The sequence below is a fragment of the Epinephelus moara genome, chromosome 1, assembly GCF_006386435.1.
Source record: "Epinephelus moara isolate mb chromosome 1, YSFRI_EMoa_1.0, whole genome shotgun sequence".
Lineage (NCBI taxonomy): Eukaryota > Metazoa > Chordata > Actinopteri > Perciformes > Serranidae > Epinephelus > Epinephelus moara.
In genome coordinates, this window is record NC_065506.1 from 28,934,630 (window position 1) to 29,006,718 (window position 72,089).

Below are 72,089 nucleotides of genomic sequence, written 5' to 3' on the forward strand. Positions count from 1 at the left end.
ATAAAAGTAAAGAAACTACATCCACAAGTACATACACAAAAATACATCCGCAAATCCATACACAAAAATAGGAAGGACGTGTGGAGTGTGGAGAAAACACACAAAGAAGGTGACTGAAAATGGCACACACATTTCTGTTTATAGCAAGTTATATGAATGTTTTTATGAATGTTTTTTATGATAATTTGGATTTGGCTACATCAACCACTAAATTATTACGAGGTAGAAATTACACAAAGAAGAAAAACATTTTATTTTTAAAGACTCTGAAAATAAGAATAATAAAAATGATTATGATGTCTGAGGTCTTTTCTCTTTTACATTGTTGCTTTAGGATTATTTTTGAAGTTTTACCATCAGTCATACAAAAATATATTTCATATATTTCACGGTGTGAATCAGACAGCATTTATTGTGATCTATTGCTCATTGATGTACGAATCAGAGAGCAGTAGCAGCTTTCATACATCTGTGTGGAATTTTGCTCTGCTCATTCATCAATACTCAGTGTGTTATCACTGTGCTTCGTGCCAAAATCCCCCACGAGCACTTGTACAAAAGACCAGTTCAGAGTTCAAATGAATAAAATAACACCACTGTGCAAATATTGCAAAAATGTGCCAAAAAACTTTACAACAACACATTTTGATTTGATGTTTACACCATAACAGAGGTTATGAGGAGCTAAACAGAGGTTCAGATGAGGATAATATATCCAGGACACTGAGAAACACTGTAAGCTGATTCAGCTCAAACACAAGCTCCCCTGCTGCCTTAATAATGTCAATTAACTGCATCAAACTTGAATAATTTGTTCAAGATCAGCTCTCGAGTTACTGTAATGCAAAACCGACTTTTTTAAGTAGCTGAACTTGAAAAATCATCTTCAATAAGCCTCGTCACACTGACACATTACAGTACGTTTAGGTTTGCCTTCCATATGTTTTGGTATAGTTTTGAAGAATCAGTTCTTCAGTTGCTGCAGATGCTTTACAGCTGTGGCTGCTCCCACTGAAGACACTGTTGTAGCAGAGCTCCCAGGAAATTTGGGAATTTTACAGTGAATAGAGATGAAGGCTAAAATGGACTCTAACTTTCATCCTTCTTTTTGTTATTATCAGAGGTAACAACCATAACTCAACATGTATTACACAGCAAATTTACTTCATGTATGATTTCATTTAACAACAAAAGAGAAGGGTCATTAAGCAGTTTTAGTGCTCGTACCATTCATGCCTGGAAGATATGTTATTCATGCTTCTTTAGAAATTTAATTTGAGTTAAAGGCGGCCTACACCTACTTTCAAATTTCATACATGTTATTCCTATGGGCAAAAACAGTCCAAAAATATTAGTAAACATGATCAACTCTCTCCCAAATCCAAAAACTAGAGCACTAAACCTCAAATTTATGAGTATAGACTGAATCACCTTGACTTTGCGCTAACAACAACAATCACTTCCAGGTAGACAAATCAACTCATAACATGTATTTTGGCTCTGTCCTGAAATTGTACAGTGGGTAAACGTTCATATGGTTAAAATTTTTGCTTTGATATACCTAGATCATGTATGGTATTGTACTTAGGCAGGAGGAACTGTGTTAACAGAGGACAGATCCACTGAAAATCTTATTGGCAGCCTGTAAAAAGGCCATCATGAAGAGCTGGTACAAAGCAGAGCCACCAACACAAGATGAATGGCTGGAAATTGTGATTGAAATATAAGATATTAAACTGTAAACGCACAGGATGAGGACTCAAGAGGAGAGATGTGGAGAGACATGGCAGAAATGGACAATATTTGCATGTCAGTGACAAGATGAGAGATTGGATCCCTGAATAAGTCACAAGGATGAATAGCTTTTGAGAGACAGGGCAATCCAGACCTTTTTATTTATTTCTGTACTTAATTTTGTTTGTTTGTGTTTTGTTTAGTACCTTTTTCTCTACCTTTTTATAACAATTTGTAAAACAATAAAAATAAAATATGTAAAACTGGTAAACTTCTTTATCTCTGTTGTCATTTGCCACGTTCAGTTGTAACTGTAACTTATTGGCACTGCGCTGGAGGCCTCCACATATTATTGTATTGTTTTGTGTGTGATTTGTTTGTTGGGTTTGTTGGGTTTTTTCTTATTCTATAGATCAACGTTATGCTCATCAGATTTTGTGAAATGTAATACTAACTGTCACACATAAAGGGTACTGGTAATAAATATTTGATCACAACAAAAATCTATCGGCACGGAAGCAAAGTAATGTACTGCTGTGGAAGGGGACTGTGGCAAAATGTAGTTTAGCTTCTTAACAAAATCTGTATCAGTTAAAATGTACATTATATTTGGAATATTTTCACTGCTTTACCTCACACACTAACCAATAGATACCATGGTACACCAGGAACTCCTGTGTTCTGCTGAGTAAAATTACTGTTTTTCCAGTGAAGTCTGGTGGCTTTGAGATAACGGCTTCAGTTCCCTGTTGGAAAAGGCTCTCTGATGGCAAGGTAAAGTGGTGAAAATACTCTAAATATAGTGAACACTGAAAGTAAAATTGAGTTTTTTAAATTGGCCTTTTTTCAGGTGACTAAATACAAACCAACTGAGGCAGTGTTTGCTCAGTGCCGTTTGATTTTACGCAAGTGATGTTTGGTTTTCTACCTGGAAATCATTGATACCAACCACTGTGATTCAGTCTATGGAATAAAGCTCATTTGGGTATAAAAAAAAGAAAACACCGTGTGGATCCACATCGTCAGGCTCCCATGCATTGTCTACAGAGCAGCTCCAGACTTTGTACCCTGTGACATCACAAGTTTGAAACTTACTTTTCTGGTTTCTGGCTTTGAGAGAGAGTACTGTGTGTTCACAAATATTGATTGAACTTTCCAAGGCCATGGAAATAACATACTGGAATTATTAATTTAGGTGGTGTTCCCCTGTAAGTGAACACAAAGAAGTACATTCATTCAACCAATCATCTCAAGTCAAAGGACTCCCCGTCAGATGTTTTGATTTGCTCTGAAATTGTTTTCAGTCAGCTTGAAATTAATAAAACTTTATCTATTGATTCACCACAAGAAAAACATGCATGATGTAAAATTAAATAAAAGAGGTCAACTTCCCAAATATTCACATGAAAAATACACGAACTGGGTTGAGTCAAGTAGTCATCAAAGAGTCCAACACACCACTAGTGCAGTGCTGTTGTTCCACACTGAAAACACTGTAATGGGATATGACAGGAGGGGTAATCTTTGATTCAGTCAGATACACTGCAGATATTTGCATGTCACGAAGATGAAACACTTGAGCAGAGCTTAGCTCATTCTTTACACTGTAAAAGACCGAGAATGTGGTCAGGACTAATAGCAGATGTTTTGCCTTTGGGCAGGGCCGCCCGTCATTATGCCAGGTAGTGGCTCAAAACAGCTCTCCATGCTGATTTGGCCAGTGCCACTGAAATGTTATACCAGTCATGTGTTCCTAAATGTCTGCTGCCACATGTGATGCGTTCGAAATGGCCCAGACTTTGCTGTTTTGGTTCCAGCAATGCTCAACAAATCTCTGCTGCGCACACACACAGCGTATGATCCCCATGTTGAGGAAGTCTGGGGTTTTCGTACACTGAGATGCCCAAACAGGCTCTGCAAAGATGGAATGTCTCTTTTATGTGAAATTAAATAAGATCAGCTTGTGGGCCTCTCTCCTTCCTGTTCCGCTTTCCGTTTTATGTTCATTTCCATTCCCGAACAAAGCCGTCTCTCCACGGTGTATTAATGCCCATCAAAGGCCTCAATCAAGTTGCTTTGCCACAGGCTAAAGCCAAACTGGAGAGGCTAAAGTTTAATGTTGTCAGTTGCAGCGAGGATGTGGGCTCATGTCTCTTCCGCATCCTTGTGTTTTCTTTTAACCCCCAACGTTCGCAAATATCTCGCAAGTTTCATTAGTGGAACAAGGCATCTGAAATCAGCACATGCTGACGGGCCATCTTAAGGTCACTGAATGTCACAACAGTCTTACTCATTGTGCCACTGAGACAATGTCTGTATGTATTTCACTGAGAGGGGGACATTTTGAAAATGAAACATAATTACACAGGGGCTTCCTAAAAAATTTGTCACGGCTGTGGGTCAATGGACTCTTAGTTTAGAAGTATCCGGCAATGACAAATATTTAAGAAAAAGCTGCCGCCTGTCTGCTGACATTTTCTCTTCCTGAGAGGAATATTGTGGTTTGATTAAAGTTCCCTTAAACATATTAACTCTATCTATTGTGTGCTCTAAATACAGTGTGTGTGACTAACATGGATGGATTTTACAGTAATAAATCCCCATTTTGTTTCTCATACTTTTCTGTTAATCTTCAGATATGAATTGTAAGACATGCAAAAGTACTAAAAATAATTTATTCATTTGAAAGTGCATGAGCAAAGCAATAGATGTCATTTCAATGTCACCTCTTTGCTTTAACTCTCATATAAGCCAGGATCTATTGGCTCCATATACCCAGGTTTTAGGCAATATTTTAAAAATATCATTACATATATTAAAAATGCATAAAACCTGTAAATATTTAACACAAGCACTGCACACCACTGCGTTACAGTATAACTATTTGTTGTCATATAAATTCTGTGTGCTCTATCCCACAATTCAGTGTGTAACATTGAACACATGTTTAATATTTGTCTAAAATTGTTGAGGTTTTACTCAAATTTTATCTTAAAGAAAATGTTTTATACCAAGAATGTAGGAGCATAATTTAGACGTATCATCAAGTGTTCAAATGAACTGAAAATGTGCACCAACATCAATCACTCAAAGAAAACTGGTGACAAACTGCATGTGATGAAGAGTAACTTACATAGATAAGTCCTCATCTCGTGCAGTTTGTCTTTCTGCTGCCAATGAATACATCTGTCTTTATAATAAAATGCAATAAGACATATAATTTCATGTGATCCTCATAAACTAGCCATTTCAGTCCGGCTGTCTCTCCACAGGAGAATAAATACCTACAGTCAAATCAAAAGCATGACTTTATTTGACTCTTGATCACTTTATTCTTTATTCAGGATCCCCATTAGTTGCTACCGCAGTCACGACTACTCTTCCTGGGGTCCACACAAAATGCAAAAACAAGACCAAATATTAATATAATATCGACAAATTTAAATCAAATCCAAACAGGAGACAGCAGCAGTTATCTCACATTACATCAGTAGATCACAAAAGCAAACCAACCAACATGAACATGGTTGTACACTGAGGCATCACCCAAATGAGCACCACAAATACACATAACCTTCACAAACGTTACATCATATGCTGGTAAAACAGATTTCTTTTTTGGTTATGGCTGTCCTTAAGTTTCTTTTTAAAAGTAATCCTACCATTTTTTTTCCCCGTTAAAGTTTTTTTTGGAGGAGTTTTTCCTTATCCGCTGTGAGGGTCCAAAGGACAGAGGGATGTCGTATGCTGTAAAGCCCTCTGAGGCACATTGTGATTTCTAATATTGGGCTTCATAAATAAAATTAAATTGAATTGAATAGTAACCTGGGTTAAGTACAGTGGTAGTTTATTCCAAATCATTTCAGTCAGTGAATTTAAATATGTAACTTCTGTCATCTTGGGTGTAGATATCAGTGGGGGAATGCAAGGGACATGTCCCCCCCAATATTTAGAGCATGTGTATTACATGACATTAGCAGAGGGCAATTGTGCTGGAAAAAAATGAAGACATATACACTATAAATTGATGCAGAAAAGGCACACATTGGTGCATTAACATCACCAGAATGCAGGAAAGTAAGTGTCTGATGCTCAACATTTTCTGGCAGAGAACCCCCAACACCCCCGTTTCAGCTGTGCCCCCACCCCAGTGTTGAAACCAAACCTACGCCCTTGTCTGTGATCAATGGGGACTGCTTTCTAAAAGAATTTGGCTGAGTATTTTATTTCATAAAGACAGAAACAACTTATGTTTCTGGAAGTAAAATATGTTGCCAGTGCTTTTTTTATTCTCTGTATGTATGCATACATCAGTGTGTGTGTGTGTGTGTGTGTGTGTGTGTGTGTGTGTGTGTTCTAATGCTGCCTTATTCACTGCAGGTGGGCCTACTGCTAAGGGGAAGCTTTCACTCACTGTGCCAGAAAAGTGACACGTAAATAATTTTTCAGTACCGAGTCCCTTACGCTCTTTTGCTCCGACCGTCCTGAGCTGTACAGACTGGTTCTTATAATAAAGCAATAACAGTTAGTAAAACTCTGGACACTTTTCCCTGTGAAAAAAAAGGGGGGAGATCAGATCATGCTTGTGGCCAAAGCATGAACCACACTCTAAACATGCCAGTGGAAATATAAAACACATTATATTCCATCTTTATTTACAGCGGTCGCAGACTTCCTAGAGCTACAGTAGAGATAGAAACAGACAGTGTTCAGGCACGTATAATATTTCAGAGTCCTGCTGGTGTCCATTGTGCTTCCTGCTGAATATCACATACATCTGATTAGATAATGACCTTTCAGCTTGGGTGCATGGTGGTGAACTAAATGTTAAATCTGTAGAATTAAACCAAAAACATGAAGTATTATTGATTTGCATTGTAGGTGACCCTCTCACCCTCACTGCTAAGAATAGCCGAGACAGAAAACTGTTCCAGCAGACTGAAAATTCAGCTTACTAATCATTAAGTCTGGTTCACTGCCATAAATCAAGCTGCTGACACACACAGACTTCACAGTAATGAGATATTTGTTTGACTATATTACATGAAACATAAACTGCTGTAAAGTCATTTTTATCTTTGCCCCTTGAGACAGTCACTTCACAGCTGTGAGTGTGAGCCAGAAAGCGTTGTATCACATGTACAAGTACGGACACCTTTCAGCCTGACAGAGTTCATTTGAAATCCAATCATATAAACGGAGCACATTTCTACTCCTCTTTCTCTCGGCTTGCTTTCTTTACTCCCCTTACACATGTGCTGTATGTGTGTACATGTGTCCGCCATGTGTGCGCGGCTGAATATGTTTGTGTGTTTGTTGCAGTATGTGTTCAGTATGTAAAGCTCCTAGCCAGTCTGTCTGTCTGTTTTCCTGCCCGTTGCTTACAAGCTGGTGCCAGTGTGCACCCTGGAAGGTTACAAGCACTGACAGGGAAAGCAGAGGAGGTCTCACCTGCACACCTGCAGCAGAGGATGGAGCAAACTGTGTGCTGCTCATCTGTAATTTTGACACTCCTTTTTTTAAGTCCAGGAATTTAAAAAAAAAAATGTCTCTGAAACTGCATTTAAAGTTTGTACTTAGTTTACATGTGTATTTGCACTAGCTGCAGTGATTAATTGTAAAATTGTTTTGAGTCATTTTTTTATTCCAGCCTCTTACATGTGAATATTTTTTTGTATCTTTCCTCCTCTATAACAGCAAACTGGATAGCTTTGGGTTGTGAACAAAACAAGACATTTGAGGATGTCATCTTAGGCTTTGGGAAACACTGATCAACATTTTTCACCAATTTTCTGACATTTTATAAACCAAAAAAAACTACTGTCAGATTAATCTACAATAAAAACAAGTCTAGTTTTTAGTAGCATTCAATCCACTGTTGATAGATTATTGTGTGAGCGAGACATTTTCTATTTCAGATACAGAGACTGTGAATGTAGGCCGCCTGCTGTAAATCACGGGGAATTTTTGAAGCAAATAAAATCCGCTACATATTTTTGATCCCACAGTTTCAGCTTGTACATGACAGTAAATTTCATGATACACCAGGTCACAGGTGGAAGCCATGTTTGCCAAATGATTGGGCTAATACAAGCATATCTAAGAAATAGCAGTAATATAATCAGAATCAAAGGAAAATGCATTACTGAGAAATAATTTACTTGAACCTAATTTGGCTTTATAGGAACAATTAAACAGGAGTGTTTTCTTGTGCAGTGTTTTATGGCATATGTCACTGTGTGTCTTTCTTTTACTCCTACTGACATGACACTGCTTTAGAAACAAACAAAAAACAGGTAAATATTGAATTAAATTGCACTGTTTTGAGAAGTATTGAAAATAAATTGTACTGTATTTTAAGCACAAATTAAGGATTTACTAGAATCATAAAGAGGAGGCGAATTAATGTTATGGATGAGGTAGAAAAACCCAGGGGAAAATTAGTCTTATGCTATAGGTGGGGGCATAGATGTAGATTTCGAGTGGGGATGCAGGGAACACCATGTGCATTTGCCCCCCTAAATAAAATCATTAAAGCTGATGACTAATTTTGACAAGATTAAAGACATTTACACCATAAATTAATGCAGAAAAGGCACAAATTGATGCGCAAAAATTCCCCAGAATGCAGGAAATTAAAGGATTGATGCTCCATTTTTTTGGCACAGGACCCCCTCAACCTTGCTTCCCCCTTTTCATGTCCCCCGAAACGAAACCTACGCCCATGTAGGGGATTCAGCAAATAAATTCGTGCACATGACAATTTTTAAACTTAAGCATACAGCAAATACATTAACGGGAAATTTCAAGCTGCAATATAAAAGAAACAAATCTACAGAAACATATGCCATAGTTATTATCCACCAGGTATTAAGCAGCCTGCTGCATTTTTCGTTGCAGGGTGTTTAACTTTTCCAGTCCATGCACATGTTTAGACTCTCAACCTGCTGTAAATCACGGGTTATTTCTTCACAAGCTGCACAACAGGATTAATTAAAACAAATAACTCCAGACAATAGACGGATGTTTCCTCGTTGTAAAACAATATCTAACATCTGATCTCACTAAGATCATGTGGCATAAACACAATTTAAATTTTGATCCTGAAATATTTGCAGCCAGTGCAACCAAGGGCGCAGATTTCCTTTCCAGATTGGGAGGGACACATATAAAGGGACGGGGTTTGGGAGTCCTCCGACAGAAATATTTGAGCATCAGTCATTTAATTTCCTGCATTCTGGGGAATTTCTGTGCGCCAGTGTTTGTCCTCTCTGCGCCAATTTAGGGTGTAAATGTCTTTAATTTGGTCAAAATAAAAATCCTCTGCTACTTTTACGCTTTTATAAGGGGGCAAATGCACATGTTATAAATACTGAGGGGGACGTGCACGAATAAGCTGTTTTCTTCTCAAATTAAAGAGGGAAAAAAATGCAAAACTGATCACTGATGTCTCACATCTTTTTAATTAGGTTATCTGTGTGTGATAAGACATATAAAAGCAATCTTTTTGTAGCATTATTTATATTTCGAGTCCTTTTTTGTTTAGGTTTATTATTCTTAATAATAATTTTGCACTAAAATCACGAGAAATTTAAAACAAAGTAATATTTTCTTCAAGTTTGGGATTTTTTTTCATCGCAGATCAAACATGTATTTATTACTGAAATAAATAATTCGGATGTAAGTGACTCTAAAATTCGTTCAAGTGGTGACTCCGACATTAAAAGGCTCTTATAAACCAAAGCCCAGTTTTATTCAGAAGCCACAGAGCTGGCTGAAGGAACACAATCGGCCGAGTATGGATGATTTGCCCTTGATGAACCATTGCGAATGAAGCGTGAAATTGTGCCCTCTCCGCCCCAGTGCCATCACTCATGGGCTATATTCATATCCAAATTACATTAATGTCATGTGTTAAGCCCCCCCCCCCCGCCCCTATTTTGCAAATTTTTTTTTTTTTTGCAGCTAATAAGTGACCTAACTGGCTCATGTCATCAGCATAATCACTTGGGAAGAGGTCTCGAAGCCAGCAGATCTGGGTCCCATCCTCTGAGGAAAGACGGGTTTGTGTAACTCTGCTCAAACCTGAGGGGGAGTTTGGAGTGTTTGGTCAACGACAGTGGTTCCTGGAAAAGATCTGAATCGTTTTATAACCAAACCCAGCTGCGGTCTGGTGTGCGCTGCAGTCTCTGCATGCATGTGTGTGTGTGTGTAGGTTCATCTGTATGAGGTAGAGAGTAGAGGAGGGAGAGGAGGAAGAGGAGGGGGTGTCTGCGCTTCCCTTTCCAAAAGAGAGAGAGAGAGAGTGAGTGAGTGAGTGAGGGAGTGAGAGAGAGAAAAGTTTGGTCTTTTTCTCCCCTTCACTGTTTTTTAGGCATGAACGCCGAGACCTGCGTTTCATACAGCGATATGACATCCATGGATTCATATTATAGCCCCTCTGCAGCGCAAGGTAGGGATCACCAGACGGACCACTTTAGGACATTCCCAGCCTCTGACACTAAATACAGCCCCACTGCCTTCCTGCCCAACAAAGGTCAGGCTTACGGAGAAAAGTCCCGGAGCCCCTTCCAGCAGGAGTGCCAGTCATTGGATGCCGCCGCAGCTGGGCAAGGCACTTTCAGCAAATACCACCTCTTCATGCAGAGGTCTTCTTGCAAAACACCCCCCGAGGAGAGCAAACTGCACCAGGAGAGTGGACACAACGGAGCGCTCATCCCCTGCTATGGTGAGTGGAGAGAAAATACTTTATCATGACTGAGTTAGAGGTGCCCACTTGGCAAGGTGAGGCTTCCCGCGAGTCCAGAGTTGAATTTGTGAAGCTGTTTTCGTCATAAAAAAGAGAGACTGTGAGGAAAGTGTCGGCAGAATGTGTTACAGGAGACAGGCAACAAAAACACTCCAGTTATCCAGAGTCAGGATGTTTTATCCGGGTAGTTCTGTGTCTGATAATCACCTATACCTGTGCTGATCATTTTAACGTCATCATCAACGTCATCACTCATCATTGCTCCATTTGATTGCACAGGATCCGCAGATACAGCCTGACTGAGTGGTTCCGATCGTATTGATGGCACATGTGCGTAAAAGTGGCCATCATGGTTCTCAAATACGCCATTTTTGGTCCTGAACTGTCTCCTTACTGTCTCACTTTTAAAACCACACTGCAAAACTATTTCAGCATGTTGGTGCTTTTAAAAATCCCTTGTTTTGTTTCTTCCTCATGTCTCCCTAAATATGGGAGACTTCCTTCATGCGTAAAAAACTCTCCTCTCCAGCAGCACACAGGACGCCTCAGCTCGGCCCAGAGGTTCTGTGCGTAACGCAGTTAAGAAGAGCCATAATCTACCCGACTATCAAATTGTCCCTTTGGCCATCAAAATTAAATTAGGGTGCATTTAATGCGATAATCTGCATTACAATCCTTAATATTGGAGCTGAGTCGGACAATTGAATTAACAGGTTTTCAGATGGCACAAACATAGCGAGGCTCCAAACTGATAATATTTGCATTTCATTGCTCCGCCTGATTGGCTCCAATTAGATTTAATTGCGTGGGGACGCTACTGTAATGGGTGAATGATGAGGGTGTAAATAAAACTTTGACCCTTGTCAGGCAGGCGGCCACTTTGAAGAGGCATTAATTCGTGTTTTTAACCCACCAGGAAAGTTTTTTTTCTCCTCAAACCGGAAACACACATGATGGAAACTGCAGCATCAAGATGTGTCACCCTAAAAGAGGCTTTTAAAGCTTTTGGTAAATTAATGATAATTCAACTGCTTTTACACACACACACACACACACACACACACACACACACACTGAAGATGACTACTATTTGGTATCATTACAGTACATTTCAGCGCAAATTTAATTTTTCAGCTTTGTCACACAACTTGAAAAGAACAAAGCCACAGAAATTAACAGACAAACAAACAGACAGACAAACAAACAAACAAACAAAACAGGATTGTTAGACTGACTCTGATTATAAACGTTAAGGAGGAACATGCCACTTTATGCATACGGTTTATCTCGGAGGTCAAAGATCCAACATCTTTTTATTAAATCCTGCAAAACGCGTTTATGCGTCTTCAGCCATTTTTACGCTGAGCTGAAAACACTCACTCTGAACGTGTTGTAGTTTAAAGGTTATAACAAAAGAAACATTATGGTCTTGAATAAAGTCACAAAGCCTGAGGGCTCTCCTCTATTTGCATATAAAATCTATTAAATGTGTGCAGGACACATCTGAAAAGGATCCACTGAGGAGCTTTGTTGTAAACGGATGGATCAAGTAATTATGGTCAAAATATCGTCAAAATAAAACACTGAGAAAAATCACTAAAAAATCCCAATTTTGTAACTTTAAAAAATAAAATAAAGTACAATTAAAAAATAAATAAATAATAATAATATAATTAAAAAACAGATAATAAAAAGTAACTTTTACGCATGAAGCCATCACTCATTTTTTCTTTGATTCACTCGGGCTGCTTGTCCATCAGTATTACACTGAGATGTTTAGTGGAAGTAGTTTAAGGATGTTTTGACAGTTTCTGGAAATCGGCCTGCTGAAAAAAAAAACAAAAAAAACTTTTACAGCTCCAAAATGTCAAGAACTGAGATCAATCTTTTGGCCCCTATTTTTATAATGCCTGTTAAGTTTTTACTACCTATTAACCCTGACATAGATCCGGTAAATCGAGATGACATAAAGCTGTTATATTGTGTTGTAAATAAGCCGCAGTTATTAGGCTGAGAGTAAACTGCAATTTAAGTCCAAACCACGTAGAAAGACAGAAAGCAACGAATTCTTTTTTAAATAAAGACTCTTTTAAAAGTTATTATTTTACGCACAACTTGGAGAGTTGAGTGCAGCAAATGCGCACAACGATGTATTTAAATTACAGAACATTTAATTTTAATTTTTTCTTTGCATTTTTTTTCTTATTATTTCACCACTAAGGTCAGATTTTTGGGGTGAAACCTGTGTCAGAGCTCAGGCATGGAGACTTTAATGTGGGCCTAATGACCGGATTCACAGTGAAGGAGGCAGGAAAAAACATCCCGGCGCTTATAGACAAGAAGAGCTGAGCCATTAATGCGACTCAGATGTCAAACTGCTCTGTTTACCTTTATTTCCCTGCTCACAGTAACGTGCCCCCCAGAGACAAATGTCTTTTGACTCTTCAGAGCTGTTACAGGAGAGTTTAATGTTTTTATCGTTTCATTTCCGACATAATTTTTAAGATATATGAATAAAAAATAAATCCGCATTAATTATTCAAAGATGTTGTCTTTTAAAATAGCTACATCGAAATTATTTGCCACTGGCTGCAGTTTTCCTGGTGATTTCCACCAAAGATTCTAGTTAACCCATCTATTTTACTGACTTGAATTGAAGGCAGCAGTAAAATATGCCGAGCTTACAAGCACAGGGAGAAAAATGATAAATGATTCCTGATGTGTTTATTGGAAAAATGCTGGTGTATTTTACTCCCCGAGTCACTTCTCTCATCCAACCTGTATTTTACACAACGTCAGTGCAGTTTGAAGCTGTCAGAGAATGGCTCTGTTGTTATAATTTGTGGCTTGATCGGTTCAGTCTAAGGTGATGTGATGACTGGTCTCAGGCCTGTCTGGAGCTGTATAACTGTGACATCTCTGGCCGCTGGAAAAAAAACAGCATGTCTTTTTAATAAACATTTACATACATTAGAGTCACTGCACAACACTGTTTTATTGTTTCTACTCAACACATTGCCAATCATGTTGTTACATGAAATCAACGAGGCAGCTGCTGGAGCGTGGAGCTGAGAGATGACAGAGAGGGAAATGTGGGTGTTTGTAAGCTGCAGAAAATAAGCAGATATAAAAATGACAAAATGAAAAAATAACAGAGGTGGAAAATGTGTTCGGACTCTTTAGTAAATGTGGCAATACAACAATATAAAACTACATTATTACAAGTAAAAGGTCTGCATTTAACATGTTACTTCAGTAAATACTCAGAGGTATTATCAGCAAAAATGTACTTTAAGTATCAAAGGTCAAAGTAATCATGATGCCGAGCATAAGTACAAACATTATTTAGGGGTGGGAATCACCACAGGCCCCACTGTACAATATTATTTTGATTTGAATGGTTTTACAATATGATAAATATTGTGAAATACTGACATTTGTTACACTTTTTTCAGCTGTAAATTATGTCCTAAAAGAAAAACTTTGTTTTTTTTAATAAAATAAAGTTTTCAGTCTGTTCCTGCACAAAAAATTAAAAATTCCTTTGCAATATTAATAATTCATGTAATTAAAAAAAACAGCTCTTGAGTCTGTGTATTGACACGATATTGCCAAACAAATCTGTATTTATTTTTTTCCCTGACCCCTAATTTTATTGGCTTTTGCAGCATTTTTAAGTTAATGTAGCCTAATTTATAGCACCAAAACATATTTATTAAGCTCATATTTTGTATGTAATATCTTAGTTTGCAAAGTCACAGCTGTTAAATAAATACAGAGAAGTAAAAAACAAGATATTTCTCTCTAAAATGTGGATTTAAGTCACATAAAATAGAAATATTCAAGTAAAATAAATGCACAAGTTAGGTTAAAGTCATGCTGGTCACTAAAAGAATGAATCTTTTACTGGATCAATATAAAAAAGGTCAAACTGGAGCTCCTGATTGAAAAACTGTGGCCCCTGAAGATGATTCAGTCACTTCACAGTCTTTCAGCAGCCACCTACACGTCTTTGTGATCCTCCAGAGACACCACACTTCCTTCTTTTGATGTGTCCGTGTCTTCCCTCAGTGTCTGAGTTCGCTGACCTTTAGCTCGGCTTTCCTGCCCTCATCTGTTTGGAGAGCAGGGCGAGTTTCCCTGCACACATGCACACATGCACACAAGCAGAGAGAATCCATTCGAAACCCCCCGTTTGAAACTCTCTGGTGTCAACGTCGAGCACGTTGCAACATTTGGAGTCCAGTTTTACACAGTAAACATTTAACTGCAGCAATAAGACAAAAGGATGTGACTTTGTTGTTGGATGGGTGTTGAATTGAAGCCTAATTATAGTGGGATTTTAGCTTTTATCACTTTTTCTTTTTTTACAGCCACTGGTTTTGCAGGGTAATGACATCTTTGCACCAATAACCCACTGCTGGTGTGATCTGAAGACACACAAAGCTGCAGTTTATCTGGTTTAAACCATAATTAATTTTTGGGGCAAAGTGAGAATGCGATCCAGTTCTGCTGCCCTGTATGTGTAAATACACCATCAGCAGAAGCAGTTAGTATAAGACCAACATTAACGTTCGATTGCACTGACTTGTGAGATTTTGTCACTTGGATCTCCTGCCTTTTTTCGTCCCCTCACCACGTTTAACCCGGCTCAAACCATTTCAGCCTCTCGTAATGGCCGTCTGCGCAGATTGGTTCGAGCAGGGAGTAATGGGAACCAGCCACGCAGCCCAGACAACTGAGGCACACTTCAGCGAGTCAATGACATGAGTGGAGGTGACAAGGACTCAGGATCATTTTACCATTTAGCTTAAAGTTTGGCAGGGCAATTTACATTAGGCTCAGTTTGCATGGCCAAGTGAGAGCAGCAGGGCAAAAAGGCTCCTGCAGTCCAGGACTTCCTTTGGTCTCTTTGTCACCGCTTCATGTAAACTGAACGCTGACACTGAACCAACCGTGGAGCAGTGCAGATCGAGGTTCAGTTGTGTCGCTATAGAGAGGTGACTTTATTTTCTACACTCACTTGACTCAGAAATTTGTATATAGTCCTTGACTTTTTTGAGGTTTACGGTTTTTCAAGGTCCTTGTGTACAGTCGTGTAGCTTCACCAAGGCTGTATCAAAAGCTAGCATAAAGATACTGCTTAATTTCTGGAATTCAGGAGACATATAAGGTTTTAATATTGAAGGTAAATGGTATTTGGAACTCTCATTGCTGCTGAAAAGTTGAATACTAGCTTGCTTGACCTTTAAAGTAGGATTTAAACCTGTATATCAAATACAGATACAAATGCAGTCAAACAGATTTAAGGGTTTTCTTCGCCAGCAGCTATGTTGCTTTTTTACTTTTTGTCATTTTATTCAGTATCATGATGTGATATTGACAGGACTTGATGTTTTTAATATGCCTTTTAATTGCACTGGAGGCCCTAAAAATATACTTTAATGCTGTGTTTTGCCTGTAGCTGTTTAAGTGTCTTAAAACTTTACAAATGTACTGTCCTCAAATGGGTTAGGTTTGGTGGACAGTTAGGCCTTAAACAAATGATCATTGGTGACTGAGCGGTTGCATTGCTGCCGTTAGATGATTGTAATTTCTTATCCATACATATGAACCTACAGACGGTGAGTTGTGACTCCAAACCCTTCAGTATTGTTGCAGGACTTGTTGTCCTTGTTGTTAGAATTGATGTCTCTTGGTTGTTTTGGCAGTTGGGTCCTTGGTATAGGAAAAAGTGATTGTGCATGTTGTTAAGTGAGTTTCCCAGCAAAGTATTTTTCATTTTATGTGCGTGCACACAAAAATGTACTCCGGAGAGTTTTTCCCCACTCGGATGGAATGTTCTCCTTCGATCAGACAACAAAAACATAAGATGAAGGAAATTTTGTTTTGCTCCAAAGTTTGAGCAAAACATTTGGAAAGGGGAGCAGGTAGGAGGGGAAGGAGACGCAGAGGGGGAGAGGGCGAGAGAGACAAAGAGTGCGTGCGGGGTGATTTATCAGTCTTAGGCTTTATGGATTTTTTTTTTTTCACAGTCTGTGAATTTTGCACAACCTGCTGCGATGGATCATCGCTCTGCTCAGTCAGCAGAGTTGGATTTCAAAGTGAACGGCTACCTATCACACGGTCACAAAAGAAAACTTTCTTTTAGGAAAAAAAGCAGAAAAAGTAACGTGCTGATGTTTGAGGATCTGTCTGTGAGTCACATCAACTGTTTCCAAATAAAAGCCAAGGCCAAGTCAAGGCCGATGTGTGTGTGTGTGTGTGTGTGTGTATTGTCCCAAAATGTTTTGATAAATGCACCTGACACCACACCAAGCAAGTATAGTGCCAAGCTATTCATAGTCATGTTATTTGTATCTCCAAAGCAGACAAGGTTGGATTTCAAGAACAGAGGGTCAGAGAGACTTTGACCGCATCTTCAGCAGTGGAAGAAATTTTAAGATCCGTTACTCAAAGCATCTATGGTAGCTGTTTTTATAATAACACTGTATCAAATGACAATGTGACAATGTGAAAGAAGTCGCTGGTAGTGATGAACCTACAGAGAATTATCACCTGAATGTGCAGTTCCAATCGGCTTTATAGTGAGTTTCAGCTCGTCGTTTATCTGTGCTGCTCACAGCTTTACTGTTTTGGTTCACCCTAACTGCTCACATAGTGTTGCTTCAGCAGCAAACAACAGACAGACACAGTTAGCAACTAGCTGGTAGAACATTTAGCACCATAAGAGCCAGATATTTCCCTCAGGAGTTGGTAGAGACCAAAAACAGTGCTAACAGAGAGTTAATATTGGACTGAACTTCATTTAATGACCAGAAACACAACTCCACATAAATGATAATGTTGCCTCATAACTTCTAAATGTGTAAAAGAGAAACTGCGGGCTTACAACTTCACCATATCAACCAAAACTGAGACAGTCAGTGTGTGTTTCCAACTTGTTTCCACTGCACCGGAGTGGCCAAAAAATCAGTCAGCTCAGGTTTATGTAAAAGTAGCTACATTATAAAAATACTCCTTTACAAGTAGAAGTTTTATCAGCAAGTGTAATTAAAGTATCAAAAGTAAAAGCATTATTTATGCAGCAAAATAGACACATTATTCTGTTGGACTATTTCCAAGGAAGCATTAAAGTTGTAGTTGGTAACTTTTATTAAAAAACAAACAAACAAACTTTTTCATATTTGGTGAAACTGTCACTATATTCACACAGCACCAAATGAGACATATAATCTGTGTAAAAAATCATTTTCCTCTGCTTACTCTATTGTCTTGTCGGGCTTCCAATGGCATTACCGCACATACATGAACAAAAACAGCCAATCAGAGTTCATGAGTCTATAAAGCAGCCGTCAATCACATCAATCCTTGCTTGTGAACCTCAGTCAAACTGTTTAACTAGGCAGCTCTGCTCGAATATAAATCAAGATCCTGTAACCGCGTTGCCTATTTCTCACCTCAAATGTTTTCAGAAACAGATTTTAGTGTACTGTTTAGCTGTAAACAGAGAGATTTTTGCTGTTGCGGATGATGGTTGGTTGAAAGTATGCAACATGGCGACTAGGTCACAAACTTTCACATTTTACAGCTAAACAGTATACAAAACTATGTCAATAAAAACACAAGGTGAGACATAGGCAATGCAGTAACATAATTTTGATTTGTATTTGATCAGCGCTGCCTAGTTTGACAGCTGACTTGACAGCTGCTCTGATTGGTTGTTTGTGTTGCGCCACATTTGGAATTGAGCAAATGCCATTAAAGGCAGTAGAATGAGGAGGTGAGACATTATTTTTTCTGTCTCATGTACTTCTTTCACAATATAGAGACAGTTTTGGCAAATAAAAGCCATTCTCATAAAAGTAACTAACTGTACCTTTAATGTGAAAGCAGGACTTTAATGTTGTGGTGGGTAAAGTTAGATTAAACTGCTCCACATAGGCTAGTGTTGGGTGGTTTGATCTATAACAGTGATTCAAATCCAAATTTTCAATCTAAAACTAGTAACTACAGATAATGTAGTTCAGTAAAAAAGTACCATATTTCAACCTGAAATGTTGTGGATTGTAAGTACAGAGTAACATACAATTACACCAATGAAGGATGAGTAAAAGCACCTTAAATACAGTACTTGAGCAAATGTAGTAGTCGTTAAATTCCACCGCTTATCTGCAGTTGGCTTGTAATTTGCAAAAAGCCTCTTTATGTAGTCATAAATAACTTCATTTATTGTATGTATCATATTCTCTCCTTGGCTTGATTGTCCAGCCCACACAGCATCAGGCCTCAGCATCTCAGCCAGCCTCTGTCTCTGCAGCCAAGCAAGACTTATGAGTTATCCACTGTTCAAATCTTCACGTTAAATCAAAATCCATGTTTTAAGTCAGTTAAACAAACCCCAGAAACACGTACAAATAAATACTTTGCTCACACATTTCCTCTCTCCTCTGTTCGCTGCATATAGTTAGAAAAACTCTTTCTCCTTTCCCCATGTCTTCATCTCTCTTCTCCCCACTGTTTATGTTTCCCTCTATTTCGGATATTTCTTTTCCAGTTTGAGCAACATGTTGTTAATCTCTCCCAGTCGCCGTGTGGTGTGTAATTTATAGCGTTTCCTCTTAACACCGTGAGCTGACCCCAGTCATCCCAGTCAATAAAGAGGCAGTGAAGGTGCCCTGTCGCTTTACAGCCAGTTAAATTACACTTTGATGTTGCCCCCTCATTTTCAACTGTGAATTAATGGCTGTCCGTGCTGAATGTGTGACGCACGAGAACAAACGTGAAGTGCCTCATAATAGTAAAAACGAGGCATGGTGGACTGCTGTAAATCAATCCTCGGTTTGATTTTGATACCGATGCCAACAGTGACATAATGCGTCATAAAACTAAACAGTGTGGCGTGTGTGTGTTGCATGTGAAAATTTAGACTTGTATACAGACTCCTGTGTTGTTCTGTAGTCAGGTGGAAATATTCACATGAGCTAAACTGCAAATTACGGCTCGGCTTGCTCTGAAGTACTTTTCTGTGTATCTGATTTCTGCAGAACTTTCTCTGCGTCCACCATGCAGAGCTGCAGACTCTCCCCACTGTAACACAGTAATTGGACCAGATGCGGCCTGCTGGATCCGCTGCAGTGAAAATAGAACATTCTGTGGTTGCAACTCCAAACATTTTGCATGGCATATTGTTCCGAAAAGAAAAAGAATTTTGGTTGGTGAGTTTCCTGGATTATTGTTGGGACGTGTTGGAGACAGTTCATGCAAAAGTGCAGGTGATAAAAGAAAAAGCCAATTGTACTGGTGAACACTGAGATTTTGATGCGGCGTATGTTTTTCATAGTCGCTCCTTCCTGCCTCCCTCCACAGAGATTAAATCCTGACAGGCATTGTTTGCAGTAAGACTCTCCTATGGTCTTCGTACATATGGTGTTCCCTGCAGGAGGGCCCACTGCTGTTCACCTTGGGCAGTGTTGGAGAGCCTCACAGCTACAGCAGATCGTATGGATAACAAGCAGGAGATTGTCACAATATCCCGCTCCTGCCAAAAAAACATCAGTGACATGCGATATAAACAATGGCCTTTGATCAGCGAGAGGCCTCATGATTTCAAACAGCCTGACAGCTCTTGCCTTGTGGGGACTGTGGGTGCCAGCCAGGGAAATATGATGAAATAACTGGAGAGTATTTATGCTGGGATAAAACACATTTGCTCCCTTCAAGCCTAACAGGATGTGTTAGTCATGGACAGCGAGGCAATGTTGCAGGCGTTAGACCCCCTGCCACCAAAACATGGCTCCACAGGCCGAGTCTGTTTCCAGCACTGTGGGGCAAACATCTCAGGAACCAGAGCGCACTGCTCAGTGAATCTTGCAGGGATGAAGTGCATCTGGTGCTACAGAATCTAAACAGTATAGCAGGACAGATCTTACTCTCTTTGTGCAAGGCTGAAAATGAGTACAGCAACTTTATTTGGCAAAAGGCTTCTGCATGCACAGCTCTTCAGTAGGAGTTAATAAAACCGTAGGCTGTCTGCCATCACTAGACCTGGGCATCAAACAGACCGAAATGTGTTTCTAGCACTGACTATCAAAAACTGACAAGTGTTGAAAGCTGGCATGGATTGCTTTATAAAGTTTGCACTCATGTACAGCTTTGCCTTGGCTTCTTTTGTTAAAAAGAAACAAGGCGTTATTAAAAATGAGATGTTTATCAGGTATTGTAGGTATGTAAAAGTATTATTTTGGTGATAGTGCTTAAAGTCAGGTATTGTATTGGCATATCAAAGCATATCAAAAACATCCAAGCGAACCCCACCTCAGCCAAGAAATTTTACAATTCTCAGTCCTCAATAAATCCATAGCATAAAATGTACGTGTCCTTAACAATACAGTAACAGTTCAATATCAACAAGTCTCTAGTGAACACTAAAGCCAAAACCAAGAGTGGACATTTAGAGCCATATAATGTTTAAACAATCTAAAAGGCAACACCTGGACAACGAGAAACGCTTGTCAGTCACACGTTCCAATACTTTTGCTCACTTGAAAAGTGTGTGGGTTCAAACAAAAGGTACTTTGTCCTGAGTTGTTTAACACATCTAGATGTAAATGCCAGAAAACAAAAGCTGAATTTCTAATCTCTTATCCCATATTCATCTTTTGATATGAAACCCAAATGTCTTGAGTGTACAACAAAAAACAAAGGAAATGGCCTTGCCTTCCAATAGTTTCAGAGGGGACTGTATCTGAATCAATTTTTGTATTTTATGTAAAAAAATAAATACATTTCAGTGAATGTTAAACATAGTATTGCTTTTAAAAATGTTTACATTAAACTACAAACATTAAATAAACTTCATATGACACTGGGTCTCTGCATGCGCACTTGAAAAAGAAAGAGGGTCAAAGGTGACATAATCATGGATGGATTATTAAATGGGTGAGTGACAGGGGTCCAAATTGTCAGGGGGGCCTAGGCCTACACCTGCAAAATGTCACTCAAATTAAGACGTACAAAACAGGAAGAGACACAAAATCACCTTAAAGAGACACACAAAGACAACAAAGGGACACAAAATGACCAAATAAATTCACAGAATTGTGACACGAAATGATCTCAAAGATATACAAAACCACAAAAGGATGCATAAAGACTACATAGAGAAGCCAAACACCAATAAAAAGAAAACGCAAAACCTGTCTTTATGTCTCACAGCTATGTATAATAGAAGACGCTTGCGGGGCCTTTTTCATATCTGTGCCCAGGGGCCCAACGTTGCATAATCCGCCCATGTAATGACACTAAATGGAATAAAAGGTTCCCCGAAATAACAGAAGAATGTATTTGTGCTTTTAATTCTTATCTAATGGAAAACGTTTTGACATTTTTAAACACACCCGTGTCTACATTTTTTTTTAAAAATTCATTACTTTTACTATTAAGACTTGTAATGTTGACAAAAAAGATGAACTTAAAATATCACTTCATAACTTTGTGCATGTGTCTGTGAGAGTCTATGACAAGATATCCATTCACCTCACCTTGCAGCACATTACCCAACATGGCTGTGAGTTGCGGGTCACTGGGTGCGTGTGTGTGTGTTTGTGTGAGACCTTCAGTGCTGACTGAGTGCTGAGAATTGCACACTGATCTCACATGGATGCACACACACACCTCCTGGTTCTAACCTGACAAATGGTTGGATGGGCAGATGAGCAGAGACGTCCTCGATCCTGAAAATAACTTCACCTCAGATGGTATTGAAGGAGCAGGAAGGTGCAGCTCTGCGAGCCACCACTAGACTGAGCCAGAGAGAGACGGGGGGGCTCATTAAGACGCCTGAAACCAAACTCTTTCAGTGATTACATCCTCCTCGATGTGGATGTGTATTGATCCAGAGATGTGTGTATAAACTGGATAGCTCAGCGAAGGGCAGCAGCAGAGCAAAAGGAGCTGCCAGCTTAGACAAAAACACTGGCAGAGACACGGCTGTGGAAATTTATGATCAGAGAGCTGCCTGAGGTTTTATAGTTAAGCTGCAGTCGTGAAGAAAGCAAGTGTGACAGAGAGGCAAAGAGAGAGAGTGCAGAGATGGGGCTTTCTCTTTTCTGTGTGGCTAGAAATGACTCCCTGGCAAATTAATTGCGACAGTCTTGCTGCCAGGTGACTTTGTAGCCACATGCTAAACGCAGGGCTGAGTGAAAGAAAGAAAGTGGGATGTGTTTGTGTGTTTCATGTGTGTGTGCCTTGGAACAGAGGGTGCGGGTGGTTGGGGAGGGTGTGCAGTAAAAAAAAGCTGCAACTTTCTGTCAGTCTCAAATTATGAGCCAGGGTGTCTGTTCCCCAGCACATCACAGAATGATCTACGAACTACAACTGGATCCCGTAAGCAGCCAGTGATCCAGGCCATCCATTACACAGGCAGATATAGACAAACAAATCGACACACACGCACACACACACACACACACACACACACACACACACACACAGACTCGGCACTGTGCGCCAACAGATTTCACAACTGTCACAGTATTTCCTCACAAAGAGCGAGAAATTCCTTTGTTCCACCCCATCAGACCCCATGAATTATTATGCTGATCCTACAAATAAATCACGAGTTTTGAGTAAACTGCCAGAGGCAATATTAGAGCTGAGCAGACTAGAGGCTCGTTTTCATCTGTTTTCTTTCTAAGGGTACCAACACAGTTATAAATATTTGTCCCAGGTTGGGATTAGGAAAATATATCTACAAATCATTCTACATAGGTGATGAAGACAATGATGTAAATCCTCTTTCAGCGTTTATATTCCAGTAGCAAACATGAATGCATTCACATTTTATGAATCAGACTTTCTTCTGACTTGCAAAACAATGACTTGGTTCCAGCTTTGCCAAAAAGCAAAAGTTCAAGTTCCAATATAAACAGTTTGCCCCTTGTTCTTCATTGTCTCTTTATCTGAAGAATCCACATGCACAGCTTAAATCAGCTGACTCTACACTGCAGCCTAAATCATGAAGAACAGCAGTAGAACATACTGCGTTACATCTAAATCTTTATCTTCAGATTTATCTTCAGTTAGAGGTCAACGCATATACAAAGATCAGTTTGTCATCCTGATGGAATTATAAAAACATGAACCTCTCTTGACAGTTTTCATCTCCTTCCTGTCTCTGCAGGTAAAGACAGTTCAGGCCTGACAGACTCTGACTTGGCACCGGACTCCGACCCACCTGGAATGGACACCAGCTACCTGTCTGTGAAGGATCAGGGCGTGAAGGCGGCCTCTGATCGGCCACCGGGCACAGACTTGTCGAGCCCTCTGGACAAGGGTGATGGCAGCGAGAGCAACAAGGGCAAGAAGAGGCGCAACCGCACAACCTTTACAAGCTACCAACTGGAAGAGCTGGAGAAGGTTTTCCAAAAGACGCACTATCCTGACGTTTACGCCCGGGAGCAGCTTGCACTGAGGACTGACCTGACTGAAGCCCGTGTGCAGGTAAAGCAGGACACTCAGCAACAGTGTTTTGGGGAATCTCATATGCAGACAAATGGGCAAAAAAGCTGACAGATCTATAAAAGGACACACAAACCAATAAACTTGAAGTTAATAAAGAAAGTTACAATTGACAGTAGTTGTATAACCTTGGCAACGACTTCATGGAACAACATGTAAAAGTAAAAACAGCTCTTCATCACAGCAGAAGAGAGGATGTTTTAACAACACAACCTCATGGATCCTTCAACATCTGCAGCTCTGCAGAGATAACGTCACTCACTGAACAACATGAGAGATTTATCTGGTAATGTGGGAGTCGCGGGGAGAGAGAGTGGGGGAGTGGGAGCTAACAGAGGCCAGGGGGCCCATGGGGCTGAGGTTGGAACTGCCTGGGCCTCATATGTGCAGTTTTAGGAGAGCAGACTTTCATCAGCATACGAGGAGACTTGTTTGACTCTGCCGTGTGTTGACGGGGTCTGAGTGGCCCGAGTGGCCCTTTCTCTTTGTACCTGAGCTGTTTTGGTTTCCTGAATTTGTGAGTTCAGTTCTGCCGGTATTAGCCGAGCCTGAGGCGTACAGCACCTCTCTGACTGAAACCCTTCCAGTGACCTTCTGGCCTGATTTACATACAATCCGGTCATGACTGCTGTGATGCATTCCAACGCTGGTGAACAGAGGGAGAGACCTCCACCATTTCTGTTCATGTGTGTGTGTTTTTGTGTGTGTGTATGTGTGCACTTTGGACTGCCAAAGCCCCTGGATTTTCTGTGTTTTTCTTTCATTAACATCCAGACAAGAATGTGTCCCTGCTGTGGTGGCCAGGGTAGGTGTGAAACCCTTCCCATGAGCTTTGAGCAAGTTAGCATAGATATTTCAAGTCATATCTGCATTTTGAGCAACTTTTAGGCATATAATTTGTTCCAGTTTTTGCTAAAGCTAATAGAAAGATACAATATTTTGGCCACATTTTCCTTATGTGCCACTGAGATAAGAGATAAGACCTCGATTAAAAGCAATCTTTTACACGACAAGCTATAACAGTGACCAGAAAAGGCTTTCGCAGTGAAACACAGGAAGTCTGTGCAGCCGCGGGGTTATAACTCAACCCCGAGGCTCTGAAGGTATGCCGCTCTGCTCTGCTCTGCTGCTCATACTATCACAGACCTGCCGGCTTCAGATGGATGCAGCTTTACAGCCCTCGGCTCTCCCAGCGGCCCTCTTAAACACTCAAGTTAAAAAAGATAAAAGACACGAGATGCCTAGTCAGTCAGAGAACAGGGCTCTGTACTCTATTCAAGTCATTCACACGCATAAGGACTCACAGCTCATGAATTCTGCGTCTGGAGTGAGAGAAATGTTAAGAGGAAAACTTAACTGCTGCTAAGAAAGTTTACTTTAACAAGCATTTTTGTTTAAATACTAAAAAATGGCTAAAGTATGTGAGTATCATTCTGACGAGGCTGATATATTACACCTCATTGTCTGACAGTTCTCACGCAAAAAAGACAAGGGACTTTCGGTTGAAAAGGGTCTGGAGTTGTTTGCTTTTTCAGTCTCTGGGTTTCAAAGGGAGAAAGTAAGTTCAGATCAGAGTCATATGCACCGCAGATACATGGGAAGGTCAGGGGTCAAGGGTCGGGGTTTCAACAACATCACATTTCTCAGATTTGCTATTCTGTTGGCCTAGACAGCTCAGAGAGCTGAGATGGCATCTGAGGTGGAGTTCAGCGGGCAAACACAGGTGTCCGTATGGGTTTATAGATCCAAATAGTTAACGGGACATGAAACCTGATTTGACCAGTTGGGAAGAAGATGATGGTTCCTTCAACGACAGAGTCGGTCCAACTTGCAGATAAAGGAGTAAAGGAGATAAGGACCATTTTTATAAAACAGCTGAATATATGCTTTAGTATTTTACTATTCTACAGCAGCTCCCAAATCCCTTCATCAGATTTAGGCATTGAATTAGTCGGTTTATTGAACAATCAATGAACAGGATTTAAATCAGTAATTATTCTGATAATCAAGTAATAATCTATGTGAGGTTATGAGCAAAAAAGCCAAATAGCAACTGGTTTCAGCCTCTTAATTGTGAGGATATACTGCTATTATTTATGATACGACACAGAACATTTTCAGTTTTGAACTGTTATTTCCATGAAGGCATAACTTAGGCTTTTGGACACTGCTATCGTGTGTTTGAACATAAAAATAAAATGAGAGTGGAACATACATTCCCATTCAAATCAATATAGCAGTGTGGTCAGAGTGGCGGCCATTTTTATGTGTACTATTTCCACTGCAGCCATTGTAGTGGGCTTATTTCCATCAAAACTTGCTAAGTTGCCAATTCACTGAGGTGAGGTTTTACTGTAACGACCAAATGAGTAGTTCGGCAATGTCACCCTAACTATGGTTCAGACATTTGATAGACTAATCAAATAATCAAGAAAGTAATTTATTAAATAACTTAATTCATAAAGGATTGAGATTAAATGCATATTTGGACTGTTAACAGGTCTTGACGTTCTATCAAAAACTTCCATGAACCAACACAAAAAGACAACAGTCGTAGAGTTAACACATCACCAATTAGCGAGGACAATTACATTTAAATTGCATCGTATTTATCTGTTTGTATCTCTCCACTCTTTTCCTGCACTTACTTTTAATTGACAAGGGAAATAAGAAATTGTGAAGGAGGATTTGGGGGAGAATAGAACAAACTTACATTTAATGAACAACAACACCGGTCAGAGGTGTTTCCATGATATTATTAGTGCTTTGGGGGGTGTTGGAAAACCGAAGCCAGGCTCAGCCTTGGATTTCTTTTCTACTTTGGTATGGAAGCTGACATGAGTGACAGCAGAGGCGGGTTATCAATCCTCTGAGCCGGTCTCTCACTTCAAAGTGTTTTCAGACCCATACAGCTCTCCTGCTGGGGCCAGTTTGGCATTTCTCTGCTCTTTCTCTCTGGGGCTGTAACATAAATAAAGCCTCATTGAAAGTCCACCAGCTACTTAAGCTGTCATGGTCTTTACCAATTACTGTCACGACGTAGAGAGTGCAACACAAAAATATGTTCTCCCTGTATAATAGCCAACAGACTCGGCACAAAGCAGTGAGCAGATGAGAGCTGCCGGTCACACTGTAGAGATAACTTACAAATATAGTTTAATGTATAATAATCATGGCGCAATATTTATTTAGAGAAACACAGCGATGGTGTATGGGGTAAGACAGTGCAGAGGAAGATGTATGAAATCAAGGAGAGAAGGATTACGTCCTCCAGTCTGTGTGCTTCTTTAATTTAGGAGGAGACAGCATCTCAAAGCCAGGAGCTTTCAGCCTCAGGAAATTAAAAAGGAAAATGCAAACAAACCACAGTTATAATCCCATCTCACTTTTCAATTTCCCATATTGCCTCCTTAGATTTATGAGCAAAGAGCGGATACATGAAATAAGAGAAATCATATCAGGGAAGAATCAGACAGGAAAAGTTTGTGTTGCTAAATTTGTGCAATAATCAGTCCGGTCAGGGAGAAACAATCAGATAGTGGAGAGTTGTATAACAAACCTTTGCATTCTGACATCTGAAGGAAAGCATGTCAGGTTTAAAGCCCATCAGAGAGTATTTAGATCACGTCCACACACTCTGAAGGTAACTCAAACACAATAACGCTCTCAATAAACAACAGTGTCAGATTTAAATGTCAGAGATGATTATAGGAAACACTAGTCAGGAGAAAAAGGCCCGCTCTTGACAGACAACAAATAAGCAAAGGTGAGAGGGACGAGATGTGTTTACGTTTGGTGTTGAGGACCTCAAAGGAGTGAAGGTTGCAGCACACTGTGTACAACCGCTATTTTCTTTTCTTTTTTTAAAACAGTGTTTCAGTTTCTTTGCTCAGTCAGCTCTGCCTACACAGACTTACATCTACATTATGTCCACTGCCTCTGAATTGTGTCCACACCTGTGCACTCTAAGTGCACACTTAAGTTTGATGTACTGCAGATACTGTTTCTGGTTTGTAGCCATTCAGTCGTCTTGCAGATCATCTTAAAGGGAAACTTAGATTTGTATCTATAGAAAAGTATTTCCTTCAGATTTTAGCTGTACAAGTCACATCACTCCTCCCGTTTTTGAATCTTAAACCTCACTTTGACTTGACCAAAGAACAACACTGGATACTTTGCTAGATGAAAGTAAAGATCCCTTGTTCTCTCAGAAAAAAAAAAAACTCACAAGTTTTATGACACTCAGACATTTTCTCTCTGCAGGTGTGGTTTCAAAATCGAAGGGCAAAATGGAGGAAAAGAGAACGTTTTGGTCAGATGCAGCAGGTCCGGACACACTTCTCAACAGCCTACGAGCTGCCTCTTCTGACGCGTCCTGAGAACTACGCACAGGTACAGAATGAATACTTCAATACAGGTTTGACGTATGTTAGACCAGTGGTTCCCAACAGGTGGGTCTCGGTCCAAAAGTGGGTTACAAGTGACTCACTAATGTGTCAAGTTTGTAAAAAACACACTTTTTTTGAAGTACAATGAATTTCTGGTACAAGCTTTCATCACTACTTAACAGAGACAGTAAACTACCTCGACAACGTTGTCAAATGCAAGTATGACACTGAATATACTGTGGACCTTGAACCAAAGACTAAGACACAATATGGACCCCCTGACTGGACCAGTTGGGAACCACTGTTTCAGACCATTAACTCCAACATTACATTTTTCTAAACCTAGAGCAAGTAAGAAGCTAGCTTAGCTTAGCATAAAGACTTGAAACTGGGGCTCTGTTCAAAGGTAACAAAGTCTGCCCATGAATACCTCTGAAGCTCACGTTATCCCTTGTTTGTCTAATTCATACAAAAAACAAAGTGTTAAAAAAGTCTTTGCTGGGTTTGATGCCACCGTTGGGTCACTCTTTAACAGTGTTGATTTCCCATCAATATTTCAGATTCAGAACCCCTCTTGGATCGGTGGCGGCAGCGCAGCATCTCCCGTGCCGGGCTGCGTTGTGCCCTGCGACACTGTGACCCCCTGTATGACACCTCACCCCCACTCTGCCAGCGGGATGTCTGATTTTCTGGGTGTCCCAAGCCCCGGAGGTCACGTGGGACAGGCTCACATGGGCAGCCTGTTTGGAGGACCTCCTGGCATGGCTACAGGCATCAACACGTATGATCTGAACATGGACCCTGACCGCAAGTCCTCCAGTATCGCCGCTTTGCGCATGAAGGCCAAAGAGCACAGTGCAGCCATATCTTGGGCCACATGATGTGTTGATACCCGCTGGATAGGGGACCTTGTTGACCCCTGAAATGTCCATACAAACCCAGCATGGGGTGAGGGGGCACTATGATGAAAAACTCTAGAGGCAACAGTGACTACCTTCATAAATGTTGCAATAAAATAATTATGCAAATACACGGATGGGTGAAGATTACTCCAAGAGAGAACAACAAGAGATTTGTCCAGATAAGTGGCGTGGCACTGCCATGTTTCTCAACCCCTCAGAGTGGGCGAGGAGCTTTGTGGGAAGCCTGGTGAGAGGTGATGCTGTACTGTATAACAGGAGTTGCAGTGTAGTACAGATGATAGGCGAAAGAAAATGATTTCAAACAAATCCATGCACTTATTTGCTAAATTACAGGAGATTCTGTTTGTACAGTGCTTTCGGTGTCATTGTAGTTCTCTGTTCAGGTGCTGTTTTATTCTTACCTTATTATTTAAATTTTGACTGTTATTGTTTTGTTTTTTTGTTATTTTTGCCTCCAGTTGTTTCGTTACTGGTTTTCATTTGAAAAATAGTTCAGCAAGCATCCTTAAAAAACTGAAATTATAATTTAGTTGTTATATGCCATGTACATATTATTCTAAGGCAATCTTTTTCAGCGTTAGCACATGCAGATGTGTGCACCTTCAGTCACACTGTTATGATAGTGCTACAGAAAACTGTTTATATCCAGCATATCTGTCACATTATGAAGCTTCTCGGATTCAATGCAAACATTTCAGTTCCTAAAAAAAGTTAAAAGTGGCTCTAATCTCTAGCATTTAAAAGTCAAAGAGATGAAATGTGGTTTGTTTTAGTGTGGTCAGGGTGAGAGATCCACCTGCCGCACTGACTCAGCCTGCTGATGGCCAGAGAGAGGAAGGGATGGAGGAGGAAGTGGTGTGTGGGAGTATGAGAGGGGCACAGCAGGCCTGCTGCTCTCAGGGCTGAAGAGCCTGGGAGCGCCAGCCTCCAAAACAGAGCCAGCTCTGTTTTCAGGAGGACAGACTCCAAGTGGACATGACTGTGCCCCCTTGCATTTCCAGTCTCAGGAGTTTCAGAGGGAGAAGTGCCTACTAGTCAGTCATTCTGCCAGAAATAACAGCGAAAACCAGCAGCAGCCACCTTTGAAACAGAGGAGGCTGGTGGAAATTACACAGTGTGTTGACACTTTCAGACACTGAATGGATGTCAGTGTTCAACAGCCTTCTCTGGACTTAAACATGTCATAATATCTGACAAACTGCTCAAAAGAAGGCATCAACCAGATTAACACAGAGTACAACCGCTATCGTCTTCAGTAAAGTTTCAGCAACATCTCAGTTGGATGTTGCACATTGGATGACTCAAAATAAAAATCCGCTTCATCCTCCATATTCAGAAGTCCTATTTTACGACAAACAAAACATGCTTCTGTCCATCACAAACACATCTAACATATCTCTGTTATTCAATTTTAAGGCAGCAGTGAGAGTCAAGGTGATTTCTATTGGAACGTTGCTACAGCTGACATGCTAATCATCAACCATGCTCAATGAGCGACTGACACAGGGCCCCAAACTCCCACATTCACCAAATGCCAGTTGCTTTTGGGTGATTGGATTAACTGCTAATTTGTGATTTTGCACCACTATAGTGCAATAACGACTGGATCCTGAATTATTATGTAGTCTTCTGGCCTTATCTTGTAAAGGGGCTGTGTGTCAAAATCTATGTCTAAAATCTTAATTATTTAATTTATATCATGCTCGCATTTAATCAGATAACTGTACTTCAAATCATCTTCAATCAAACCTGTCTTTAAGGGGAAATTGGACGCAACAGACAGCTAATGTTAACCCCAAATATGTTAATGCAGCCCCGGTTACAGATAAAACTGCGTAGAGTAGAAGAACACACAATGACTACTGGGAATCGGCATGAGTACTCGATTTGGACCTAAGTATTTGTTCAACGTATAACGTAAGCATTTTTTTTCTCGCTATTCTTATAAAAGAAAATATATAATAAATATAAACGTAAATTGAACCTCTTCTTTATTTAAGGTTTACTTTTTTTTGGCAGGATGTAGTGAAGTATTTGCTATCAATGAATATCTGCACGGATCCAAACAGAAGAAATTGTAGATAACCGCAGATAACGTTCAACATTTTTAGTCAGACATCACTTGAGCTGACATAACAGGCAGAATGTTGACCAGGCATAAGAGTAATCTCTGAAAGTATTTCAACAAAATAAACAAAATCAATGTGCAGCGCAAGCTATGTAACGTTAAACTTGCGTATCACAGCTATTCTCTACAGTCTATACAGCGCAGAAAGGTAGGCTAACCCTAACCCTATGTTCTATTTTTCTTTCACAGTACTCCAATACTCAATAATTTGACGCGAGTACTCGAATATAGAAATTACTTAAAATGCCCATCCCTATTGACTCTGTACCGTCCCAAGGCTTGAGTACGGGGGGATCAAGTGTGAAGCTTGAGCCCAGCCTCATTGGTTTTTGGCATGATATCTGAGCAGGACCTGTTTCGGTAAAACCACTAACGTGTCAGGATAAAGCATCGTAAGGAATCCACTCTGGTTACAGCCTTTACTTGCTGTTTACTTCAATAGGCTTGGAACAATATGTGTTTGTTTCTCTGTGGAAAGAAAAGAGGAGGGGGCCAGCCAGAGATGAGCCCCATCTCTCTGAGCCCAAATCATATCCATACCCTCATATCATTCAAATATTCAAATAGTAAACTTTTTTTTGTCCTCTGTTAGCTCCCCCTCCAGCTCAATAGCAGATGAAGTTCACTAATGAGGTTATGCTTTTTCTTCTTTTGTTTGCATGGCCTGATCTAAGTGGAAAAAAGGGTTTCAAGCAAACCTGATACCTTGTAGTACACCTTCAGGCTGAGCAGAACCATTGCTAATTCTCTAAACTGAACCACATTCACTGTCCTTCTGGGCAGGTACGAGAAGCAGGGTGCAGGCTGTAACCTGTCAGCAGAGCAGATCACCCCAGAGTCCTCCAAAATTACATCCAGTTCTACTCTCCGACCCAAAATCCAAGGCATATGCACAGTCCTGACTGTAAAGTACATATCTCTGACTTAAACTGAGAGGGTCTCCTTGCAAATGTGGACATGGGGCCCCCTGTGCTCGAGCTGCGGGGTTGGACGGAGGGCGAGCCGCGAGGGCGTCTGCTGTGTTCCGGTGTTCTGGGAAAAGGACAGTGCACACAGCTGCGCTCAGGGGGTAAATGCAAAACAAACATGCCTCACACATGCTTCCCCCTCAGCTGTCATGGCTCTGCTTTCAAAGATTCTCCCCCCTCCTCAATACACACATTGCTCTATGCCTCTCCCTTTGCTCACTTCCACTAACGTCCACTGGCTCAAAGCTGCAGCCCCCCGTTTCGCAGGGTCCGAGGCACAGCCGCACGGCCAACCCAGGAAGGCTTTTTAATTAACACTGAGCCATGTGGAGGCAGTGGACTGCGGTATTGTGTGTCAGGACAGACAGGGCCTTCTGTTTTCTGGTTGGTTTAACGTAGACCGTTCCTCTGCACAGTGTGCGCAGACATACTGGCATTCGGTAGCTCAGGTTTACACAACACATACTGGTTTCACTCTTCTGTGTATTTAAGCTTCATTATTCATGGACTGACACATCTCCAGTGAGGTCTTCTGACACTACGAACCACAAACACTATCAATCTACCTGTCCTACAATCACATACGGACTGTTAATGCAATGTTACATAAAAAGCCTCTCCCTCCTGTATGCTGCATAACTCCATCCCTGTGCGATGAAGTCATCATCCACTTTTCTCATTTTCTAATACTACTGAAGTCAGGCAATCAGTATAAGAGTAAATATATGATAAAATATGTGTGCTGTTGTGTGCATGTACATTTTTGTGCATGCAAAGTGGATTGAAGTGTTATAAGACTCTTGGAAGCGTTATTAATTAGATGTTGTTTTATTTTGTGAGACAGTTTATCGAGTATTTGAGTGTTATCACTTTTTTTCATTTGGTGGTAAAATGGTTTTTCCAGAGTTGTGTTTGAACATTGTTTTTCCTCTTGATATGTAATTCTTCTGATTTTTTTTTGTTTTTTTGCTCCAAGTTTTGTGGCTTTAAGCTGTCTTTTGAAATGAGTGTATGAATTTACTCATGCTTGTGTTAAGTTTTGTGTGTGATTAAAGTACAATAAGTTATTGCACTTCTATTCAGAATCAGTATTTAATTTTTGTGAAATGTGGTACATGCTTTACACATATTTACCAATTAGTTTCCAAAACCTATCCCTAACTTTTCCATAGTTTTACCCCATTTCAGTGACTTGAAGTAATTTATAATAGGCACAATAATGACGCTCTTACTCGAGTGTGTTATGCCGTATGAGAGGCATTGTAGCAAAAACGTAGCATGGAATATGGAGTGAAATGCCTTCGTGTCTACACAAACAGATACAAAGTGGTAAGGTTATCTGGCTTGGCTACGACAGGCATGAAATACGTGCTGACGCTGGCAGTCTGTTGAGTGGCCTTTTGGTTGTCTCAATGCTTTTTCCCTTTAGTATGGCCGACCAGAGCTGCTTTCTGTCATGTTGCCAACGTCAAATGTTTTGGTGCAGAGCCTACATCCAGCGCCAGTAGGGTCTGGCCATGCAGTTTATTTATCGTTTGAAAGCCAAACATAATTTAACACACACTTCCCAGGCATTTGCAGATAAATAAACTGCTAACGCTTGCTAACTTCACTTGCTCGTTAGACATTCCCGCCACCAACTAGCTGCGTATGCCTATGTGTATCAAGAGATACTAATGGCATTTTAATGGTTACACAGTGCAGAACTAAATTATTTTTAAATCACTAATACAAGAAATATATTTCCCGTAAGATTAGATATGTTTTGGGATTTTTATGAACACATTTTAAACAAAAGCCAAGACAACGTTTCTACAAAACTTTTCCAAAACACTCTTTTGATTCCAAACCATTTTCAGGCCTGGACAACAGTTTCTGATTTCATGACAATGTGACCTGGTAACAAGGTTTAAACAGCAAAAGATGATAGAGGGTAAAAGGTAATGGTGATGGTGGTTTGCTCTAGCTGTTAAAGCATAGAAGCATGGAAGAAACTCAACCATTCTCCTGTTAGTATCGAGAGATTATTCAAGTCACTCTCAGTCTGAAGAAAAGCGTTTCAAGTCATCATCAATAAAGATAGCGGTTGGCCACAGCTTGCGAATACGATGTCTGCTGTTGTTAAAAATCCAATGAATTTGCAGTGTCTTATTGCATTGCACCACCCTGCCAAAATATTGTGTCATCCCTGTAGTCACATTCTGAAATCCCCACGCAATTCAGTGCCTTTGAAGGGACACGAGTGCTGAAATGAGATCGCACAACCCGCAAGAGTATCACACTAATTGAAGTTGACAAAAATACGGACTGCGCCCTTTTGAACTGCTGACATTGAACAGGGTGGATTAGGCGGCGTATATTAACAACAGGTGACGGGCTGGAGGGAACAGTGGATCGTCCGAGTCACGGAGGGTCTGGACGGTCACAGAGTGGAGTAAAGACAGACGTGAAAAAAGGAAGGAAAATGTCTTACTTCATCTTCTTCCCGCCTCAGTCACACAAAGATGGAGAAAAGAGTACTGAGACATATACGTGGGTTTTTTTTTACTTATCATGTATTACAAAGTCATATATATATATACACGTAGATACATAAACTCAGTCAAAAAATTTAAAACAATTTCACTGACCTTATGGAATTAATAGTAAAAAAAAAAAAAAAAAAAAAAAAGCAAATAAAACTGTCACAAAGCAATGTCAGTGTCTTAAAGGCTGCACCGCTCTCAGTTTTATGGCCTGAACACTGGAGCTGGGACAACTAGGGATGAAAAGGACGAAAATATAAACACACGAAATACGGGTATAATGGAAAAATAAAAACAAAGCATTGCGTCAACAGTTTATACACATGTTTGGAAAAGTGTGGATTTGGGAATTATCTATTATTCACTATACAGAATGCGTCTTTGAATGCTTGGCAAGTGATTGTGCTTATGTAGTGTTCACACACGTAACTCAGCTCATGAAATGGCTTAATGGCTGCTTAAATTAGCATCTCTTTTCTTATATATTTATATATATATATATATATATATATATATATATAACAAAAGGTTTGCACAGGCAGTATAAAATTACAATTCAAGATGTTCCAGCAGCTCAGCATGTCTTTTAAAATCAGCAGTTACTCACTCTAAATATTAGATTTATGGTACCAGCTTTGTCCAATCTGATTAAAACAGAACGCATGTGAAACATCGACTGTACATCATCTGTTAGCCACCGTGCTGTGTGTTATCACATTCAATTAACCATTAGATAAAGCCTACGTAGCCTATATTTCCTGAATATATATCATGTAAGTTAGACATTTATTACTTTTTCTTTTAATACAGTACGGCTAAAAGAATCAGGTCCATGTCTGCTTTTGAAAGAAGAAGAAAAAAGAAATCCTACTTGGAACATCATAAATTATGACTACTATACAGCACTGCTGCAAAAATACAAATATATACACTGTATACGCTGATTCCAGAGCAGCTGGAGCCTCAAGTTTCCAGTTCCAAGACAGTAACAGTGAAGGACCACAAGTCTCCAGTAAGTCAGCCTGTCCATCAGACATCAGCCTCAGGGGGGACCCTCCAATAGCAGTTCATGTAACAGCGGTCTGTGCGTTTGTATTGGTAAATGTTAGATAATATCTTTCACTTTAAGCCAAATAAGCACGTCACTCTCATCACCATCCCCAGAATCCAGTGTCTCCTGTCAGTCAAGATATTAACTTAACGTCCCGTACAATACTGCCTGTTCAATTCAATCTAAAAATCAAAGTGACAGTCATTTGAACTGAGAGGTGTCAGGAGCGTGTACCACTTTATGTCTGAATACTGATGTCCTGAAAAAAGACGATGTCGGTGACAAATGTTGAAGTTTTGAGGCTGTGACTGGGTCCAAACATCTGTCACAGGCTGGTCAGAGGCTGCCGATGTTGGGAAAGCTCTTGAGCTTCTCTGGGAAGTCATCCTTATAAAGCACTGGGTCTGCACGGTGTTCCACCACCTTCAGAGGCATCGTACCAAAAACTGATGCAAACTTGTTGATGCACTCAGATCTGGGTACGAAAACACAACGGATTTAATTTAAAAGCAGGCATGTGTTTATTTTTGTGGTTAGTAATGTTTGAAAATGTTATATATGGATGTGGATTTTACCTTCTTTATTTCTCCTTCGTTCTGACTTTCCCTTTCTTTCTTTTCCTTGCCTTCTTTCTTCCTTTCTTTCTTTTGTTTCCTTCTTTCTTTCTCTCTCTGTCTGTCTCTCCTTCTTTCTCCATCATTTTCTCTCTTAAATTATTGTAAAGTGCCTGACTTCCTCAAATAAGTTTTTAATATCTAAAATGTATCTATGTTCAGATATCCAGCCACTGATCTTGTGTGTGTATTTTGGCACAGCTCACAGAATTTGCATGTGTGCAAAATATCTCTGACTTCAAATAAATGAGTGCGTCTAATTTAAAGAGGTAATTGTAAAATAAATATTTTTTTTATTGTTTTTACTGATAAAAAAAGGAACAGATTATAAAAAATTGAGTTTCACCCAAACTTTCGTCACTGTGCAAAGACTGTGGTGTTTCCTGCTGCAACAAGACACTTTCACTTTACGCATGGTTGTCTTACAATGAGCAGAAAATGCCTCCATAGGAAGTGAATAAAATATTTGGGAAAAATTGCAAGATGCCCTGCTGTTGGTGATGCACCAGAATCCAAGAACAGACTCTTAATTTACAGTAAGGATGCAACAAATGGTATTTTTGAAAACCATTTTTTGCACAGATTTTTGTATACCATATTTAAATGTGATTTCGATGGTTAAAAGGTTAAAAATGAATTTCCAAAAATAGTAATAAAATAAAAATAAATAAATAGCTATAAAAGTATTCTACTACTGGAAAGTCTGCACAATACCAAGCCACAGTAATGAGGTAGGTATAAGACGTGCATGCAAAAATGCAACAACAGAGAAACAAGAGATTTCAAGTTGAAGTTTGTATACGCACACACACAGACACACAGATACACAGATACAGACACACCCACACACTATAAAAAAAGACAAGATTCTACTGTGCTCATTTAGTCCACCACTCCAAAACAAAGTGCCGTACCTCTCCACCATGTGTGTCTGATCCAGGGACAGTCCGTCAATGGCAGTACACTCAGGGCACTTGAACTTCTTCCTGGGGGTCACCTGAACAGAAGCAGAACAAAGTCACACCAATAACGTCAGTTCACTTTAACTTTTTGTTAAATGTGAGCAGCCCAGACAGACGCTAATAAACTGTCCAGTCTGATGAAATAACTCTGTGACATCCGACAAGAACTTCTGTAAAGCACAGTATGTGGAAAAAAATTCTCAGCTCTCATCAGCAGAGTTGGAGAGTAATGATGTATGGCCTTCCTCTGTCTAAACTCCATCACATCTACACCCCTGACACATGCCTGCACCAAACGCTCTGAACCTGTGAATGTATGTGTGTGTAGAAGAAAGTGAGAGACACAGAGAGGGAGACAGAATGGGTGGGTGTTTTCTGAAGGAACCTGATGGAGATATGGTGGGATATGGGAGTGCGGGCGAAGGTGAAGGGAAGTGTGCGGCTTGCGATTTGATGGCAGGGTGTGCGTGAGCCCCGGTGAGCTTAGGAAAACATACTCAGAGGGGGAGTGCCATTGAGTGACACCCAGATAAGGGAGGTTAAGACTGGGCTTTAGCTCAGGCCCCTGCACCTGGGCACAGTCAGTGTGATGGAGAGGGGGAGAGGCGGTGAAGTCGAAGGGTGAGAGCTGATCAAACCCAGAGATGCTGGTCCGCTATGTCAGGCTTCAGCCTCCCCCTGCAAGCTTAAAGCACCCAGAACAGTCAGAGCTATGGACGTACCTTTATGGGGGCTTTGCCTGTGATGTTCGCCACCAGGAAGTTCATGGCAATATCTTCACAGTTCATGTGAGCGTCCACCCAGTTCTTGATGTCTCCAGGCATCTTATATGTATACAGATAGTTGAAGTACTGGAATGGAAACAAATCCACAACAACAACTGATTACTAGGTGTGATATAGATATACTGCAGTCATTATGTACAATAATACAGACACTGCTTGACACGGTGACCCAAGAGTATGTAGGAGGAAGCACTGCACTAGAATTCCCTTGAACTTAAGTGAGCATGTGAGCTTTTAAGTAGAAGTGAGATAACCTTGCTCTACCTATGACACACTGCTCGTCTATCACCGTAATCTTCCCGTCTGAAATCCCACACATACAAAAAAACAGATGTCTACAGGAAATTCTCAAATCCTTTCTGCAAACTTCATTCTTTATTTGATTTCCACACATAATGGTCAATTTCCTTTCCAAAATTGATTCTGTGTGCATCATTACTACGCAAAAGTCCTGACATCCATGAGCTCTGAGGGAAACGTGTTTGACAGAGGAAGAGGCAGAGGCAGAGCTCAAGCAGCCAAAACCACTTAATATCAGGCTTTTCCCAGGTTACCTTGTGGTAGAAGGCGGCTCCAGTTAGGACCATGGAGACCTCGTTGGTCCACTCCGACTCGTACTTCCACTTCCCCATTTCATGGTCCCAGAGGTGCAGCCGGCCAGGGTAGCCCACCAGCCTGTCTGGGAACTCCCTCCATACCTGGAGAAGGACAGGAAACGGATTGTCAAACACATTTTCAGGTGAACTGAACTGATGGTTTACACTAAAAGATGAATGATTATGAGGTTTATTTAAAAGAGAGTTTAAGAATTAAACGTTTAGTTTTAGGTTTCAAAATATCTCATAATTTTTTGTCCGAGCCAAACATCACAACTGAGATTCAAATTGAAATATTTTAAAATAGTAGTAGCTTTATGACTGGCAGGATATCTCAGGCTTTGCACCAGCAGCCAGTCTGATCATCTGGTCATACGGACAGCTCCTCTATCCTGCCTGTAATTCCATGTAATTATCCTTAAACTGAGCACAATTTTATTAAATGGCGTCTAAATGGATTCAGGTGAGTTTGCTGGGCTAAGTGGGGCCTGGCAGGTATGTGGGCATGGAAAGCATCAGCTCCAGACCTGTCATCATTCCTCACACATCAAACACATCCAGCGAGGCGGTCAAATCCCCAACCAGTGGAGAATGAGACTGTAATCTCCCTGAATGACTTTAAACTCTGGGATCAACTTGAAATGATTCCCTGCAATACGTGCCATCAGAGGAAAGATGGGAAAACGTGGTCAATGTTAAGGTTTTTTTTTTGTTTTTTTTTTATTATTAAATAGGGGTCTTTTTCTCACCTCGTAGCCAAACTGCAGTTCATCAGATGTCAGCATGATGATGTCGTCATCGATGGCTAGCACGGCTTCTGTCTCGATCTCGTCGTAGGGGAAGAAGCGGTTACTCAGCTTGTTTTCTTTAGTTCGCACGACTTTGAGAGGAACACCGATCTTTGGCCAAAGAGACTCTGCCAGGAGGAAAACATTAAAATCATAGCAACCACAATCCTGGTTTTAATCACAGAGATACAGAGCTAAAACAATGCAGTCAATTAATAGGTTCACAGAACATTAATTGTCAATAATGCTGATAACAAAATAAAGGTTTAAAGACTTTCCAAGCAAATATAAGCAAATTTGGTGGTTCAAGCTTCTCAAATATGGGGATTTCCTGTCTATATTTTTCTTATAACACAGCAAAATGACTTAAATTTTTAGGCTGTTGGTCTGAATAATTAAGTTTATTAAGTACATACAGTATGTGTGACAATAATATATTCTTAGGGTTTGAAAAAATGATAAATATGGCCACTGTCAGTGTCTGAAGATGGGTGAGGAATTATAATGTCATTTACCACTGACAGAGATATTTGAAGCTCTGTCCTGCCAGTGGAAAACAGTGCTCTGGGAGTTTAACTTCACTCACTGACTCGTATCACTACGTCAACCTCAAGCACGTGCAAAACTAACCACATGGCGATTCTTCATGAGGCAGATCTACAAAGTGTTTTTTCAGGGCAGCATTTCAAAGATCTTGGGCAGTGTCCATGGCACGGACTATGGCACAGACAGATCACACAGAATGTGTCCCCTCATTAATGGGCTAACTGGGGCCTGGCAGCCTATGAGACGAGCTCCAGGACCTCCTAACCACGTCTGAGGTCTACTGTCAAAAGCTATTGTCAGGAAAACTGCTATGTTAAACGCCCGGAGTTTCTGCTTTCACTCTGTCCATGTTGCTGTCATCCCTTCTTTTAATTCCAGGATTGGAAAAAGACAGTAGGAGTGAGGGAATTATGGGCTATTATCTGAATTTTAAAACTTAACCCCAACCTTCATATGGGTCAGAATGCAGTTATTGTTAATTCTGCTGCGACTTCCTAAACTATATTCAATACCCAACATAACAAAATTCCATACTGTGGAGGATATGCTATGGCTTTAATACATGCCTCCTGCATTTATTGTGACTGTGTGGCTGCTGTACAGACTGAATCATTGTGACGTTGTGCTGACAACATCAGTCACTTCCGGGTAGACAACTGCCAATTGATTTCAATTGTAGAGATACATGTGATCATCAAACTGGTTTATTTCAGCCACAATTTTAATGTTTAAAATAAATCGTTAAATGCGGTGGTTCGACTTATTGTATTTTTGTACTGTGCTTATTTTGTGCACTGTTGTGTTTTCCAAGTATATTTGATAAAAACAAATCTACCAGCACAGAAACTAAGCATCAATTCGCCTGGTCAGCATCTTCTTAAATAAAGACAAGCGGAAGCAAAAAAATAGGAGCTTGTAAACACATCAGATCAAGGCCTGGTGCAAATGGGGAAATCTGCCTTCATATTGGACTGAGCCCCATGAGTCTGACCCGTCAATGGCCCCTTGTTAATTCTAATGGGTCACAAAGCTCCAGCCAGGCGCCGCTGATGCCTCTAATGAAAAGGCAACTCACAGCCATGAGGGAGCACTTCAAAGTCGTCTCATTACTTCATTACATTAGCCAACTCTTACAGCAGCAGGACCGATTTAATTCCTGGTCCAGAAACAGTCTTCGTCTGAGTAACGCAGTCAGTGGGGCAAGGCACGATTAACTGTTGTGTACTTAATTGCCATATTAAGGCAAATAATTACAATGCAAGGTGCAATAAATAACAAATAATAAGAGCATAGTATGACACATCAATGATGGAATACATCTAATGATCAACAGTAATGAAAGACCCAAACAGAGACTGTATGGCTGAAAGACCAGACGTGTAAATTTTCTGTCTGGGGATTATTGTTTTGTTGTTAAAAATATCTCTACATCAAATCAGAATCAAATTAATCTACTTTTGCTCTTGTGATTATACAGTAATGTATTAACAGTGAACCATTATAAACTATGGGAAGTTTGGAGCTCCAAAATGTGAAAATGTCGTTCAGTACAACACATAAAAAGTGTTATTTGTGTAAAATCTTTGAAAATTGTTCACTGTATATTAAGTACGATTAAAATTTAGAGATCAAGGTCATCGTTTGACATCAGTGGCCGGATACTTGCCTGTTAAGTGCGTTTAAAGGAATACTTCACCCACAAAATGACCATCAGAGAATCAATAAGTCATGCCGTGTTACCTTGAATTTGTTAAGAAAACTTGTTTTTCTCGCATACACAGAGAACGGTGAACATATTGATTTATGATTGATTGGGGAACACGTTCAACAACAGCAAAACTAGATTAAAACATCCGTTCCCAAACTCTCACACAACTCGGCGTGCGGTATAATCCAAGGCTCATTTATCCAGCCGTATGCTGAGAACGCCACAAACATGCATTTTTCAGTTCAGGTTTAAATAGTGACATTTTAGTGAAACACGGCATGACTGATTGACATACAAATAATCATTTTCTGGGTAAAGTATTCCTTTAAAGAACAAAAATTGGCATTCAGTACAACAAAAAGCGCTGTTACACCACAGTGTCTTCTGTCATGTGTTATTTGATAATTAAAAAGTATTCAGGCAAATAACGCATTTTTACTTTGGTAACAAATACAACACTGACATTTGATTAATTCATTTTAAGTAAATTTAGTCCTTTTAAAACACTTTTGCGCTTCTAAATGCAATTGTCTAATAGAGAAAGGGCTGCACATCACAGAGCAAAGTCACATCCCGTTGCCAGCAAGGAGAAATTAATGGTGTCATGCAACAACAGCTAAGTAAAAAGCCAATAATAACAATCTAATTAAAATGAAAGATGTTGGTCATGTTCTGTATTATTATCACAATAGTGAATATGCTGTTAAGATTAAAACAACAACATAATCGAAGGGAAACGTTGTTAAAATCATTTAAATCTTGTGTTTCTACTGTAAAAGAAGAAGTGGGGCAGATTTAATGCTACTGTTCATCTTAGTAGTTTTTATTATTAAAAGTTTGGATTAAATCCATTGTTTGATAAACACTGTTACACTGAATGACATTTTAGTAAGATGAAATATCTCTGACATGTATTTAAAAAAAGTGACTGCATATTTCTTGAGGACCACCTTTAAATGTAGAAAGGTAAAACTCAAGAAATCTAGATGAGCTTTTAAAGATTTAATTTTGCTTTTATGTCATAGCAAAAGCTTAGGAGAGACAAGAACGGCAGGAGGTAGAGCGGGGATGACATGCGGCAAATGGCCCGCGCTGGAATTAAACCTGGGCTGCCCCGATAAGGACTGAGCCTTAATACTATGCGCTCGACCATATGAGCTACGATTGGGCCCCTAAATCAAATTAAATCTTAAATTGAATGTTTTTTTGTTTTTTTTTTCCTTCACATTTTAAACCCTTACCCATCTTTGACTTAAATAGAAATATATCTTTTGGAGAGCTTGATGAACCTTATTTTTTTATGAGAATCTGTTACACTCACCCTCAGGAGGACTTTTGTTCTGGTTATTCCACACCACCAGCAGCTTAGCCAAGCTAGGCACTTTGGAGATTTCAGTGATGACCCGGAACAGACTCTCAACACGATCGTAGGTCAGCACCACTGCTGTGAACCCTGGTGCTCTTGGTGGGATGAGTGGCAAGAACAGAGGGCTGTTGACACTGGACCATTTCTATACAAGACAGGAAACCAAGAAAAACACACAAACTGTTTAGACCACAAACATCTTTTTTTTTTAAATTCTTTATCATTCATCCTTTTTTATTTCCATGAAAAAATAACGTAGAGCTTGCCTCGTGGCTTCTGTGTTAACCCCGTCTGTCATGTTTTCCATGATTTAATGCACTATAATAGTGCTTCACTGGACAGTGAGGTCACCTGCAGTAATTTCCAGATTATGGGTTTTATTATGGAGCAAGAATCATCCAATAATGTCTCCCGGGGGCTAACGGAGGCAGAGCACAGGATGCCAAAAGCTTCCAGTTGGAATGCCAAGGAAACCCAACAGAAGCAGCAGTACAGAAGGACACGAAAGACTGGGATGTAGTTTGCAAAGAAGACAGGCTGGCCACCCTAATGCATCTTGTGATGCTATTATAGTGGATTTTTCTGGGACAAATAAGGTGGGACAGAGAGGAGGAAGGGGGGGAATGGGAACAGCAACTAGTGGCTGTCTACAGTCGGTGTGGAACTTGGCTTTTCTTTCATTGCTCCCCTTTAAAATGGCTTGTAAAGCCTGGGAGCCACACTGACTCCAGTTTAGATCAAGTGACACTCTTAAATGAAGGAAGCCACAGGAGAGTTTTCTTATCATACGTGTGAACTAAATACTAAACTTTAAAAGGTCACAGTCATTTGGATTACAGTGGCATCAAACCAGAGACAACTAGTGTTAGTCTGTGTGCAAACAATAACGTTTTTTTTTTTCCAAAGGTTGTGAAATAAAAAGACAAACCGTACCTTACATTTACAAGCATGTGGTACTCTAACACTAGCAGATATAGAAGCATCAGGATTCACTCTTAATAAACTTCCATCAAAGGCTCCAAAAATGTTCCACCCTGGTTACAGAGACAATCAGTCTGAGAAGGGCAAAGAGAGCGTATCTAACCCAGTAAATCTGTGGGCTTCTTGAAGTACATATAAACCCTGCTTCTCTTCTGGGCCCAGGTGGCCACACAGTGATTATGTGGCTCCTTCCACAGCATCAACACAAGTCTGTCAACAGAGACACAGCCACTGCCTTTTACACAACATCAGTCACTTCTCCACCAATAAAAATTCTCTTTACTGGCAAGTGGAAACTTCCTTGTGGTCATTCTCACATTGTCAAACAAGCGGAGGGGGGAAATAATTAAACTAACACGTATATGCGGCGCAGATGCACTTAAACCGTATAAAAGAGGCAGAGACCACTTAAGTCATTTGTCAAACTAAATAAATTAGATGAAAAGAAAGCCGCGACTCATCATGTCACCAACAGATCTGAAGGAGTTAATGTGTCCTTATACTTTATATCTTTCACTAAAAAAAGAAAAAAGAAGAGTTTTATTTGGCTATTTGAACTGCTTGAGTGGTTCTTCGCCAAAGATTACGAGCTTTTATCCATCCTGTTTATCTGTGTGAAACACATTTTAGACATTTTTTCATTCAACTTGAACAACACATTTAAGTATAACTAATGTGCACAGTAGTGGTAGACTAAATCTAATCTTCCATTGTATTGCTTTATAAATGCAAACGATAAAGTTGCAACACTAGACACAGTACAATTCATTAGTATTAGGACAGTGATGTGTTTTTATTATTATTTTGGATGTATTTCAGCCAACTGGATTTCAAAAGAAAAGACTCTGAGGTTTAAGTGCTGACTTTTAGTTTTCAGGGTATTCAAAGTATTCGCATCCACAGAGAGTGAACAGTCTGGGGCTCCTGGGCCTTTTTTTTTTTTACCCTTCATGGATTATGTCTAATACATTTTATGATACATGGTTAATCAATATCACAATCAGAATGTAAAGTTGAAAGTCAAAACTTCAACCTCATAGCAGTTCTTTAATTTCAAATCGAATGTGCAATATAACAGAGTCATTACAAAAATGTCCAAATACTTACAGACTGCACTGTAACTTTGAAACAAGATACTGATCAATTAAGACTTTCATATGTTCAGGTGCCAATCACTGAGATGCCTTAATTCTTATAATGTAGAACCCTTATAAGTATGCCCACTACCTACAACTCCAAAACAAAAAGCCGCTTGTCCCTTATTCTGAACACCCCCCCTCCAAAGGCACCAGCAATCCTGGGAAATGTGCTTTCAATTACCAGCCTAAAGACTACAGGAGGAGAGGGGGGGGATGTCTGCCTGATTTATTTAGTGCTGTGTGCAAGTTCTTCTCACCATCCATTCACTGAATCCATCGAGAAAACACTTCATCTCCCATCTCAGGCAGGAATGGCCAAAGGTCTGTACCCTGACACAATTAACCTCCTCTGGCTCTGGACAAACCTTAAGACCTGAGTGATACTGATAGATTGGACGGGGGGCTGGACACGCTGACAAAACAATTTGACATAAGTGGGCAATGTCAAGTGTAAGTGCTGATTAAAAAGCTACCTGCTCAGAGGAAAACAGTTGACTGTGGTTGAGAGTGGGCAGCTGCTTGACTGTAAGTCCATTAGACATGAATGACTGTACAGATTTGGGCAGAAGTGAAATGACTAACATTAGAAAACACCCCTCGAAGCGCTGCTTGTTTACACCAACGCAACCTGATTGTGACTGCTACCTCTCTAATCTTAGCATTTAAGTGAATCTACTTAAACTGGGATACTTGTAGACATCTGACAGATGCAAAGACACCATTATGCATCCACATGCATGCTCACATGCGCACGCCTCTACCCCACAGGCTGAGGATGGAGGAGACTCTAGATCAGACCGAGCTGATTAACAACTCCTGAGAGATGGTCGCCCAGCCAAGCTGTCTGCAGCCACAAACTCCCACAACCACAGGGATGCTACACACACACACACACACACACACCATTCTTCACATCCAGCATACTCTCTACAAACACAATGACTCAGACATGCAGGAACTTATTTTTCACCACAACGGAGGCATCCTCCTAGTGCAGAACTGCTGACACAAACTGGCTGCCTCAGAGCTAGCTGGGTGTATACCAAACTGTGAAGTGCAGCATGTGTGGCGCTTCAGAGAGACTGAAGGCATCTACTGTCACTCTGCCACAGAGGCTTCGATTTACAAGGCACAAGAGAGTGGGGAAGCTAATGTGGCATTGTGAGCGTCTGTATGGTCAATGCTCCATCCTGGATGGGTTTCACTCAGATGTCTGCAATATAAAGACTTCTAGGAATACAACCGAGCGGCTCAGCACAATAGAGCGCGCACACACACTGTATAGATTAGTTGTATGCTGGAGGGGATATAACTAAATATCAGATACTTCTGAAAGATAACAATGGAAGGTTAGGACACAAAAATTATATAAAGACGAAGTCCCTTCCCTTCCCTTCCCTTCCTGTGGACCACCATGGGAACTTATGATGGGAAGAATATGTACGGTAGTTAATCGTGTGAGACAAATAATGTTTTGATCCCTTTTGAATTTTGCCATGAATCACACATATGATGTTTATCAACTTAAAAGATAATTTTGCAAGTCAAGAAAGAAGCAGTTTGTTGTAAAAATGTTGAAGTAGAAAACTGTAAAAATACCTAATTAAAACAACTATGCGAGTTGTGCAAGAGATGTCTTAGTTTTGAAGCTACGCTGGCTGTGTGTTTGGTGCCAGGATATATTCACGAGCAACAGTCTTGCTTGTTCTTTCACCTCCCAGCTGATAACAAGACCAGGAGTCAATGAATAAAATACACACTTGCATGGAACATAGCTAAGTTACCTAGCTAGTTAGTGAGATGGTGTTGGTGACGTATGTGGTGCGAGATGAGATGTAGTTCACTGGACAGTTTCACACAAAACTAAACAGGACAATGATAAACCTACAACTAGCTGCACCTTTCTTGACTTGCTAAATTATCTTTTAAACTGACAAAATCATATGTGTAATTCATGGCACAATTTAAACAAGAATAAAACTGATTTGTCTCTCATCGCTGACTACCATGCATATTTGTTCTGAAATAAGTTCCCATGGGAACATCAGATGGGGAGGGATTTCACCTCTCTATATAGTCCTACTCAATAGCTAACAGTTACAAAATACATGCAAAATGCACATCAAAATAAAGGCAACACAGTTACATACCACCACAGGGGGATTGTTCCACTGCTCGTACGTTTGTGCAGCATATGGGTAGATGCGGTCATTGATGATCTGGAGCGTTGTCAAGCCAATAGCCTTCATGGAGCTGAAGTAGGCCTCCCAGAACCAGCGTGCCTATGGACGAATGCAAAGGACTTCTTTAAATGTCCCCATAAAAACAAATACTTGGCAAAAACAGCAAATGCAAAACATGCTTAAATGATCAACACTGCACTACACATTAAACAAAATGTATATTAATCAAACGTGCTCTTTCAATTCAGCTGTCATAGATATTCACTGTACAGATGTAGACAATACAGAGTTGGATATTTGCACTAATTGATGAAAAAAAAAAATGTAATAAAGGAAGGGCAATTCTGTCATTACAAAAACAGGTATAAGAAAACCCTGTTTTTGTTTCCAGAATTAGTCACCTTAATGGAAGCGCTACTAACAGAATAATTTATGTGGACTATAATAATTGACCTCAGCTTGAATAACATCATATTTCATGAAACTGTCGACATGTTGTTATTGCTTATAAAAACTGTTTTCTTACTTTTATTATCATTCTTTTCACACCAGTGTGAAGTCATAGCTGTAAAATCCAGATTCCTCCCCCCCAACTCCACCCCTGCTCTGAGACTTTAAAGACAATTTTGCAGCCCCCTCCAGCCTCTTGACCATTAACATCTCTTCTTCTGAAGCTCTCTGAAAATCTCTTTTGACGGTGTCTGTTTTGCTTTAACAGATCTCTGATGTGAAAAGCAGACTTTAATGATAACTGAACTCTTCACCCATATCTTAATGTTATCACTTTGGCTGCTGGAATACCAACTCTACTCACTCAGTTTTTTCCAGCCAACACTGCAAAGATTAAAAAGAATACCTGTATATTGCTGTTTATTTTGGATAGTTTGTCGCAGCTGTAGAGCTTTTATACCATAAATTGATCAATCTAGAGTAGTGCTACTGACCATGACATATGTGTCTCGCCTCCTTCCCTCCTGCAGGGTCCTATTCTAGTTAGAAACTTCAAGGGACAGTTCAGAGGCAAGAGAACCCTATAAGAGTTAATGAAGCTTCAAACAGCACTGTCTCCTGCCAGGAGGCACCATGTAACACTGACCCGACTCCACCCCACCAGCTCCTCAATGACCCGCAGCTCTGGAGCCGAGGATGTGAGTATTTGTGTGTGAAGCACCGAGCTAAATTTCTTTCTCCTCCTAATGCAACGCACCAGTGTGTATTATTGGTTAATGTTTCCCCCAAACAAAGACGATCCGTAGTGACACGTGAACATGTGCCCGTTGCCTGAATCGCCCAAGTCTGAGTATAAGCACTGGGGTTGTACAACAATACAAAAACAGCATTTATTTTTATAGAGAGGGAGAGGAGAATCCAAAAAGACTTTCTAATCTCAGGGGGGAATCCCAACGGCCCATAAATCAGCCGGTGATGAAAGTTACTTTTTCCGACTGGGGGGAGGCAGAAAGCAAACTGTGCTGGCCCAAAGGCCCATACCACCACCCTCCACCCTCTCCCAGCGCCTGCAGGAATTTTTATGAGCATGAAGAAGAGACAGCGTTGCAAGAGAGGAAGAGAAACTCTTTACTCCATCTTCCATTTGCTACATCTAGCTCATAGTCTACACTTTGTTCCTGTTTGTTCTACTAACTAATTAAGATGTGTAACAGCAAATATGGCAACTATGACCAACTTAATTCATGAGCTAACCAAAATTTATTTCACCAATAAAAAGAAAATTGTGTGTAATGCAAATTGTGACAATAAACCTGCTGCAAATATTAAGAAATAATGCAAACAATCCCAAGAGAGTCAGGTCCAGGATATATTCCTCTCTAAGTCAAACTTTACGGGCATCCCATGTAACGCTTGGTTAAAACTAAATTATCTTCTCATTTCCTTCAGTTTGGAAACTTCCCCAGCAGCTGCCACTCCTTTGTTGTTTGAAATCATTAAAATAAATTCTCAAAGAGACGATCAAAAACAGTTTACATTACAGTAGTCTGCATCACTTTGCTTAATTCAGAGGAAGTTGTCAAGTGCCTGACAGATGATTCGACCTATAGAGCAGAATTGGCAGGCAGTGAGCTGTGGACAGAACCAGGCAATCATTAGTGTTTTTGACATAATCAAAAACAGCGGTGAGACCACGTCCGTTTCAATCATGTGAGCTACTCACTGGGAATATTGTTATGCTCAAGATTTATTAGCACTTAACTTTTAACTGTGATCAAAACATTTCTACACACATACACGACTTGGTAATCCCATGTGTAAATCACTCCTTATAGGAATGGCTAAAATTAAATATAAACTTTGGGTCGTGGGGACCGTAACTGAAGACCACTGCTTTAGCAGCAGGTTTCATGTGGAGTTGCACAATCTTGGTGCTTGTTAGCCTCATTGTTTCCTGGAATACAGACAGTGACGCTAGTTTGTGTTGCTCTAAACATTCTGCACACCATAGGACTGTTTATACTTTCAATTTCATACTCAACTTGTAAGTGCAGTGACTTTCTGATAAATTCTGCATTTGAAAAGGTAAAGAAAGAAAGTAAGAATCTGGTCGAGGCCCTCGGTTAATAGTTCAAGGATATAAAATCCGCAACTCTCAACTGTTAAGATTAAGGAGCTGTTATTATATTTTTGACTGACCAAGAAGCCACTGACACCTGTCATCATCCCAGCTGACTGTTCAGTTCTTTCTGGCGGGGATGTACATAAAAAGAAGACTGAACTGAAGAAAAGCAGACAGCATATACGAGAGAGAAGAGTAGACCAACGTGACATATTCTATAAATCAGCCGCAGCCAGTGTACTGCTCTGCATGATGGAGTGCTGGGAGGTTACAACAAAGTTGGGAAGACAGTTGGCTCAACAGACTGAAAGAAAAACCTGGTGGTCAGATTGAAGCTCAATACCAAGGCGGAAGAAGAGCAAAGGATGAGGAATAAGTTTCCAAATCCCTCCTCCCATCTTATATGTTCCAATTTAAAAAAAAAAAAAGAATAGATTTGGCTGAGTTAATCTAATAGAGGTCTGTAGTGTATGTGTCCTATTTTGAGGGTATGACCCAAACGAGGCTCATGGAATTCAGTACACAAACATGGGCTCACATGAGCACTGTTAACATTTCACAGCTGTCTAATATGTGGCCTTTCAAAATGTGACCTAAATGGATGCAATTACATCATCTCAAATTTGTAAATTAGTTCTGCTGTCTGAACAGAGTCTAGTGACTACCGATGAAAGCTCGACAGTAGTCCGTCACAATTTGACCCCGTCACAATTTGACCTTGTCTCTAATAAAACACGCTCTAGGTGGAAAATGTGATTCTAATCCAAAACAGTTTTCATCAAATTCAACGAATATCGCCTCACAATCCGCTTGCTTTCTGTGTGTGTGCTGAAAGACAATCTGATGCTCATACACAGCCCTGGCTCTGTAAATAGGAACAAACAAAGTGACTTGGATCGAGCTACATAGCACTATGTCGGCAACGCTCCCTCTTCCACGTCTTTGCTCACGAGGAACAGAGCTAGACCATGATAGTCATGAAAGGTAAATAACATCAGAGATATTACCGGAGTCTCTGAAGGAGCACTGACGGAAGGGGCGTATTTGTTTGGGTGCTGAGTTCAAATATCAGCAGTCTCGCTCTCCTGAATTGCAGACTCAATCTTTAAGTCAACCAAATGCTCTGTCCCTGCAGGATTAACCGAAACTGTACTCAATGTGTAAATGTTAATCTGCTATGGAGAATATGAGAAAAATATCAACATTTGTGCAAATTAAAAACACGCTTGACCTGCCAGAGATGCTATTGATAAATAATGAATACAAATTACAGGATAGTTTTTCTCTTTTAGACACGCTTTAAAGCTATAGTGCGTAACTTCTACAGGTCCGTAAATGTCCGTTTCACCCAAGCCACTACTAGAGGAGATGACACAATGCTGATTAAGCCGATCGGCTCCTCTAACATCTCGCGGTATTTTTCAATATATATCATTTTTAGTATGCGTGTCGACCGGCGACATTCACGCGCTGGCGCACAGGAAATGCTTCCTCACAACAAGAAGGGAGGGGGAGGAAGAGCGGAGAGTGTCATAGCAAGAGGTAGAGCGCAGGTAGAAAGAGAAAGCAACATGGCGGAGAAGCGGCCGAGACACAGTTCAGAAGTGGATCCTACCACAAAGGCAAGTGTTACTCTGTGTACGGTGTGTGGCGACTGGCGAGTGTTACTCTGTGTACATGGAAGTGCCGCCGGCTTATTAGTTGTAATAACGCATTATCCGCTGGGAGGCGACAGAAGTTACGTACTATAGCTTTAAAGCATTTAAAAATATTATAATTAATATTGTGTTTAACTTGGTTTTCATGCATAAAAAGTAAACAAACAAAAAACCTGAAAATAGTGTGGAGGCATGCTCTTTCTCCTTCAATGAGAAACTCTTGATCTGGCCTTACGTCCTGCCCACCATTGCTGCTTTCCCAATGTTTGCTCATCAAGATGACTAGCGTCAGCATTAGAGGAAAAATCGCAGAGATTCAACAACACATATTTGAGTGTCAGTCAAACCCAAATTCAGATGGAGGGGTCTGATGTGCACCAAAATAGGCACCTAAAAGACATATCTGAATGGTAAGCATAGTTAGCATCCTATTTGTTTGTTGTTTTTGTTAGTAGAGAACTATCGCTCTCTGTACTGTTAAGTTGCTCTGCACTGGAGGTTTCAAGTTTCTTTGCCAGCGTTAGCATATTAGACAGGGAAAGCGTTGCTGGGGAGAGGGTTGTGTGGGGAATACTTTGCTCAGCCTACTGCCCCACAAAACCCGGCTTCGGATAAGCGGTTGAAAATGGATGGATGGAGTGATTGTGTTTTGTATAGTGATGTAATCTCACTTGCCCGTCTTACATTTGAATCTCAGATTTTAGGGAAGTGCACAGACATCGCCCCCTTCAGTTGAAGAATGTGGAAACACCTCTTAAGTAACAAACTTTGCACAGATACAAGGCAGTGTGGTCAAGGTCAGACATTTTAGGGGACATAAATAAAAGAAAAGCACATTTTGAGTGGAGGGGATGTTTAAGTTTATCAGCTTTGGTCAATCAGCCTTTTAGTCTCCCCACAAAATCACTCAAACAACAAATGAATTTTCTTTGATGCAGCTGTTATGTTGATATCAAAGGTAGTTCCCTGGCCTCCAACTAAACTCCAACTTAAAGTAACTATAATTTACATTCACAAGACCTTAAAAACACAAATTTGTAAATTGTAAGTTGTTGATTATATTTTCTTTGTGGTAAAAATGCATTATGTATTCTTATTTTTACATCTGGAAGCACAAGAGTCAGACCACATGGGAACACTGACAGGCACACTGTGAAAGGAAAGGCTGCTGGGCCCTCTGCTGGCAAAACTAATGAAATACATCAGCTCAACCAAATAAAAGAAGTCAATGTCTAAGCTTTTCTAGAGTGTCTGCTTTAAGAAATCAGGCTTTCACCCTGCAAAAAAATGTTTTCTCACAAAGACTAAAATTAACCCATCTTTAACATCAGGATAGGTGAAGAATATCTGCAGGTAGGAGACACTGAATGGTCCCTGACAACACTATGTATATCCTGGTTGAGCTGGACTGCAGTAATGTGCTGAATCCACTTAAATCAAATTTCTATTCAGTATTAAATTTCTGTCCCTGCCCTGCAGTGTGCTTTGGTTTCTAAAGGGTGAGAACAAAATATGAGGTATTAAAATAAAGTGCAAAGCCAGCTATTTGCTTTCTCAGCATTTTAAATTGTATCTATTTTTTAGAAAACAGTGAAGAACATTTTGATCTCTATTATGTTCCCACGATCTTCAACCATTTTTACCTGTGGGTAAAAAAAAAAAAAGTTTTTCAATAATCAGCAATGTGCTGACATCACACTGATGCTTTGTGTGGGTTTAGAGGGTCACTGATAACCAACGGCACAAACATTATCGTGGCGTACCATTAGTTTCACTAAATTTATAGTAAAATTAGTTCTGCAGAGACACGTATCAGACAAGTATTAACCTGCAACATATTTAACCCATCTGTAGACCATCAGACGAGGCAGGGGACGACTGCGACCAATGGATAACAATATCAGATCCACGCTACCAAGTTAGCCGTGAGGGATACACAGCAGAAAAACCACTACCCAACCCCCCATCTCACAACCAAGTTGTGTTTTTGAGCTTGTCTGGTGTAATCCAACCCCAAGCCTGTCTCTGAGCCCTGGGCCTAAAATGTCTGTTTGGCTAGTATAATTAGTAAATGGACTAGAGTTGATACAAGAGAACGAGGAGCAGCTGAATTGCTGCACTTCTCTCTAAGCTGCTTTCACGTTTGTTTATTGTGGCTCAATGCAGATATCAAATGGAAAGTGAGAGTGAGCCGTCCTCAGTGCATTTCATTTAAGCTTAAATCAACATAGTTTAGTCTTGTGAAAGCTTTTTGAAATTTAGACCGAGCAAAGGAGGAAATTCAAAGTTACAAAAAGTAAAAGGTGGCGTCCAAATTTATTCTTTTGCACGTCACATAAAATTGTTTCAGCTTTCAGAGACTTGTTTGGTTTGCTGGTTAAGGTACAGGCACATCTTACAAATGACGTGCTTTAGCCCCACTGACAACGCCTCTGACCACCATGTCAATCTGACTTCTCAAACTGTACCTAAATGTTTGCTGACAGATGTTTTCTCTTCAGCACATTGTGACTGTTACCTGTCTCTGCATCTCTTCAACTTGTCTGTGAGGAATACTCTTTAGGATGGTGTACATCTCTGACAGCTTCTCCTCTGGAATAACCACCGATGCCCTGTGTAGAAACAGTGAACCAAACATTAGTGAACCAAAAACGGCAGACTGTTAAACCATTTATTTGTTTATCAACTGTTCTGTGGTTTAGACTGACCTTTTCCAGTCAAGTACTTCAGAGAATGGCAGAATGTAGGAGTCAGCGAGGATGACGGGGACACAGCCAGCCTGCAGCACATCACTGAGGGCAGCCTGACCCAAACGGGCCCCCCGCAAAACCACACAGAATGAAGACTCCTGTGGAGACAAATTGGAAGCAAACCGATAATTGGGACACAGCGTTAGGGAAAAAAATCCATAAAGCATAGTATTGATTTTTAATTTTGGTAGCCAAATCAATTGCTTTTACAGTCCACTGGATGCATTTTGCCGCAGAGAAAAAAAAAAGATCCAAATGAGGACAAACTGTAAGCTTTATCTCATTAGATTAAATGGATGTTGACAAAGTTTTCATTTGGGGTTGTAATTTGCAGTTAAAAAAATGTAATAAATCAGGACATATGTTATCACAATACTCAGCATATCACAAAATATTAAAAATCGCAATAATACTGTATCGTGGGGCCTCTGGTGATTCCCAAACCTACTGGGAAATGTTCTTGAAACTCTTTGACATAAACAGTTTTTATTTTAATCGTGCTCCCCACCTGCAGGATCTGTGGGTAGTCATACACCTGACCCTTGTAGCAGCGCTTTCGTGCAGAGGCAGCACCCTGAGAGAGGTTGCTACACTTGTCCAGGAGGAGCAGTGCTTCTCCATTTTCTTCCTTCAAGCGCTCCAGTTCAGCACGGTACTCTCGGTGGATGGCCGTTTGAGAGGACAGAATAAAATAGTGCCGTGGTCTGGGGGGAATTGAGACAGGAGATATGCAACTGATTATCAAGTCAAACTTTATAGTTTTGAATGTTTAAACAAGACTAGACAGGAAGCCCATTCTAAATATTACACATTATTATGTCCCCCTGGAGCACTTTCTGTGGGGAAGTTGTTGATGGATGAATTAGGCAAAGTGACTGCAATTTGGTCATGACGTGACACTCAAATAACATGAGGAGTTAATGTGTGATATGTGCTCACCCAGGTTGTCTCTCAGGCAGCTCAACATCCGCAGAAAGTGGGCTGTAAACTGGGATGCTGACATCATAACCTTGTCTGTAGGTCCATGTAGAGAAACCACCTCCAGCCAGCAGCGCTCTGAAACAAATGGACCTGGATTGTAACAATGCTTCAGCACTCAGGGGACTTCAGCAGACATGAGCTACAGGAACATACTTTAAAATTTGCTACCTATGAGAAACGTTTGCTACCAACAATGCTGCTGTGAGACACGATGGGACATCAAACAAGGTGAAGTGCCCTGGTTAATAGATCCCATGTAGCCCACGAGGTGATGAAAAGTACTGCGTATTCTGCTCTATTCTCAAGGCAAGGTGAATATAAAGTGGAAACACACCGTCAGTGACACACACACCTGGTTCTGATAAAGCTCCATACCAAATGGACTCCAGCTGGATGAGCCAAGGAAATTCCTTACAGCTCAAGATAGAGTTCATTGTCTCAAGGCTATGTTCATAAACCCAACCTCTTCCGTCCTCAACCATCACTCTAGCCTACAGGACATCTTATGACACATGAGCTCTTCACTGGTAAATACAACCAGATTTGAAACCTCTCCTCAAGGCCTCTTGAAAAAACTATCTACAAATTGCTTGTAAATATCTCTTTGTGAATGACTGCAGTTAAGGTAAACACTACCAATAGTTGCATAATCCATTGTAGCATGTAAAAGAATTTCATCTGTCCCAAAAATACTTATAATTTGTACCTACAAGTGAGAACCTGACTAAAAAATCCTGAAAACACTCATTTACACAGCATCCTCATGTCTGATGCTGTGAATGAAATGTGTAGTTTCAGATCATTTTTAACCTTTAGATATGTGAAATGACTGTAATAGTATATGACATGACACTTTTTAGTTTAAGGAAATTCATCCACCGAGCCTATACTTGGATCTAAATTTGAGTGTTTTTGTTCTACATGTTTCCATTATTAGATTATAATGAACCCATTCTTAAATATTAGGATGGCTTTACAGATGTATGATAGCTACCTGTCTCTGGGCACATCCAAGGCGGTATTGTAGTCTGGAGGGCCTCCCGGTAACATGTTGAAAAGTAGATGATTCATCCCTTTGTCCCATCTACCAAAAGACACACAAGATTAGCGCTGGAACGATAAGTTAATTAACGGATTATCTGAACAGAAAATTAAATGGCAGTTTTGCTTATCAATTAATGATTTAAGTTATTATTAAAGAGCCGCATTTATAAAATGTGAAAAATGACTTGCTCCTTTCTATTTCGTACAACTGTACATGTTTTTCTCAATGTACTAGAAAAGGGACATTTGGAGACATCCCTTTGGGCTCTTGTCACATTTCTATCTTATGTGGGCATCGGACATTATTTGTGACATTTAGAGAAAAACGATTCATCTATATATTATGTTGTGTTTAAACAATAATTGTTAGTACAATTTGAGCTTTAAGAATTACAACAAAACAGATATGAGTAAGACAAAAACGTTCATAATGACTAGAGAGCAACTGAAAGTGACATACAAGGTTAAAATTGAATAAAAGTAAACATTTACCTGGGTAGCAATGCCAGAGCCTGGGCAGTCTCTCTGATACGCAGGGAGTTCTGGTTCAACACATCAATAGATGGGATAAAAAGACAAGCCCTGGTGACATCATCAGTGTAAAAGTCACTGTCAGAGATGGCGCTGAGCAGGTCATTGTATTCTCGAGACAGTCCGGTGCTGCTGATGGGAACCCCCAGCTCATCCACAAACTTCTGCAGAGGGTAGATGTACACCTGCAAAAGCATCCATATCAACAACATTATCAGAACATCAACTAGGAACACTGAAAAATATTGATAGGATAAACATATGTAAGATCAGTGATGTGGAGATTGTTTCAAGAGACAGCTACCTTGATTCTGTTTTTAGGATTGTAGCCACATCTGTACACGTCGAAACAGGTGTGCATGCGACAGCTGAGGTCACCCCTCTCAGGAATGGGACTGGAGACAGGCAGGCGGACCAGAGGTGCATCGTGAACACTGCGTTTATCGAGGGTCCAGTCAGCTGCGGACTCAATGGAGTGGGGCCAGAACTGAAACATCCCGGTGGCGATTAGTCCCAGCAACACCACAGAGAAGAGGGTGATGTAGTATATGCGGTGCTTGGTTTTCATCCGCGGGATGAGAGCAGGGCCCCGCGAGCTGTATTTCCCAGAGGTATACATGGCTGACACCTCTCTGTCTCCAACCAGCCACTGAAAACACAGGATTCTGATTAATAACAGCTTCGGGTAATGCTGTAAGTACACAATGAATTACCGTTTAGCCTTGTAACAACACAGGTTAAAAAAAGAAAGTGCTACATACGGTCACAGGTCCCCCAAAATCTCAGTATTTTTCAATGTTGAGAAAGCAGTTCACGTGTTTGCCACCAAAAGAAATCGACTGTTTATATGACACTTATTTCAATGCCCTTGCTGTCAATGACGCAACTTGTCAATTGTAACGACAACATATCCGTCAATGCTAATGACACCAAGCCAAAAATATTCAAGATAACGCGAGTGGAATATCATACACATTATCGAGCTATCTTAACTGAGAATTTCCAAGAGAAATTACAAAAAGAACAATGACAGTAGCTTATATGAACAAACGTTACGAGCCTAAATCAGCTAACCGCAGCTAGCGTAGTAACGTTAGTTAGCTAGCTAACCCAGCTGTGTAAACATTCGAGCTAAGTCAGCTCACTAACGTCAACTGACGTCATTAAACGTTGTAAAACGATCAAAAAAGAGGGCAATTTTCAAATGTAATAGATAAATGATTTACCTACCGAGACGTTTAACCGAGCTGGGTGTACCAGTTTGGTCTTAATTCATGGCAACTGTTACAAAACAGGCTACACCCGTACATATAATGCTACACCTAACCTAGCATCAGGCTACCGTTACGGAAAAGCTGCCAGTGGTTTTAGGAAGTCATTCTTCTTCGCTTGTAGCTAAGAAGGTAGATACGTGTTCTTCTTCTTCTGGATTTCCGGCAGACTAGACGCAGCAAAGGCGTGTTGCTGCCTTCCGCAGGATTATTTGTATAAGTCTATTTGATGACTGAGCCTTATGGAGAGAATAATCTGTTTGAGTATTGATTTTAATGACTGATCCGTGACTCCAGCTTCTGCCAGCTCTGCTTGCACGAGGACTCTCAATTCAGTTTCAATTCAATAAGCTTTATTGGCATGATATTTCATATGTGGTGCCAAAGCACAGTTACAATTGAAGACAGTGAATTCAGAAAGAATTAAAAACAATGTATTAATACAAAGCATAAACAACAATTTTTAAAAATCTCATTAAGTGAAGGAGTGAATAAAACAGCAAAGCGTGATCTGTGAGGAGATGAACTATATGTTGTTGTGTTGGTTGTCTCTCAGGCTGTGACAAGTACTGACATTGTTTTCTCCAAATAGATGTTACATTTTAGTCTGAACAGAGATAATATAAAAAAAATCAAAGTATGATTCACTGTCTCTCCCTCTCCACTGCTCCAGTGCTCAACCAACCATTGCCAGCCCATGATTTAGTGCACAGGGACCCAGTCTCAGCCTAGTTATTACCACACTGTCCCTCCTGCCCATTCTTAAACTTAATGTGTATTTAATAGTCGACTGTATAGAAAAATAAAACCTGGGTTTCTTTCCCTCCTCCCATTCTTTCTGCCATCTCTTTGCTATCCCTTGCTATTTCAAACTCTTACACTTGGCTCTTCCATACAGCACTTCTACATCTAATTTCTTCATGTTGATAGCTCTATTTGCTGCCTTGTCAGCTTCTTCATTTCCCTGCACTCCAACGTGCACTGGAACCCAGACTAACCCATAAGTGTTACCCAGCTTAGTAACTCAATTTAACACAATCAGCATTTCAACCAATAGATCTGGTCTGCCCCCACTTTTCCCACTCTTCAGTGCCATTAGTGCAGCTGCGGAATCTGAGCATATAATTATATTTCCAGGTCTGACCTCCTCCACCCACCCAAGTGCCCACAATATTGCCACAAGCTCTATGGTGACGACTGACATCTGATTTGATGTACGCTCTCCATGTTGTATCTGTAGTTATGGTCTGCTCACCATCAGTGTCACAGGATCACCTCCATACTTCCTCTCTATTCGGTCTAATATGGATAGATCTACATCCAGTCCTAGTAAAAGCCATGATGGGCCAACTACTGGGCCCACTGACAAATCCATCATTCCCACCTTCCATTTTCTGTCACCTATGGAGTGTACTAGACTCCCCCTCCTTACTTTTCCACCCTTTACCCCAAAGTTCCCAGTGCTCCCCACCAGACACTTAGCAAAAATTAGAGACCTTAGCCCAGCAGTTCAGAGACAATTTGCTCATTCTCAGCTCTAAAGTGGTTTCCCCCATTTCAATTAAAAGGGCACTAATAGGTGTAGTTCTAAAAAGCCCTGCCACATATTATGAGTGCCTTGGCCTGCACCACATCCAGCTCTTTGAGAGCAGAGGGTGGTGCTGTCCCATATGCCATACACCCATAATCAGTCGCAGATCTAATGATTGCCCTGTGGATCAGTACATTCCTACCAAACATCTCATGACATTATTGACCTTCTCACACTTTGCACCTTATTTCTTTACACGAACCCTCTATGTCATTCTGTCCTCAAACCAGACACCCACAATGTTTTAAGTCTTTCAGCTGCTTTGGTGCTTTCTTTCTATAGCCAAACACCACATATTTTGATTTAGCCATTGAGATTTTCAAACCCCATTCCTCTGCCCATGCTACTACTCAATCCAGTGCCTGCTATAGTTGCATATAAATGTGACCTACATTTTAATCACTTTTCCATATGGCCCCGTCATCTGCGAATAAGGATACACCAAAACCATTTCCTACTAAACGAAAATATAATTGATCCTAATGTTAATGGTATTCTGTAAATCAGCTGATCAGCAAACTATAACCTGTAACATAAGGAACATAGGTGGCAAGAGTGTGGACAGCGTTATACCTGGAGCCAGTGGTGCTAAAGGGGTCCTTTATAATGTGTCTTATGAAATCTCAGAAGAGGAGTTAAAGGTCAGATTGAAGGGAGGGAGAGTGGTTAAAGCAACTCACATGGGAAAGAGAGAAGAGCGAGAAAAGTTCAGCTGTGCTACTGACTTTTCAAGGAGATGAGCTCCTGGAGAAAGACAGTGATTGTTGGTTGACAGTTAGCTATCTGTGCTTCCGAGTCAAGGCATATAAAAGACCATCGTTAAAATGTTATAAATGTCAGACATTCGGCCACATAGCAGCAGTGTGTAGGGGAAACTGCCAGTGCAGGAATATGGCAAAGATCATGATATGAAAGAGTATAATGGTCATTTGAAATGCTGTAGTGGCAGGGGAAATCATGTGGCATCGTTTCGGGGATTTCCCCGTCATGCTAAGGCTGAATTAGCACAGAAGGTCAGGGATGAAAATAAGGTTTCATATGCTGAAACAATGAGAAGAATTAAGGAAGCAAGCAACAGCAGCCTGGCAGCAGGGCCTGGGAGACAGCAGCCATCATATGCAACAGTACCAGAGGACTCAGTCCTGATTACAAAGATGGCATTCCTTGCATTCTTTTCAAAGTCAGTGTGGCGAATAAAGAAGTGTTGAGAAACAAGTCAGATGTTGCATGTGAGATAATCGCAATGGCAGAAAAAATTCTATGCATCAGTGATGCTCTCCCAGAGGCACTGTGTAAGTATATGTATGCGAATTAGCTGAAAGTCAGTAAGTAAGTAACCAGGAGCCAGAGCAAGGATAGGTCAGATGAGGATAATTTGGATAGCTAAGTACTTGATTATGTTTTACATCTTGCAGCAGAATGCTAGGAATCCAGTAGCCAATGGTCAGGAATTAAAAAGATTTGTAGATGCATTTGTTGAGAAATCGGATTTGATATGTGTACAGGAGACCTGGCTGAAACCATGTTTAGATTTTCTTATCCTGGGGTATGAAAGTGTGAGGACAGACAGAACTAGGGGAGGGTGTGCCAAGAAAGGTTTACAATATAGGAATGTAGAGATCAATACTGAGTTTGAATGTGTGGCTGTTAAAGTGTGGTCAGTGCAGGGAAAGATCTCTGTAGTCAGCCTCGACTTTCCTAGGTTATACTTGGAAGAAGGAAAACTTGAAGGTATAGTGGATAAAGTAGAGTTACCAGTAATATGGGTTGGGGATTTTAATGAACATACTGGGGAAGTGAAACATAAGACGGAAATGGGGTTGTGCTGGAGGATTTTCAAAACAAACAAAGACTTGCAGTATTGAATGATAGTAGGCCAACAGGACTCCAAGTCAGCTGGGGACAAACTCATGCATAGACCTATAGGCCCTGACAAACTAAGCTGAGGGCAGCCGTCTTTTTTTGGGCCAGTTCAACATGTTGAATGTTGTTCTGTCAACATTTGTTCAACATGTTGAATCGGCGTTGGCTACAGCCGAAATCACTGTGATTGGCAGTTCAGTTCAGCGCACGAGAAAAGAAACAAAAGTGAGGAAAGTAAACAGAGCTAAAGTCAAGAGGGAGTGAGATTAAAACAAACTTGTAACATAAGTTAAGAATATTTTTTAGCCATTGAGCTCTTCAGCAGAAACGTTTCATGATGGTTTGTGTTATTCTTCACTGGTGCAGGATAAATATGCTCTGTTCCTTCAACACTGGCTTGTGTTGTTAATGTGCTAACTGGCTAACTAGCCTCAAGACGGTGTTCCTGTTTCCCTTTTGAATGAGGATTACAAACTACTGCTGGATGACTGTCAGCTGTAGTCTTTGCAGTGTTCATGTCAAACTTTTTTGGCTGAGACTCAGGCGATGCAGCAGGGGGCCTTAGTCGCCACTAGTTCTCTGAAGTCAGTTTGATATGTCTGGGCCTTCACCTTAACTGCAAGTAAACTTGCCTTTGTGGGGGAATGGGATATAATGGACAAATACACAATGGGAAGTGATTATATTCCAGTACTAAGCAGGTTTGGAAGAATGTTAACAAGAGAGTCTGCTCAGGAGGTTCAATTACTGGAGGGCAAGGTGGGAAGAATTTTAAGTGAGGACTCAGAAGAGATAGGAAATGGAAACAGTGGGGATGTGGATAGTTGAAACAGGTCCAAAATAAGGTCATATAGTGGAATGATGGTGCATGATTTTCCTGTCTGTGCTTAAAATAAAGCATACAGGAAGTCGAGGAACAGCCCAGTAGAAAGCAAGGCAATAGAATATTGCTCCCTGGTGAACCACTCAGCCTTCTGTCCTCAACCAGCCTCTGCTCCTGTGCTCCTGGTTTCTGCTCTCCTGTTTTCCATGGCTGTGTGGAGAGACTTCCAGTCAGCTCTTTGTGAGTTTACCTCTTTTTCCAGAGCTGTGAAGTGATTCGCTGTGTGGCAGCATACACCGCCTTTGTGTGCGCACCACAGAGATTGCTTTTCGTCATTTCTGGTTCCTCGACTCTTCTCACTCAATGACGTCTCCTGTCTGCTCCCCCCACGATACAGCTACATACAACTGAACTGTTTGGGGTGTGTGTGCGTCCAGCAGATGTCAGATATTCTCCTGCTCTTTGCTTCGGTGTGGCTCGCCAAACCTATCCTGTGCCTCGGGAGGCCTCAAGCCAAGGAGTTGAACTTTGTCACTGTTTAACCTGCCTGCTTATTCTGTGTGTTACTACAAGCTGTCCTTTTGACTACGGTGTTGCAGTTGGGTTCCTACCACACCTATGACATCTGCCTGGCATGGGCTGGCTTCTGGTTTAGCACCCTGTGCACAGTAGCTGCAGCTGATAGCTTGTTTTATTTATTCCACTGTACACTTTGCAATTGTTGTTCAGAGTCTTCAACTCTTCTTAGTAGCTCAGCTACAGCTCCACCGAGGCTCCTGTCAAAGTTTGTGAGAAACAGAGTAAGAATACCACTCTGGACCTGTACAGGCTGCCGGTTGATACCCCCACTAATGTCCCCCACAAACTCAATCCTACTGCAAGTCGTGAAATCCCAAACTCCAAATCCAATACCGTTTAATCAATCTAAGGATAGATCAAAACTGCACAGAATTAAATCCAACCTAACCAGTAAAGCAAACAAATTAAAAACTTGCATCTGCACTCCCCTTCTGTCCATCCACTGCCTCAGCTCCCGGAGGTAGATACTTTGCTTTCCTCTGGAAGTAGGGGTGCACTAACATGTGTATCACCAATGCATACTGGTCTGTGTTGGTGCAGCCAGTTAACCCACTGTCTGCAGTATATTACAATTATAGTTTCTACTACTTAGACGTGTCATACAGTCATAATTCATAGTATCTGAAGTATTTGCTTTAGTAGTGCTAGTGTAATTCAGTTGCTTGTTATGTCTGAAGCTAAAGAGGGATGTGATCACTCATCAAAGAATATGTAAACAAGAGGCACATTACTTTAAGAACCGTTTTGACTGTTACAGATAAGCCAGTACAGAAGTATGATTCTGAACCCTTTAAGTAGAAGGCAGGAACCCTCTCAAGATGTGTGGTGACACAATGATGTCCTAAACAAGTATATTATAGTGATGTATTTTAGTCTGTAATCTCTGATGAACTGTCGTTGTGTTGTGTTTGTATTTGGTCTTTGTAGTGTCATTAAAATGTGAAAAAGCATCGACTAATGGATTAAACTGGAAGTTGGCAGTTGAGTCCTCTGAAATGAGGCAAAGGAAATCCAGCCCTCTGAATCTCTGCCATCCTTTAGCTCTTTCTGAAAATATGGAGTTGCAAAGGAAACAGCTCTGCAGAGTCAAGTGGGAGTCTTCAGCTTCAGTATGCGTATTTTCTGAGTCTCTTTTCAGAAGCCTCACTGAGACCACTTTTATTTGAAACAAGTGAAGCATATTTTTGCTAAAGCATTACTGGCATTACAAAGAAACTCAAGCTTGCAAACTATTATATATTTTAAGATTCTTAAATATCAATCTATGTCAGGGGTCTTCTACGTTTTTAGGCCAAGGAAACCCTTAGCTCAAAGACAGATGGAGCAGGGACCCTCTATATACTGCATTCTGAGCTGCACTTGAGAAAATGCTCAACATGGGTGGAGTCAAACGCTGAGCGCCACCCTCCGTTGACCACAGTAGCCTGGAAAAGAGCAATATGGAGCTCTGATTTTATTAGCCTAATTTACGCACTACTATGGATCCCGCTACTTTTCTTGCCAAATCCAGTCTTACGAAATCCCTGAAAAAGCAGACAAAGTCCACAGCTCCACATCCAGGGATATGTGGACACTGGAGAAAAGCCAAGGGCCGTAGGCACAAACTCTGCCGCCCTCCTTCCGGTTCTCTGGTAGAGAAGCAGAGTTCACCCTGGGTCAGAGGGGCTTCTTGAGGGCGAGTTGAGAGCCAGGGCCAGCAGAGCATGTTGGAGAACCAGAGGGAGTGTCCACACACGCCTGGATGTGGAGCCTCTCACCCGCTAGGACTGCCTCTCCAGCTCTGGTAAAACCTCCAGCATACGACGTGGACCCTGGCTCGACTCTCAGCCACCTGGCTCTATCCCACAGCCTATAAGCAGCCTCCGCAAAGAGGTCAATTTTAGGAATATGAGATTTTGCAATTAATAGAATCAAATTGATGATTTAGAACTGATTTGCTTTGGTAGACAGGTAAGTAAAAAAGCCAAACAATATATTTTAAGTATGCATTTCTGCAAGTGCAGAATAAATTACCTGCAGCAAAACTTGGTACTGCAGTATAAATTGCACCACGTTTTACTGATGTGTTTTATAACCAATACTCTTTGCTGCAGGTTAATCTTCACATACTTATAATTTAAGTAGCTATTGTGTTATTAAATAACAGATATTTGACTCATCTTAACTTAGGCAGTGATCACAGATTTCACAAACAACCAACCGTTTGTCACAGAGTGGTTAAAAGCAACATTGATCGATACACAAATACAAAAAACACATTAATAAAACACCCACAGACTAACTAAGTAATTCTACTTTATGAGACAGGCCAAAGGTCTGTCATTGGAGTTATCAAAGAGACACCTCCCATCCACTGTCTCATTTGACCCATGCAACCTCTGTGAGGCTCAACAGCAGATTATGTTCTCTATCAAACCTACTGCACACTCATAATACATTGCACCTACACTTGGGCTTAAATATAGCTCAGAACAACTCATGCCACCTTTACTCAAAATCTGTACTCAGCAGTCCTAAAACTGATGACACATTCTTTGCATCAAATCCAAAGCACATACTTTTTTCCAGGATGGGCTCATTTGGCAAAATCTAATCAGTGCAGTTTTTAGTCCATTGCACTTGGCATCAAAAGCTAAACAGCTTTTACAAATAGCTAAAGTAAAGTAAAGTAGAGTGATTCTCTGCATAAATGTGCCTACAACATACACTATCCTTAAGGAGAAACTGAATAGACCCTTGATTATACACATTCATGATCAAAAGTGTGGACTCCAGTCACATGACCTTGAACTTGAGTCAGACTCGAGTCACAAATGTAATGACTTTAGATTTGATAAAATCAAAGACTTGAAACTCAACCTGGACTTCGACTACAATGACTTGGACTTAAGTCTTTTGACTTTCCTCAAGCCCAAAGATTAAAAAGTGTGCTACGGATCAATTCATTTACCTTCATTTCTTGAATCAAGTAACGTTAATGCTACTCATTTCCAGGTAGTCGACACTTAATTCCCCAGATCCACTCTGTGTGAACCAATCCGACAGCATCCAGTCAGCGTCCAGTCAGTGTTTCTCCATCTAGGAAATATTATCAAAATTAAATCAGTTGTCTTTTCCTGACCTAGAGGGGGGCTGGAGCCTATCCCAGCTGACACTGGGCAAGAGGCGGCGTACACCCTGGCCAGGTCGCTGGACTATCGCAGGGCTGACACATAGAGACAGACAACCATTCACACTCACATTCACACCTACAGACAATTTAGAGTCACCAGTTAACCTGCATGTCTTTGGACTGTGGGAGGAAGCTGGAGTACCTGGAGAAAACCCACATTGACATGGGGAGAACATGCAAATTCTGCACAGGACTTGACTTGGAAATTGTCCATCTTGACTCGGGACTTGAGGCTTAATTGTGACTTACACCCACCTCTGTTCATAATACATTTATACTCTATTATACTCTTATGACTATACTCAGGCTTAACTGTAACCTAACAATTTATTGCAGTGTATAAGACCGGCATACACAGAAAACCTGTAACATGAACTACAGTTTCTGGCTCATTTAAACAGACAGTTATCAAAATGCTGACAACAGTATGTGACAAGTACATGCTGGGAAAGATATGACATCAGTTCACAGTTATTTTCATGGTTTGTAGTTTATTCCATTACAGGCAGGGCAGTGAGGGGAGGGGATTAAATACATTCTCATTGTGGGGCAGGAAAGGAGGGGAAGCAAACCAGGTAAACATGGACAAGACACAGTTGAATTATTCTTCTTTCAATATAGACCAATTTGTAATTTTGCCAATAGTTTGAATATATAACTTTCAGATGAAATATTTTTTTTCTTTATGTCAATACTAATATCATTTAATATTATCTCCTTATTGTTATATAGTTGTTTTCTACATGACTCTATTGGAATTCTTTTTTTTTTAGACATCTGCATAAATAATTACACATAGAACATGGTGCTGTACACATCATGGTGGAAAGTATCATAGTGCTTTCTCTCAGCAGTGTTTTAGTGTATGACCGGCTGCGAGCAGAACCACTGAATGTAGGAAATTGCTGGCCCAACTTTAGTGTATCTTGTGAGAGTCTACTGGGACTGGCAGCATGATTTGAGAAGTGTCAGACTGTAAACTGGCTGGAAATGTCTGCTGTGAGTAACCACAGCAAATCTTAGTCCAAATAAAGAGACTGTGCAGATCACTATGGTGACTCCAGGCTCTGACGGTGGCGCCGCACCAAAGGTCACTTTGAGCAGGCTGTCACTCTGCAGCGTGTCTCACCACTATGAAACATTTGTAAAAAGAGCATATTGTCACCATGCCATGGCAGAATGTCAAATACTTTTCCACTCGGACAGAAAAAAAGCTGAAATATATAACTCCTCACATTTGGGAGAGTCTAAAAAGTTCCCCACACTGTCCCCCAAAAAAACTGAGATAAAAACCACTGACATCAAACCAATCTGTTGCAAGAGCAATAAGGATAATAATACCATCAAATATAGCAATAAAAGTGATAACAACATTAACTGTAATAAATAATGCAAATTGTGAGCCACCTGTTACACCCAGAGTGATATGGAAGAGCGTATGCCACGCACAGTTATTTAGAATCGGCATACGTGATGTTCGAGCCCATTCATTCAGTCCAACCTCAAGGCTGTTTGAGATGAACCACATTAAAGGGAAGCAAACACCTTGACGTCCAAGATGACTGAGAAGACCTTGAGAACAAGAGAGATGATATCCTGGGACACGTTTAGGATACACAGTTTGGTCCTGTCTGCTGACCTGGGCATTTTATAAGCCTCTATAATGTTTGACTCTACATATATTATAATTTCTGGACATGTTTCGAGCTTATTTACTGTGACTTAATGACAAGACTTGTTCTATACCAGCCATGCTACTCTGAAATGCATAAAGCATGCAGACCCTGACCCGGGAGCTCTCCAAAAGAGAAAGGTACAGTAGTTATGAGACTAGGACGACTATTAGCAAGTTCATTATTGGTTCAAACCCAAGGTACAGAGGTTGTGTTTTCGACATGAAAGCCATAGCAGTGTTTTAAGGTCAGGATGGCATATTTTCCGTGGTGTTGCTGTGTAACAGTCTACATGGGAACCAACAGAATGGGAAGGAGATAATGAACTTAGCTTGTGTTTAAATAAAGCAATATCCATATACATATACAAAACTACATCTCATAAATACATTTGGCAATACAGTGTATTAAATTTTTTGGCAAAGGGGGGTAAATTGAGCAATATGATGTGTGCAAGAGTATCCAAATGTCAATCTAAGTGGCTTATTGACAGTTTCTCTTTAAAAATAAAGAAAAAAAAAACTTCATGCACTATAAAGAGTAACCAAAAGACTCAAAAACATCCATAGGCGTCTGTAATAACTTTGTCACAATCACTAAATTTTTAAGACACATGAATTCTCACCAATGTAACACACTTACTCTCTTTCTCAAAGTCAATTCTTTATAGACCTGAGGAACATTTCATAATGGTCTTCTCGCTTCTGTTGATTGACGAATATGTCCATCTTCACATTCCTGATTTGAAAAAATAAAGTGAAATAAAAGCTGGACAAAATTTCCGGAGCTGCTGAGGGTGCAGGAAGTTGTACAGTACATCAACCCAGATGATGTGCCTATGCTAACCTCTTCTACAGTGTTAGTTTTTGAATCCCTGCTCAGTTAAGTATTCTCCCTTTGATTTTTGTTAAGTCGGGGAATTGATGTAATGCTGACTGACGCGTCCCTACGTGGGTGAGACGGCATTGTTTTGGAATGGCATTGTGAAGCTACAGTTATTTATATTCACCCAAAAGCAGTACAGCCCCCTGGCATGCAGAGAGAGGTATCCTTTTTTTTTTAGTCATTGCAATAGTGTGAAAATGCTATAAACAGCGTTCACAGGGGGACAACCTGAAGAATGGAGATAGTTTGTGAGTTGGTCAGTCAAGTTCTGTCATTGGACCTCTGATGAGTGACTGCATTCCATCGCATGCATGTACTGTGATATGTTTTACATTTTGGATGACTGCACCTCTTAATTTAGAGCAAAGGATATTGGAGTCTCGGGAGCACACTACACCATAGATGATAGTGTGTTCTCTTCAGGACAGTGGCAAGGGCTAGATGTTCGTAGGGAGTGCATGGTCGGCAGGGCGCCTTCGCCAGGGGAAAGGTCGTTGAGTTCCTCAGACGACGAGAGAGGGAAGGATGGTGACAAAGAGATGCCCGAAGACGGGTCAGCAGATCCAGCAAAAGTGCGTGGGGGCTTAGGGACTAGGTTAGGCTCCAGTGTTGCTCTGGCCAGAAGTTGCTTGTCATCCAACGGCTGTCCATCTCCGAGACACTCACCTTGCCCGAAGGAGCCCCGGCCTGACTCTGACTCCCCGTCAGATAGCTCCAGAGGTGGTGAGCTGCTGCCGTCCAGTCTGAATAGAGAGTCTAAGTACTGGGCGAACTCCAGCACTGCCTGGCTGGGGTTTCCATTGGATAGTTGGGGTGGAGGAGTAGAAGCTGCCGGCCTGCTCTCTGCACTTTTCTCTGCTGCCTCCAGCTCCCAATCCTCATTTTCTCTATCCATCTGTCTAGAACCAATTTGTGGGCTGAGGGGAGCGTTGGGAGTGCTCCCTGGGCTGTAGACACCAGGCATCTGTTGGTGATCCCCGTCAGGAAGCATTCTTCGGTTGGCGTTAGGCTCTTGCTTGAAAGGCTGAGCCAAGGCGCTCTGGTTTAGCAGAGATGGGGATTGATGTCCGCTGTAGCGAGGTGTGGCAGGAGACAGCCGCATGGGGTATTCTGGGGTGGATCTGGACTCCAGTGGGGTAAAGAAAGGCCCAACCTCACCCAGGTGCTCTGGCGTTTCCTGGCAGAGGCAGTCAGCAGCCAGTAGTTCAGTGCGAGAGCTGAGAGATGGGTTCTCCTCGGGGATAGGGGCATCCAAAGGGAACGGGAGGCCGCTCAGCATCGGTGAGCCCCTTAGCGCAGCTGAGGAGCGTCGGGAATCCAGACTGTAGAGGGATTCGGCGTCTGAGAGACTCTCCATGACGGCCAGAGGTGCTTTGCGGTCCCTCAGCTCCACCGCCAGGCGCTCCCGTGCTCCACGCAGCACTACAGGCACTGGGGGAGGAGGGCACTCAGAGAAACCATCCAGAGATATTTCAGACTGGGCACACGAACTAGAGGAGAGGAGAAGAAGGGGTTGGAGAGTAGTGACGGGGAATGGAAGGGAGAGGGGGATCCAAAACACAAGACAGACATGAAAAGTGGGTCATAACAACTTACGGAGGGTTAGAAACGGGAAAAACAGTCAAGTGTTAGTCTTAAACCACATCTAGATTCTACGAACTAGGTGGACACCAGCAAAACATTGACTAAATGGAAGGAAGAACAGAGAAAAGGAGAGACTGGGAGGCCAGGGGTGTATGCTAGTGCTCTTGTATTAGCATCTAATACAGGAGTACATCATAATTCCACCATCACTACCAGGAGTTCACACTGACTTTGGACAGGGGCTAAACCAGAGGGGGCGAGGTGGAAACTGAATACTACCATACGTTGTAACTGCTCTGTGGTCAGACAGCGTGCATGCGTGCATGAGAGAAGGGAGCACATTATGCAAAATTAGTATTAGCATGCTCTGCTTACCGTGACAATGGTTTTTGTCTTGTTTTTTAAACGGAACAGACAGAAACGATGATTTTGAGAAAACAATAAAGTAGCAGTTAGTAGCAGTAGTATTGTTTAGTACTGGCTAGAAAGTTAAAATTATACATGTCCCCATGATTATCCCTACAGCTTAGGAAGAGGCTTGTTCCATCAGACATTAAGTTAGAGGGGAAACTGAATATACAGAGGATCAAAAAACACTGTTTCATATATTTTTTTAGGCTCCAACACACCCACAGTGGTGCCTGGTGTACTAACCGAACACTACTGTTCCTGCGGTGGTGGGTTGTAGGCGTCGGCTGCTGAGAAGTTGTTGTTGTATCCACGAACAGGCTCTCTGGGTTCAAGTCCACTTCTGTGGGGCTCACCATGATCTTGGCTGCTGATAGCAAAGCTGTTTTCCCTTTGTTGTAGTTCTCCAGCACCTGTCACAAGCACAGAGGTGTACACAGACACGTGACTCGACAGACAGAACAGGGGCGATGAGAGCAAGTGAGCGGGGAGGATGTGCACTGAGAATCAACCTGAGCAGAATGGTAATTGTATGAATAAAGATACACAGGCTCAGTTCTAACTGGAAAAACAGATTTCGCTGCCTTAATTTAAGTTAAAATCACATAATTGTTGCACCAAACTCATAGACATTCAAAATATTTTTGCTTGCTTGCTTAATTTTGCAGACCAAACAAATATTTTTCAGTGGTTTTTCTACTCCTTTCTCAAATAACTGAATGCACAGGAATCTCATTTACTGGTGGAAATAAGTTGCAATTTTTCCTTTAAAAAATATGCCCCATTCTTTTATGTCAGCACGTGGCCAACAATAATTTGAGGAACGTGAACACACACACAGCCACGGGCAGTTTCCCTCCATGGAAACGTGTATCATTTATCAGGTACATGAGTGTTGCATAATGTAAGACCACACGTCTAGTTACGTTTGGATCACCCTTTCCAACATTACAGTGGCCCTTCATTGAGTGCGTTTACATGGACATTAATAACCTGTTTATAATCCGGTTTTTGGAGTATCCTGTTTATGTATTTGAGCATCTAAACGC

The 72,089-nt window shown here is 40.8% G+C and overlaps 3 protein-coding genes across 6 annotated transcripts in view; 1 reads left to right on the forward strand and 2 right to left on the reverse strand.

The window, feature by feature from the left end:
- The first annotated feature begins 9,771 nt into the window (after window positions 1-9,771).
- alx4a (ALX homeobox 4a) lies at window positions 9,772-31,730 on the forward strand. Its single transcript, XM_050043204.1, has 4 exons — window positions 9,772-10,462; window positions 23,667-23,986; window positions 28,268-28,396; window positions 28,953-31,730. The coding sequence occupies exons 1-4, from the start codon at window positions 10,111-10,113 to the stop codon at window positions 29,271-29,273; spliced, it is 1,122 nt and encodes a 373-aa protein (XP_049899161.1). The 5' UTR covers window positions 9,772-10,110; the 3' UTR covers window positions 29,274-31,730.
- Window positions 31,731-35,415: 3,685 nt separating this feature from the next.
- ext2 (exostosin glycosyltransferase 2) lies at window positions 35,416-58,580 on the reverse strand. Of its 2 annotated transcripts, none has more exons than XM_050043128.1 (15): window positions 58,422-58,580; window positions 57,496-57,840; window positions 57,153-57,376; window positions 56,611-56,700; window positions 55,575-55,691; window positions 55,144-55,339; window positions 54,594-54,733; window positions 54,404-54,497; window positions 47,623-47,754; window positions 43,308-43,497; window positions 39,694-39,860; window positions 38,903-39,046; window positions 38,286-38,414; window positions 37,516-37,598; window positions 35,416-36,462 (listed from the first exon to the last, which is right to left on the reverse strand). In XM_050043128.1, exons 2-15 carry the CDS (start codon window positions 57,808-57,810, stop codon window positions 36,324-36,326), a joined length of 2,160 nt encoding a protein of 719 aa, XP_049899085.1. In that variant the 5' UTR covers window positions 57,811-57,840; window positions 58,422-58,580; the 3' UTR covers window positions 35,416-36,323. The 2 variants fall into 2 exon arrangements, with proteins under 2 accessions (XP_049899085.1, XP_049899095.1); XM_050043138.1 differs by having other exon boundaries at window positions 58,418-58,573.
- Window positions 58,581-66,977: 8,397 nt separating this feature from the next.
- Window positions 66,978-72,089, reverse strand: part of dagla (diacylglycerol lipase, alpha) — a 54,601-nt gene continuing 49,489 nt past the window's right edge. For 2 of the 3 annotated variants that reach the window (XM_050043039.1, XM_050043048.1), the window contains exons 19-21: window positions 71,287-71,453; window positions 71,008-71,025; window positions 66,978-70,538 (exon numbers count right to left, since the gene is read on the reverse strand). In XM_050043039.1, coding sequence (XP_049898996.1) covers window positions 69,440-70,538; window positions 71,008-71,025; window positions 71,287-71,453 — 1,284 coding nt within the window. In that variant the 3' untranslated portion in view covers window positions 66,978-69,439. The remainder of the gene's footprint in view (window positions 70,539-71,007; window positions 71,026-71,286; window positions 71,454-72,089) is intronic. The other variant, XM_050043058.1, reaches the window with a different exon arrangement.

Coding starts and splice junctions, on each gene's coding strand:
- alx4a (XM_050043204.1), top strand. CDS start 10,111: ATGAACGCCGAGACCTGCGTTTCATACAGCGATATGACATCCATGGAT. Junction 10,463..23,666: donor AGCGCTCATCCCCTGCTATG/GTGAGTGGAGAG, acceptor CTGTCTCTGCAG/GTAAAGACAGTTCAGGCCTG. Junction 23,987..28,267: donor TGACTGAAGCCCGTGTGCAG/GTAAAGCAGGAC, acceptor TTCTCTCTGCAG/GTGTGGTTTCAAAATCGAAG.
- ext2 (XM_050043128.1), bottom strand. CDS start 57,810: ATGTATACCTCTGGGAAATACAGCTCGCGGGGCCCTGCTCTCATCCCG. Junction 55,340..55,574: donor CTGCCTGAGAGACAACCTGG/GTGAGCACATAT, acceptor AATTCCCCCCAG/ACCACGGCACTATTTTATTC. Junction 47,755..54,403: donor TTGAAGAGATGCAGAGACAG/GTAACAGTCACA, acceptor ATTCGTCCATAG/GCACGCTGGTTCTGGGAGGC.